The sequence below is a fragment of the Malania oleifera genome, chromosome 13 (genome assembly GCF_029873635.1).
Source record: "Malania oleifera isolate guangnan ecotype guangnan chromosome 13, ASM2987363v1, whole genome shotgun sequence".
In the NCBI taxonomy this organism is placed as follows: Eukaryota; Viridiplantae; Streptophyta; class Magnoliopsida; order Santalales; family Ximeniaceae; genus Malania; species Malania oleifera.
In genome coordinates this window covers 70,868,199-70,940,287 of record NC_080429.1, presented here as the reverse complement: position 1 = coordinate 70,940,287, position 72,089 = coordinate 70,868,199, and the positions used below count along the sequence as shown (strand labels likewise).

Genomic DNA, 72,089 nt, shown 5'->3' with positions numbered 1-72,089 from the left:
CCTTCCGTTATTGCTGTGGTCTTTGGTTCCCATATTAAAGGAAGTCCTCTTAGGATTTTTCTAATCATTTCAAATGTTGTATAATTTTTCCCTAATACATTTAAAAAATTTATTATGTGAGTGAACCTAGTATACATGCTAGTGATAGTTTCTTCCGGATTCATCTTAAAGGCCTCATACTCGCTAGTGAGCATGTTGATTCTACTATCTCTAACATCTATAGCTCCTTCATAGGTTACTTCAAATTTGTCCCAAATTTCTTTGGCTGACTTACATGCCATAACCCTATTAAACTCATTTACGTTTAAGGCACAATATAGTGCATTCATGGCACTGGAGTTAACTTGCATTATTTTATAGTCATTGTCAGTCAAGTCTTTTCCTTCTTTAGGGACTTCTTTACCATCTACAACTTTAATAGGAATGTAGTCACCATGTGTGATAACCTTCCATGCTTTACACTCCATGGTTTGAATATATATCCTCATTCTTTGTTTCCAAAATGTATAATTTAAATCACAAAAGATAGGCGGTCTAGTAGAGGATTGGCCTCCAGCAAAAGGGGATACACCTAGGTGTGCAATTTAGACCTTTATATAGCTTCTAATTAGGATTTTCTATAACTAGGCACTGATACGAATTGAAAGTCAAGGTGTAGTCCCAAGAGGGGGGTGAATTGGGTTTATAAAAATTCTTCTAAGTGTTTTTACAAATTTTCGGCTTTTTGTCTACTTAAGAAAACACACAATTATGTTATGGTTTTAAATACTCAATTAAACCAACCACAATCCCAAACACAAAACTAATCACAAACCAATAATCAAAAATCAATCAATCACAAAATACGTGACCAATTTGAAGAGTTGCTACAATTCCTTATTTCAACGTTTGCTAAAATTTCAGTTTATAGCCTTGTATGAATGACTTTTTAAGCACTTCTTTTAATCAAGATTTCCGCAAGCGGTTAATCAACGTACTCCCTTTAAGGTTTCTGCAAAATATTAACCAATGTACTTTCTTAGATTAAAAGGTCTTATGAATCTCATACAATTTGTATATGCTGAAATTTAAATTGAAAAGAGTAGAGAGTGAGACCGAGATTGTTTACAGGGTTTGGATTATCCCTAGCCTACGTCCTCGCCTTAGGCAAGACTACTTAAGAATTCCACTAATACGCTCCGTTGTGGGTGGAACAAACTGTTTACAACCCTCCTTTAGGATGGAGCCCCCTCTCCAAGCGATACCCCATGCTCGGTTACAACAATCCAATCACCTGAACCGTCAAAGAAGCAAGGAACAAGAAACAATTTCTTTTGTACAAATAATGCTCTCAAATAGAGCTGGTTAGTACAACTGAAAGCACTATATACTTCAATAACAAATATCAAAAGAAATAGAATTGAAGTTCAAGAACTAATTCATCGGAATACTTCTCTAGATGGAAATCAGCAATTCAGATGTTTAGAGCTCAAAGAAGATTGATTAGCACTTCAGAAAAACTCAGCAATTCTTAGTATCAAAAAGTGAGCAAGAGAGCTTTGAGAGAGCAAGAGAGCTTTTAGCTTGAGAGCAAATTTTTCAATGCTTGGTGTGAGTTTAATTAGAGAAAACATGTATTTACAGGCTCAAAAGGTCAATTCGTGTTGCCTAAGTTTACTTGGAGTTTTTCCCAAGTTTTTACAAAATTTGGGGCACAAGAAACTTAAATTTAAATTTTAAAATATTTTAAAAATATAGTCATTAAAAGTTTTCAGGCGCATGAGGTCTCGGGGTCAGTCGCCCGAGGTTACTTAAAATTGTGAAATTTTTAACTAAAAACAGAGTCAGGCGCCTGAGGTGACAAGGGTCAATCGCCTGAGCCTACACTGTCTCTTCAAAAATTCACTAGGAAAATCTTCAGGCACCTGAGCTTATTCTTCAATCACCTGAGGAAAATCTTTGAACTTATTCTTCAGTCACCTGAACAGATAAAAATTCTAATTTTCAGGTTATTTTTCAAAACCACTTAGCCCTCTTGCATTGTCACTTTTAAAATCATTTTCTGGGGCTTTTAAAACAAGGGCTCTAAGTCCATGACAGCCCCTAATGAGCTTCAAACCATTTCCACATGATATTTAGTATGAAGTACTTACATAATTCATCCTAAAGCCTTAAACACTCAAACCTTGAAGTCTTCATATGTTTCTTTGCTTTGAGTCCTCTTGACTTGCGCTTGAGTCAACTTTAGGTTTCCACATGCTTTGATCATTTTGGGTCCATTTGACCTTCCTTTGAACCACTTTTGAAGATGAGCATGGCTTTGTAGTACTTAGTGATCTTGAACTTGCATTTCTTTGATCTTTTGAACTTTGTTAATTAAGCATTCCTAAAACATCATCACTTAACAACAGTATGTTAAATCAACCTTCATTTGTTATCATCAAAACAAGATTCGAAAGCCATGTTAGGCCAACAAATAGCTCTCGAGCTATACTCAACCTAATGAGCATCCCCTACCAAGGAATTCATGACTCATCATTTAGATGTTAATCAGGAAAGCAATACCAAAGTAATTCAGAGAGAGGTTATCTTAACATAGGAATTATCTACCTCTTATCTAAGACTCACTTTGTTGAGATATTTGCTTAACAAAAGCTTCAAGTGCTCAACAAAATGCTTAGGAAAATTCAATATCATATATTCTGCTATGCTTATATAGACATATCCTAGAGCTGCTAACTTGCCACATAAATCAACATCTGTTACTGTTAGAGGAAAATTTGTCCTCTGTTGTGGCGATAATTAATGCCTTTAAGTGCCAAGTGATGAACAAACTAGATCTTATCCTTAACTCACTTGAAACGAGTTAAGTCTCACTTTGAGAATCAAATAAGAAAATTCTAAGGATGAAAAGAAACTTTTTAGATCCTTATACTCATTTGTACCAAACGTTAAATAGATAGGAAATTCATCTTATCAAAATCTTAAAGCAATAATAGGTTCTCTAAATTAAACATTCATGATTGATCAAGAACCTATTTACCCACACTCAACCATGAGCATCAATGTGTTTGTGCAATGCGATTAGTTGTCGAGCATGCACCAACTTATGGTTGATTCAAAAATAAATAAAAAAATTTCTTCTTATACTCTTATTTATTCATTGTTGAAGTATCCCTTGTAAGAGTATCTATTCTGTACTACTGTTGAGAGTTCCACTCATAAGTACTTAATCAATTATTGCTTGATAAATTACAATCATATTATTCTTAATTTTAAATATCATTCATTCTTCATAAAGTATGGAATTAATCATGGAATCTAATCTAGTAAAACTAATGGTTTGGTTCTAAACCAAACCGTCAATGGTTTCAAAGGAAGCCATCAACGGTAATCAACTGAGGCAGGTTGACATTTTGGTTCAGCACATACTCGCCTCACCAACATGTAAACTGGTCTTAAAAATATTTTAGGGCATTTTAATCTAAACAAATAGTTCCTCTCTTTTTGATGATGATCAAAGGAGGAGATTAGGTTAGTGTTGTAGATTGGGTGTTGTAGGTTAGTGTACTATGAAAAAATCTGTGTAGTGTTGTTTAAACGATTATAAATGGAAGTTCATATTTGTTGCTAAATGTATTGAGTGTTACTACTCTAAAGAATATTAAATATAGAGTTAAATGATTTAATTATGCATTATATACATATAGTAAGGGGGAGTAAAATTTTCATATTATTCAACAATATGCATAAATTAAGGGGGAGCTCGTACTACCAAAAAAAAAACTGATTTTTAGTGATGAAAGTATTAGTGACGGTTCCAATTTCGTCACTAAAAGAGACATATTAGTGACGATTTTTAAAAACCGTCACTACGAGTGTAAGTATTAGTGACGGTTTTGACAACCATTACTAATAAGTCACCTTTAGTGACGAAATTGGAACCGTCACTAATTCAATCGTCACTAAAAACCATTTTCCCCGCTCAAACCATCCTAGGAAAATATTGGCGACTTTTCTTATGGTATTAGTGACGATTTCAAGGCGTCACTAAAAGGCCATTATTAGTGATGTTTATCATTTGTCACTAATAGTATCATATTAGTCACAGTTCCCTATGTCATTACTAATAATGCATGTTGACTGAGAAAAAGTCAACAATATTAGTGACGGTTCTTATAAACCGTCACTTTTTGTCTTGTATTAGTAACAGTATATTAAACGATCACTAATAATGTATCTTTTGACTAGAAAAAGTCAAATGTATTAGTGATGGTTTATGCAAACCGTCAGTACTAGTCTATTATTGGAGACGAATTTATTAAACCATAACTAATATAGTTTTTATTTAAAAAATATAAAAAAATATTTAAGTATATTAGTGACGGTTTTAAACCGGCACTAATAGTCTATTATTAGCAATGAATTTATTAAATCGTCCCTAATAGGCTTCCCTATTCTTCCTGACCAATATCAGCAACTGTTCCTATCTGTCTTCTACTACGAAGATAGTCTCCTATTGGCCCATTTGAATTGTAATCATCTTCACGAGCAACCCACCCATTTATAGATATTTGAACCAAACTATTTCTTTCGCGTGCAACCCATCCCTTTTTAGTATTGTGATAATGAACAACTTCAAAAGATCGCTCAAAATCTATGGCATTTAAAAAATTAGTTCATCATTACACAACTTAACCAAAACATCCTTGATTTGCACACAGTCATTTCAAAGGTATCAACTTCAAAATGTTTAATTAAACTAAGAGAATCTTGGAAAAATACTTTGAAACTGACCAAGATGATGAGTCGTACCTCTCAAACTTGAAAGTAGAATGATCTATATTTGGCCAATTTGGAACTGGGATTGTTCTTAACATAGTGGACAAAAAAGATGGAAGAGTTGTCATTTATATAATAGTGAGTATTTATTGAAAAGATTCTCCAAATTTAAACCTTTTGAAGTTCATAAATTTTGATGTGACTGTGTACATGACTAGGGAAGATCGATGTGGGGTGAAGTTCTGCAATGATTGGACTGATTTTTGAAATTCAATAGAGTTTGAGAGATGGGATGCACGATATTAAGAATAGTTGTTGATGTTGTTTGGCCAGTAAGCAACTTGACACCACATGCAAATGAGAATATGGATGAGTTGAAGATTAAATACAACGAGAAGAGGATGTCTTCGATTTAATGGGACCAGAGCCGTTGCACATCATATTATATAGCTTTTCCCCCCAGGGAAGTTCCACTTTCATCATCTGTGAAAGATTTTTCGAACTTCTTTGAGACAGAATTTGTAGTATTATTGTGCAAATTAAGACTTCACAGAAGCATTACTCATTTTTAGCTTCTTGAACAAATCGAGTCCTAAATATCTTTTTCTCACTTTTCCTAATAGAAGAAACCTCTTTCAAATCTGAAGGAAAGATCTATATGTCTGGTCATGGACTAGTATTATTGTTTTTAACATAGTGGACGGAAAATAATGGAAGAGTTGTCATTGGTAGTGAATATTGGTTGAAAAGATTCTCTAAATTTAAACCTTTTTAAGTTCATACCTTTTGGAATGATTCTGTATAGATCAAGGTCGAATTAAGGTGTGGTGAAGGTATGCAATAATTGGACTGATTTTTTAAATATGCAATAGAGCTAGTTTGAGAGATCTTTTTGAAACTATTCATCGCGTACAGTAACAAGGAATGGGATGCATGAAAGAGAAACAACGCGCTTTCTTCAAATGTCTATGCATGGGTGGGTTGCTCGTGGAAATAAGAGGATTACAATTCAAAGTTTGTCCTAGGTTTATGAAACCAAAGCCCTTACACATCATATTATATAGCTTTTCCTCCAAGGTGAAGTTCCACTTTCACCATTTAAGGAAGATTTTTCCAACTTCTTTCAGACAGACTTTGTAGTATATATTGTGCAAAGGTTTCAAGGAAGTATTACTCATTTTTATTTTTAGCTTCTTGAATGAATAAGGTGCTGAAGATCTTTTCTCATTTTTCATAATAGAATCAACCTTTTTCAAATCTAAAGGAAAGATCTATATGTCTGGCCGTGGACTGGGATTATTGTTCTTAACATTGTGGACAGAAAGAAAAAAAAAATTGGGATAGATAGAAACTGTTGTTGATATATATTGTCCAAGAAGAAAGACCGTTAGTAATAGTCTTTATATTAGTGATTGTTTTCATCAACAATCACTAATCATTCAGCTTAGTTAAGCAGCTAATCTATTAATTTTATTAATAAAATTAATGAAATATAAAATAGTGACTAAATGGTTATCAAAACACTCCAAAGTAGCTTTAATTTACATTTAAATTTGTAATTAATTATTAATTTGGTTAACTGAATTAAAATATATATTAACCGAATCGATAACCAATGAAAAAAAATTGGTAAAATCATAATCGATGAATCGAACTAACCCTATTTAATGACCAAACAGAATTGACCGAAATTGGTCACTTAATTTGGTGAATTCGAGTTTCTCATAATTATACATGCACATCCCTAATTGGAACAACATTTTTAATTTTAATTTTAAATGGCATAATATTAGTGACGATTTAGGAGAATTGTCACTAATAACAGACTATGACTGACGGTTTAGGAGAATTGTCACTAATAACAGACTATTAGTGACGGTTTTAAGAGTTTTAGTGACGATTTTAAAACCGTCACTAATAGTCTGATTAAAATTCCCAATTCCCTAAGCTCTCCCTCCATTCTTTCCCTCCCTCTTTCCCTCCCCATTCTTTCCCTCCCTCAGTTGCTCGTCGTTGCTCACCAAACCTCATTTCTGCGGCCGCCGCTCGCCGAATCTCGCCGCCAAAGCTCACTGAAGATCCTCAGCCAGGTACATAAAGTTCTTCCTCTTCTTCTTATTCTTCTGCTTCTTCTCCCTCATCTTTTCCGAGTGTGCATTTGTGTGTGCAGGATGCATGGGTTGGAGTGTGTGTGAGTGTGTGTGTGCATGTGAGTGTGTGTGGGATTTCTTCTTTTGCAAATCTTAGAATCTGTGTGTGCATGTGTGTGTGTGTGGTGTGTGGGTCTAAGTGTGTGTGTGTGTGTTTGTGCGCGCGCGCGCCCGCGTGCGTGTGTGTACAATGCACTAGGATTGTGTATCAATTGCTGCTGCAGATTCAATTGCTGGTTGTGTGTATCAATTTTCTGTGATAGGTTTAATTTAGTTTAATGATTCTGTTCAATGATTTTATAATTTATTTTTGAAAATTGATAATTTAGTTGAGTTAATATTTTATTAATAATCTTTATTAATGCATGAATGAATAATTTTAGTTCATTTAGTGTGTGATTATATTTTGTTGTAATTGAAATTGATAATTTGATTTTCGATTGTATAACACACCACTCTGCTGGTGAAATTGTGTTTGAGAGTATGAATTTGTAGTTTTAGATTGTAATTTGTATAGGTTTTGGATAGAATTCTATTTTGAGTGTGCACTATTTATGAATAATATTAGTGTGTAAGCATATTACACACCGAAACAATATATTAGAAATTGTGTTATATTCTCTGTTGAAGTGTAGTATTGTTGTACATAAGGAGAGTGAAGTTAAGGGATTAGAGTTTGTTGCTTATAATTGTTGTTGAACAGTGGAATCAGTGACTTGATATAATTTTGAGAACTTAGCGAATTGTTGAACCTAGCTTGAAAATTTGTGTGTTCTATGGGGTTTACTATTTTTTTTTTTTTCTCATTTTTTTTTTCTTTTTTGGTTTGCTAACTTTGTGAAATGCATGCTGCGTAGTTGACTAGGATGTTGCTTGCCAGTTAATTGAACAAATTGAGAACTGCATTTCTTGTGTTCATTGAAACTTAGACCCGTTTAAGAATGGTCACTATATATTCATGCCTCATCATACATATGAGACAAATCAATTATTGAAATTCAATTGATTATTAGTCATACTATGTAGACTAATAATCAATTGAACATGTTAATTATTTGTTTCATTTACGATTAGTGATGTTTATATTTCAATTATTCTTGAATTTGTCTAATGTGGATAGTTTAGGAAGTTTTATTTCCATTGTTGTCATCATTCATGCTTTGTTCATTGTCATTTTATATTTCGAGCGCATTGCTACTTGTGTTCTTTGGGTGTATAGTAGGGTGTCGTGACAATTTGTTAATGATGGAAAACTAGCAACATGTTCACTTCCCCCATCTCGTGTACTTGGAAAGTCACGGGGAGATGCTAGCAAAATTTAGTATGACTATGATGAAGGATTTGGGGCGATTGATTGCAATGCAAATGCAACATTTCTGACTGGGATAGGATCCTTACCCTTTAGACGGAAAGTGGTTGATTTTAGGATTCAGGATGCATGTGGCATAAACATTTTGAGAATGTAATCAACATCATTTACTTGAACATGTTATAGGGTAAATAATGAACATGGATAAGAGTTGGATAAAGGCTCGAGGTAGGTTTTTGGACGAATACGTGAAAGGGGTACATGATTTCATAGAGTTCACGCGTCCTCGTGCAGACGGTGCTAGTAGAATAAGGTGTCCTTGCAAGAAATGACAAAACATAACATTTAAACACATTGATGTGGTTCATAAACATTTATTAGATATTGGAATGGAGAAAAGCTACACAACATGTGTGGAGACTTGAAAATTTTCGTTCAATTTCTTTGATACCACTTGCAATAACCTGAATATTTCATATTATAATAATCACTAATACAGACAACGGAAGACCTTAAATGCAAATTACTAGAGTACTAAACTATCCCAAGATAAAAATATCAATCCCATTATCACAATAAAGATTTGAACTCATTTAAAAACATAAATAAAATAATACAATTCTACACACCTTCTATCCCACCCACGCTTCCCTACGCTACTTTGATCACTGTTATACTCTACATAGCATCTGAAAAATATTGGATAATCATGGGATGAGATACCACTCAGTAAGATGGAATAAATTATTATCAGTATGTGACAACATGAGTTTTAGTGTAGTAAAAACACATCCAATAATTAACTTAACTTTAATTGAGAAATCATGTAAAACTGTACTCACGCCTATATATTTAAAAATACTTACTTTCTTCTCAAAACATGCTCTGGCTTAATTTCCTTATATATGTAAATTCACATATATGCATAAAAGATCCTCCCTAAATGGATAATCATTTAACATCATGTAATGATCGAGTTGTGCGGCCCAAAGGCAGGACTTTGACTTGGCTGGCCTACCACCAAGCTAAGTCAAAATTCCTTGTATGCAATACGATTTGCTTACCATAACCTGATCTGGACTCCAAGGGTGGTCCACAACACTTCGCAGGCCAAATCAACTTCCATTACCAACACTCTTTCTTAGCAGTGTGGTTGCACTAACATATCTCTATAGCTACGATACCGAGCTTATCTCTAGTCCATCAGGGTTCTTAAACCATATAATGCAATTTATATAATATTATGTAATAACAATATAATGACTTCCTCATATCCTGCCGACATTATATTGCAATTTACATAATATTATATAATAACAACATAACGACCTCCTCATATCCTACCAACGTTATATTACAATTTTCATGATAAAGACTATAGCATGATCTCATTTTCACAACTCAGTATAAAACTGTCATTTCTCACAATTCCACAGTATTCTCAATATTTCCATTGATCAGTATAAAACCACATTCTCTGTATACAATCATAACTTAGTATAAAATCACAACTTTGTATATATTCATAACTCATTATAAAATTCATACTCAATATAAAATCACATTTATGTATAAAATCACAATTTCACTGTATAATATCAAAAAAGGGATTCCAACCAATTTAATTCTACAATTATAACAAATTATTCTCATGCCACACAATTTAAATGCTAATATTATACTATAATAAACTGCTCAGGAAAAATATATTTTTGTAGGAAACAAAGGTCCGATCATCTTTATAATTTTATTTAACTCACAATACACATTTTTCAAGAAAACGGGAGATGATTACCTTACTCACTTTGGTTTTCCCAAAATACATATATAATAACTAAACAAAATATCGTTTCCATATGCCTGAATAATTCAGAAAACCCGATATAATCAAATTCCCGCAATTTGATTTCATTCCAAAATATTTCCAAAAATCTAATTTAATTAAATCCCTACAATTTAACATAATTCCAAAATATTCCCAATGTTGGAGTGTCAAGCTTGCTTGAAGGAAATACAAGACGTCCATTTATTGAGAGATCCAATGGCTGATGTTATTTCTTTTACTATGAGGGGCAGTGATGTAATTTACATGAAATGAATTGTAAATAGATAAGGAAAACACAACAGGGGGTGGGAGAAATTTTTCACTTACTGTTTTGCAGCTTCAGCAACGCAGGGGGGTCTTCTCCTTTTTTTTTTCCAGCCATGAGTCTTCAGCAGAGGGCTTTCAGCGGTTGCGAGAGAGAGCATCTACAGCGAGTTCCTTCAGCCGCGCGGGAGAGTGAAGTCGCACAAGAGAAGGAGATGGCAGCGGAGGTTCGACATTGGGGGGATCTCCAACCTCTAGCGGAGGTTCGCGCAAGGGTAAGGCAAGGTAAAAACTCAAATTTAGTTTCTTGGGGAGGGTTTCTTTTAGGGAAATTAAGGAGGAATATAGAGAGAAACCTAGGGTTCTTCACAGGTGCGAAGGGGGGATTTCTTGGATTATTCTTGGGCTAATTTCCATAGGAGATCGGTAAGACAAGAAAGGGTAAATCTGTGTGTACTTGTATTTATTTCCACTGATTTAATATAGTTTCTCTAGAGGTGAGTTTCTGCCGTGGATGTAGGCCAATTTTTGGGTCGAACCATGTAAATGTGTTCTTGTGGATTGTGATTGTGGCATGTTTATGTTTTGCTGAATATTATTTAGTGAACACATATTTTTCTTGATCAGGCTTAGCACACACACATGCTTCAAAATAAACATGTTTAAGTTTAGGTGTGATTGTGGTTGATGCTTGGACAAAATCAGATTGTTATTGTGGTTTGTTTGGAATTAATTAAAATCTGAAAATAGAATTAGCAATCAGCTGAATTACACACAACAAGTGGTATTAGAGCCTAGCTATGTGATGGGGACTGCTAGATTTGAAATAGAAAAATTCACCAGAAAAAATGTCTTTGGTTTGTGGAGGATTAAGATGTGTGCCATCTTAGTATAGCAGGGGCTTGAGGAGGCTCTTCTTGGAGAAACGAAGCGAGCCTTCATTTCATAAGAGGGGAAACTAGGTTTACCCTCCGCCGACAAAGTGAAGCCCAAAATCCTCCAAAAGGCACATAGTGTCATTATCTTGTCATTAGGAAACAAAGTGCTTAGGGAAGTTGCCAATGAGGATACAGCAGCTGGAGTTTGGTCAAAACTAGAAAGTTTGTACATGACAAAATCCCTAGCAAATAGACTCCATAAGAAGACTAGACTCAACACCTTTAGAATGATCCCTGGAACATCGATTGATGAACATTTAGACAAATTTAATAAAATTCTTTTAGATCTTGCTAATATTGATATTAGTATAGATGAAGAAGACCAGACAATTCTTTTATTGAGGTCTCTTGACTCTACATATGAAAATATTAAAGAAACTATGATGTATGGGAGAGAGAGGCTGACTTTAGAATATGTGCAAGCCATTTTGCACTCTAGGGAATTGCACACTAAGTTTGAGTCTAAATCAGGGTCAGGAGAAAGGTTAAATGTGAGAGGTAGGTCAGAAAAGAGGAACAAGAAAGGAAAAGACAAGAGGTCTAGATCAAAGTATAAGAGCAAAGCACTAAAGTGTTTTGCATGTCACAAGGAAGGACATTTTAAGAGGGACTGCCCTGAGAGGAAAAATGGTGCAAATGCCACCACCTCTAAATCAAAGGGTAAAGCAGGTGTAGTTTTAGATGGGTATGATAGTGCGGAAGTGTTGACCGTCTCTGATGGATATTTGGGAAAAGAATGGATATTAGATTAAGGATGTTCCTTCCACATGTGTCCATTGAAAAACTAGTTTGAGTCCTTTACATGCTTAGAAGGAGGTCATGTTATCCTAGGAAACAATAAGTCATGTAAAATACAAGGTATTAGGACTGTGAGACTTCTAATGCATGATGGGATGGAAAGAATGCTAAGAGATGTGAGGTACATACCTAAGCTGAAGAATAACTTGATTTCTTTTGGTAGCTTAGATAAGACAGGGCACACGTTTAAGTCTAAAGGAGATAGCCTAAGAGTTTGTAGAGGTTCACTGGTAGTGATGAAAGGGGTGCTAAAGAATGGGTTGTACACCTTAGTAGGAAATACAGTGATTGGTGAGGCTTCACCTATCAATCATAGGGTAAAAAATCAAGTTTCCTTGTGGCATAAGAGGCTAGGACATGTTAGCCAACAGAGCCTAAAGGAGCTGGAGAAACAAGGGCTCCTTGGAGATAGGAAACTTGAGGAATTTTCATTCTGTGAGGAGTGTGTCTTGGGTAAGTTTACTAGGGCTAGTTTTAAGAAGTCCACTTACACCACGAAACTCTTGGGTAAGTTTACTAGGGCTAGTTTTAAGAAGTCCACTTACACCACGAAACAGACTCTTGATTACATACATTCAAACTTGTGGGGGCCTGCTACAGTTAGTTCTCATGGTGGTTTTAGGTATTTTTTGTCAATTATAGATGACTTTTCTATGAAAGTATGGGTTTATATTCTAAAACATAAAAGTGATACTTTTGAAAAGTTTGAAGAATGGAAAACCTTAGTTGAAAATCAAGTTGGCAAAAAAGTTAAAACACTAAGAACAGATAATGGATTAGAATACTTGTCAAATGAATTTTCTGAATTTTGTAAAGCTGAGGGCATAGCTAGACATAGGACTGTTAGGGATACTCCCCAACAGAATGGATTAGCTGAAAGGATTAATATGACTATTTTGGAAAGGGTAAGATGTATGTTAGCCACTTCAGGTCTGCCCAAGACCTTTTGGGCAGAGGCGGTGATCACTTCTGTATACCTTATTAATAGGTGTCCTTCCACAGCTTTAAATTATAAAACCCCTCAAGAAATCTGGTCAGGTAAGCTTGCTGATTATCAGGGTTTAAAAGTTTTTGGGTGCGTAGCCTATTCCCACATTAGAACTAATAAATTAGAGCATAGGGCTATTAAATGCATTTTTTTGGGATACCCAAAGGGGGTTAAAGGCTATAAGCTCTGGGTTATAGAACCTGGAAAACAAAAATGTATTATTATCAGGGATGTAGTTTTTAATGAAACTAAAATAGGGGGAAAACCAGAAAATTCAGATGATAGTATTAGGCACTTTGATACTAGTGACCCGCAACTTGAGGTGGAGCAACCCTCCACTTCTCATAGCCATTTAGAAACAGATGCTACAGATTTTGAGGAGCAAAACTCATAAACGGAAACCTCTGAATTAAGTAAAACTTACCTTCTAGCACGGGATAGGGAGAGGAGGGTCATAAGACCTCCTCAAAGGTATGGGGAAGCTGATATGACAAATTTTGCTCTTTCTGTTACTGAAACAGAAATTGAGGTGGAGCCTAGGACTTTTAGAGAGGCCATGGATAGTAAAGAGGCTGAAAAATGGATTCTTGCAATGTAAGAAGAAATGGAGTCTCTAAACAAGAATGAGACATGGGTGATGGTACCTAGACCGGAAAAACAAAAACTCATAAGATCTAAGTGGATCTTTAAGAGGAAAGAGGGAATCTTTGGAGTTGAACCACCTAGGTATAAAGTTAGGTTAGTGGCTAAGGGATTTACACAAAGGGAAGGGGTAGACTATAATGAAATATTTTCCCCTATTGTGAGGCATAGATCAATTAGAATTCTATTTTCTTTTGTTGTTGTACATGACTTGCATTTGGAACAACTTGATGTTAAAACTGTTTTTTTGCATGGTACTTTAGAAGAAACATTTTATATGCAACCTCCTGAGGGCTTTGATACGGAAATGAATAAAAATCATGTATGTTTATTAAAGAAATCTTTATATGGGTTGAAACAATCACCTAGACAATGGTATAAACGATTTGATTCTTACATGATTCAAAATGATTTCTGTAGAAGCAATTATGATGGTTGTGTTTATTTTAAATCATGTGATAAATGTCATATATATTTGCTATTATATGTTGATGACATGTTGGTTGCTTGTGGAGACATGGATATGTTAAATCAAGTTAAGTGCATGCTTAAATTTGAATTTGAAATGAAAGACTTAGGACCAGTTAAAAGAATACTTAATATGGAAATAACTAGAGAAAGGAATAAAAAGCTTCTCTACTTATCCCAAAAGTCTTATATTTCAAAGGTGTTGAAAAGATTTGGAATGAGTCATGTTAAATCTACTTCTATTCCTGTTGCATAGCATGTTAAATTGTCTAGAATACAGTGTCCTAAAACTGAAAATAAGTCACTATTTATGAATAGAATACCTTATGCTAGTATGGTTGGTAGTATAATGTATGCTATGGTATGTTCTAGACCTGATCTATCTTATGCTGTAAGTCAAGTGAATAGGCTTATGAGCAAACCTGGAAAATCACATTGGCATGTTTTGAAAAAAAAAATTTCAATACTTGTCTGGAACAAAACAGCAAGGATTAATATTTGGTAAAAAGGATATGTATTGTAAATAGGATTAAAAGGATATGTAGATTCTGAATATGCTAGAAATCTAGATACCAAGAAGTCTTTGTCTGGTATGGTCTTTTCTTTTTTAGGTAGTGTTATTAGTTAGAAATCTCACATGCAGTCGGTGGTAGCCTTGTCTACCACAGAGGCTGAATATATTGTCATGACTGAAGCCTTTAAGGAGATTATATGGATAAAAGGACTATGCCTAGAGTTAGGAATGTATAGTGGAACCGTTACAATTTATTGTGACAATCAAAGCACTATTCATTTGGCTAGGAATCATGTTTATCATGATAGGTCCAAACATATAGATGTTAGGCTGCATTTTGTGAGAGATATTATTTCTAGTGTAGAAATAGAAGTAAGAAAAATTCCAACGAAAGATAATCCCTCAGATATGATGACTATAGCACTACCTAAATCCAAGTTTGAACATTGTTCGAACTTGGTTAACCTTGGAAGCTGTTAGTATTTGTTTTGCAGGAACCGCCATAGGAGATGCTAAGAAGGTGCAAGGATCACAAGCTTGCCAAGGTGGAGAATTGTTGGAGTGTCAAGCTTGCTTGAAGGAAATCCAAGCCGTCCATTTATTGAGAGATCCAATGGCTGTTGTTATTTCTTTTACTATAAGGGACAGTGATGTAATTGACATGAAATGAATTGTAAATAGATAAGGAAAACACAGCAGGGGGTGGGAGAAATTTTTCACTTTCTATTTTGTAGCTTCAGCAGCACAGGGGGGTCTTCTCCTTTTTTTGTAGCCACGAGTCTTCAGCAGAGGGCTTTCAGTGGCCGCGAGAGAGAGCATCTACAGTGAGTTCTTTCAGCCGTGCGGGAGAGTGAAGTCGCACGAGAGAAGGAGATGGTAGCGGAGGTTCGACATTGGGGGGATCTCCAACCTCCAGCGGAGGTTCGCGCAAGGGTAAGGCAAGGTAAAAGCTCAGATTTAGTTTCTTGGGGAGGGTTTCTTTTAGGGAAATCAGAGAGGAATATAGGGAGAAACCTAGGGTACTTCGCAAGTGCGAAGGGGGGATTTCTTGGATTATTCTTGTGCTGATTTCCAGAGGAGATTGGTAAGACAAGAAAGGGTAACTCTTTGTGTACTTGTATTTATTTCCACCGATTTAATATAGTGTCTCTGGAGGTGAGTTTCTGCCATGGATGTAGGCCAATTTTTTTTGCCAAACCACGTAAATGTGTTCTTGTGGATTGTGATTGTGGCATGTTTATGTTTTGCTGAATATTATTTAGTGAATATTTTTCTTGATCAGGCTTAGCACACACACACGCGTCAAAATAAACAGGTTTAAGTTTAGGTGTAATTGTGGTTAATGTTTGGACAAAATCATATTGTTATTGTGGTTTGTTTGGAATTAATTAAAATCTGAAAATAGAATTAGCAATCAGCTGAATTACACACAACACCCAAAAATCTGATTTAATCAAATCCCTGCAGTTTAACTTCATTCCAAAATATTTCCAAAAATCTAATTTTAATCAAATCCCTGCAGTTTAATTTAATTCCAAATTATTCCCAATAATATGATATAATCAAATCCCTAAAGTTTAATTTAATTCCAAAATATTCCCAAAAATATAATTTAATCAAATCCCTGTAGTTTAACTTAATTCCAAAATATTCCCAAAAATATGATATAATCAAATCCCTGCAGTTTAATTTAATTCCACAATATTACCAAAAATATGATATAATCAAATCCCGGCAATTTAATTTAACTTAGAACATATTTTAATTAACATAATGTTAATTAAATTCACGTACTTAAATTTAATCAGAAGTATTTTAAAATAAACTGACATAATCTATTCCCCTTACCTTAACCCTGGAGTGGTCCCGACGACGTCCAAACGACGAATCCACTTTGGTTAAAATCTTCAAGAGCGAAACTGGGACCTGAATATGATGTTCGTTTTTCGATTTGGCTTACAGACAGAGAGAAATTGAAGAGAGAGAGAGAGAGAGAGAGAGAGAGAGAGAGAGAGAGAGAGAGAGAGAGAGAGAGAGAGAGAGAGAGAGAGAGAGAGAGAGAGAGAGAGAACTTGATGACAGAGAGGGCGTGAGAAATTGGGGGGTCTCTAGAATCAAATTCCACTTCCTGAATGTTCAGGAAATGGAGACTTCCTTACACATCAATATATATATATATAATATCATTATAATATTATATTATATTATATTATATTATATATTAATATATTGTATTTTTAAATTATTAAATCTTATTAATTAATTAATTAATTTTAATTTCAATTCCTTTTAGGATTACACTTACACACATATTATTTTTGGGGTCGTTATATTCTCCCCTCATAGAAATTTTGCCCTCAAAATTTGCTAAATATAACCCTAAATACAATCCATCGTTAATCTAACAAGTTTTTGAGTTAAACTCGTAAACAACTCTATTAAAAATGGATGACTAACATGAACCGATGGATAGGACATCCTAGTCTAACACCCCTTGCTTCAACACCAACACTCAACAACTTTAATTCTCATTTCCAATTCCCAAAGATCTAACACTGACATAACCTTTCTCTCTCTCAACAAATAATACATTATGGATCCTTCTTTAAAAATGGTACCTACAAAATCTAGTATCCAAATTGCAATACAGTTAGGATCCCTAGTAACCACCCCCTATCATCATCTAACTCTAAAAAAAAAAATTCCTTCTGAATAAAGAGGTATTTAAGGCTTTTATCGTCCAAATATAGTTCAAATTTGTTTCCATATAAGTATGAACGGTACAAGTTTAATGCAAACATAATAACAGTTAATTCCAACTTGTGGGGTCAGATAATTGCACTTGTGAGGCTTTAAGTGTCATGGTCCCTAGGCAAAGACCTTTTCTTTGTCAACTTAATCAGTGGCACGGACATTCTAGAAAAAAAAATTTTCACACAAACCTGCGATAATACCCTACCAAACCTAGGAAGCTATGAATTCAAGCCACATTTTTAGGGGTTCCCCAACTCAATACAACTTTGACCTTAGAAGAATCAATAGATAACCATTCTTTAATTAAGACATGTCCCAAAATTTCACACTAGTGGTCCAGAACTCACATTTCTCGTTTAGCATATAACTGATGCTCTCATAATGTTTGTAAAATTAATCACAAATGTTCTTCCTACTCTTCTTGAGTCTTTGAATATATCAAAAATCATCTATAAAAACTATAATAAATTGATCCAGGTATGATTGAATAACTTGATTCATCATATCCATGAAAATGCAAGGTGCATTGGTAACCCCATATGGTAACACAAGAAACTTATAGTGATAATATTATGTACTAAACTGCGTCTTTGGGATGTTTAATTCCCAAATCTCAATTGGTGATAATTTGATTATAAGTCAATCTATAGAAATTTTGGGTTTTCTCCAATTGATCAAATGGTCCACCAATTATTGGAAGTTGATACCAATTCTTAATGTAACCCGATTCAACTTCCAATAATCAATGCATAGTCTCAAGGACCCATTATGTTTCTTAGCAAATAACACAGGTGCAACTCATGACCTTCATAATAGTTGCTTTATTTTGTAACATTAGATTTAAAGAAAACTTACCAAAACAAAGTTATCTGAAGCCTTCGTTATTTTGCATCACCTCACTAAAGATTTTGGAACTCCTAAGTATGGAAATGTAATTGTAAGAAAAAGAAACTTTCCTACATGTAGTGATACTATATCATTATTCAATAACTTTAATTCTTCATTAGAATCCCTCAGAACTAATGTATGTGGATCTTCATAGACTTATGCTTGGAAGATAAGAAAACTGAATTAAGCAAACCAATTAAACAAAAATATCAATTTCCTAAATAACCTAAAATCTTACTTCCTAAGCAATATTATCCTAAAATTATGAAGATTTGCCCCCAATGAAATCACCATAAATAAATAACCGAATATACAGTTAACATTAGGAAGTTAATAATAATCTCTTGATAACAAACTGCATTATCTTTCCACTATTAGAAAGAATTCAACCTCAAACTTTAAAACGTAAAAGATGAATAACAAAGACCACAACTATTTTTCTTCTTCAACTAACTCAACACGTTGTGGGTTGAACCCCAAATGCAATGGTGCAACAATTTTAGTAGCAACTTCCTCAACCCCCCTTTCTCACTGATTGACCTCTTTTTGAATGAACCCAAAAGGAAGACTTCCCTTCTAACTAACAATGTTTCAGCCTATAGGACAATACTCATTCAAAAGCATCGAAATTTCCACTTTGCCTCCCATTGTTCACTAAATTTAAACAACTGGATAAGACCTCCTTCCAACCTCAAGATGACTATTTGTGAATTGAGACACAACTACACTCATCTTTTACAAACCCAAAGTCGCCTACAACTCTTGCAAGAACCTTTGCTATTCATTTGTGAACTCAACTCTCTAAGCTTACCATTCTAATTTTCTTTTGTCGCCATCCAAGTCTTTATTTCACTAACTTTTTGTAATGAGTACTTTTCTTCAATTTTCAAAAGCAAAAGCAAACATTCCCAAATCCATCTGACCACCAAATGAGGGAATCTAATTCCATTAACTATAAATATGGGTTGTCTACCCCCCCCCCCCCTCCCTCTCCCCCCCAACAATCAAAACACCTCGTCCAAACTTTTTCACTTGCAAATTGAAGGGTTCTCTTCCAATCTGATACTATTTTGTGGAAGTTTCACTTCCATACTATATATGTGCGCTTATTTATTTGAATTCTAATTCCATACATTAAAGAACTTTGATAGTCTCCAACTAAATTTTTCCATAACTCACCAACTTAATATATTGGATTATCTTATTAAACTGTTGCAAGAATCATAACTTCCAAACCTAAGATGACTGGCCCGACTAATCATAGGATGAGTCTTAAGACATCTTATGCATCGCAGTTTCTTTTACATGCTAATATTCCCTTGGGTGTTGCATATATCTTTATGGGCTAGTAATATGATTTCTTATTATAGGATCTTCTCACACTCACCTAAATTAATTATTTCCATATCCTTTTGTGTGTGGCCCTATTTAATTTATTTATCCCATTTTTTTTCTTATTTTCTTTAACCAATTAAAAAGATCCTCACTCTTTGAAATTCTAAATTCATTGGATGCTCAAACAAAAGAATATCTTCTATTCGTTTTGTGCTCGAACAAAATTTTCGTTTACTTTCGTGACATTTTTATGGTAGCCTGGAATTAAATTTGACCCTCTACTCTCCTTAGAAAGTGATCTAAAGACCCATGGCTAACTTATGGAAAGATTGAATATTTTCTTTACGCACAAGAATTACGAGAGAGAATAACATACACCAAAGAACTATAACTTTTTTCATAAAACTTTAGGATAATCAATATCCCCAAGGATTTCACCATTAAAGAACCCCTGGAATTTCTAAGCACCAAAATCCGAGGGTAACCACTAATATTCTTTCAATTGCTCTCAGTTCCACACACACTAATCATAAGGAAACCATAGAGAACTAGGAGTCCAAAAGAAGCACAAAATTCTATTTCAAATATTCTAGTATTGCAAATGGTGGCTCATTCCTTGCAGTGAATATTTACACAAGACAAGGTCATATCGTAGCATTCTAGGAGAAAAACACCAATGGTTTGCCGTGACTTTTTTGGAACTACCAGTTGTTCAAGAAAAATTCATAGAAAACCCTCGATGAATTTATGTTGTCAGCCGCAAGTCAAAACTCCAAAATTCCAATTGCTTGTTGTATTTTACTCTGCTGCGCATCCTATACCCGATCGCTCTTACCACACCTAGCCTACCCATTCCTATCCTCATCCTATTTCATACATATACTCTGGTAATAATCATCCCTAGAGTCTATAGAATTTATATCCTAAACACTGATACCAACTGTGGAGACCCAAAAAATTTTGCTCAATTTCTCTGATACCACTTGCAATAACCTGAATATTTCATATTATAATAATCACTGATATAGACAGCGGAAGACCTTAAATGCAAATTACTAGGGTACTAAACTATCTCAATATAACAATATCAATCCCATTATCACAATAAAGATTTGATCTCATTTAAAAACATAAATAAAATAATACAATTCTACACCCGACCTTCTATCCCACCCACTCTTCACTGTGCTACTCTGATCATTATTATACACCACATGGCATCTGAAAAATATTGGATAATCATGGGGTGAGACACCTCTTAGTAAGATGGAATAGATTATTATCAATATGTGGTAGCACGAGTTTTAGTGTAGTAAAAACACATCCAATAATTAACTTAACTTTAATTGAGAAATCATGTAAAACTGTACTCACACCTATATATTTAAAAATACTTACTTTCTTCACAAAACATGCTCTGGCTTAATAAATTTCCCTGCATACGTAAATTCACATATATGCATAAAAGATCCTCCCTAAATGGATAATTATATAACATCATATAATCACCCCACATGATCAGGTTGTGCGGCCCGAAGGCAGGACTTAGCCTTGGCTAGCCTACCACCAAGTTAAGTCAAAATTCCTTATTTGCAGTATGATTTGCCTATCGTAGCCTGGTCCGGACTCCAGGGGCGATCCACAACACTGCGCATGCCAAATTGACTTCCATTACCAACACTCTTTCTGAGCAGTGTGGTTGCACTGACATATACCAAGCTTATCTCTGGTCCATTAGGGTTCTTAAATCATATAATGCAATTTATATTATATTATATAATAACAACATAACGACCTCCTCATATCCTGCCAACATTAAATTGCAATTTTCATCATAAAAACAGTAGCATGATCTCATTTTCACAACTCGGTCTAAAACCGTCATTTCTCACAATTCCACAATTAGTTTAAAACCACATTCTCTGCATACAATCATAACTCAATATAAAATCACAACTCTGTATATATTCATAACTCATTATAAAATTCATACTCAGTATAAAATCACATTTATGTATAAAATCACAATTTCACTATATAATATCATAAAAGGGATTCCAACCGATTTTATTCTGTAATTACAACAAATTGTTCTCACACTACACAATTTAAATGCTTATACCATAATATAATAAACTGCTCGGGAAAAATATATTTTTGCAGGAAACAAAGGTTTGAACATCTCCATAATTTTATTTAACTGACAATATACATTTTTCAGGAAAACGGGAGATGATTACCCTACTCACTTTGACTTTCCCCAAATACATATATAATAACTAAATAAAACATTGTTTCCATATGCCTGAATAATTCAAAAAACCTGATATAATCAAATTCCCACAGTTTGATTTAATTCTAAAATATTCCCAAAAATCTGATTTAATCAAATCCTTGCAGATTAACTTAATTCCAAAATATTTCCAAAAATCTGATTTAATCAAATTCTTGTAGCTTAACTTAATTCCAAAATATTCCCAAAAATATAATTTAAATCAAATCCTTGCACTTTAATTTAATTCCAAATTATTCTCAATAATCTGATAAAATCAAATCTCTGCTGTTTAATTTAATTCCAAAATATTCCCAAAAATATAATTTAATCAAATCCCTGCAGTTTAACTTAATTCCAAAATATTTCCCAAAAATATGATATAATCAAATCCCTGCAGTTTAATTTAATTCCATAATATTCCCAAAAATATGATATAATCAAATCGTGACAATTTAATTTAACTCTGGCATATTTTAATTAACATAAAGCTAGTTAAATTCACATACTTAAATTTAATCGAAAGTATTTAAAAATAAAATGACATAATCTATTCCCCTTACCTTAGCCCTAGAGTGGTGCCTACGACGTCCAAATGACGAATCCATTCCGATTAAAATGTTCAGAAGCGAAGCTGAGACCCAGATATGGTGTTCGTTTTTTAATTTAGCTTACAGATGGAGAGAAATTGAAGAAAGACAGAACTTGATGAGAGAGAGAGAGAGAGAGAGAGAGAGAGAGAGGGCGTGAGAAATTGGGGGGTCTCTAGAATCAAATTCCACTTCCTGAATGTTCAGGAAGTGGAGACTTCCTTCCATATATATATATAATATTATATTATATATTAATATATTATATTATTAAATAAATAATTCTTATTATTTTTTATATTTTTTATTTTTTTTTATTTTATTTCTTTTTAGGATTACACTGACACATATATTATTTTTGGGGTCATTACAATATGGGTGTTCCACAGTGAAGATTACGTAGTTAAGAGCGATGATGATGAAGATAAAGCTAAGGGGGCAAATATAATAGGTGGTGATACACATTCGGAAGGATTACTCGAAATGTCAGGTGACGTGCAAAGGGGGGTTTCAATGGACAGGGACAATGTCAATGTGTCGCATACGAGTAATGATTCTACTTCAGTAGGTACCATACCTTGCTATCCTAGCACGTTAAATTGACTCGGTAGACTATTTTCTAATCTCGTGAGGGATGCACGGGTGCCCCTATATCCAAACTATATGTAAGGACAATGCATGGATTATCTCAGAGTGCATTCAACATGCATTTAAACCTCATTAGGGCGACACTGCTTGATGGTGAAACACTTCCGAAGTCCTTTTATGAGGCATAGACATACATGTGTGAATTGGGTCTCGGTTACATTCCAATACATACATATAGGTATGATTGTGCATTCTTTTATGGTGAACTTGAAAATTTGAACGAGTGCCCAGAATGTGGTGAACCACGGTATAAAACTAATCAGAAGAAGGGAATAAACATCCCCCAAAAATTTTGGTGATATTGTCCATTATACCATAGCTACAACGATTGTACCTATGTAGAAAGACTGTTGCAAATATAAGATGACATAAAGATAAACGTCTTCAAAAGGAAAACACCCTTACCCATCCAATGGACTTGGAATCTTGGGCCATGTTTGATAAAATGCATCCGTGGTTTGCTAGTGATCCTCATAACATCAGACTTGGCCTTGCTTCAGATGGGTTCAATCCTTTTAGTAGCATAAACCCATATAGCATGTGGCCACTTATAATGATGTCACATAATATGCCACCATGGCAATATGAAAGAACCCTTCATTTATATGTCTTTTCTTATTCTCGGACTGAGGGCACCTGGTAATGATATTGATATTTACTTGCGTCTATTAATTGACGAGTTGAAAGAACTATAGGAAAAATGAGTGAAGACATTTGATGTGGAAATCGGGACAACATTTCAGATGCAAGCTACACTGTTGTAGACAATTAATGATTTCCCCGCTTACAGCAACCTTTTGGGTTGGAGCACAAAATGTTACTTAGCATTCCCAATGCATAATAAGGATGCTGAGCCCTTATCCTTGAAGCATGGTCGCAACTCCTTACTTTGTATTGTATTCACATATGCATATACACACACACACACACACACACACACACACACACACACACACACACACATATATATATATATATGTATGTATGTATACTTAGTTGACATTAACATGTATTATTGTTGCATATAGTAAACATAAACCTGAACTTCTGACCCAAAATGAAAGGAATGTTGATGAAAGACATAAGAAAGAATTTGTCAATTAGTTTGGGAGTCGTGTAAGTAACAAATTTTATATGAGTTTGAAGCAATGTACATTTTCAATATTAACGGTTTACTCTTCTAAACTCCTTTTTATTTAATAGATGAAAGCCATGTATTAAAATAATTTGTCAACAGCAAGTAAATATTTTTACACATTGGCATGTGGCCCCGATCATCGAGTAAACTACTACAGCAGTTGCATTGTCAACAACTTACGATTTCATACGAAGTCCCCCAAACTACATAGAAGAACCTAGAATTGTGGGGTTGTGGTGCTAGGCGTAGAAGGAGATGAGAAAATTGACTACTTCGGTGTCTTGGATGATATTATAGAGCTTCACTATGGAGCCAACAGACTCGTCTACATGTTCTAGTGTACATAGCGGGACATTAGCAATAAAAAGACTGGGATAAACACAGATGTCTACTTTACCAGTGTCAATTTTAGCAAGACATGGTATCAAAATGATCCTTTTATGCTAGCGACGCAAGCAGAACAAGTGTTCTACCTTAAGGACACAAAATTGAAGGTGAATGGCATGTGGCCCAAAACGTTTGTCCCCTAAATTTATATGATATTACAAAAGTTGCAGATACAAAGAAGAGTGTCAGCAAGGATGCTTTCCAAGACGATGAGTCATCTATCAGTGCAGCAACGCAATCTGTTATCAATGTTGTTGAGGAAGGAGCCAATCTTATACCATTGAATAGGGTTAATGCCACGGCAGAACACGTAGGGACTGCTGACATTGGAATTGAACCTTACGTACACATTGACTTCATCGACAATAATGAAACTGATGGGGATGATGAAACTATGGTCAAGTAATGTAGTGAAGAGAAAGACATACTAGAAAGTGAGGATGATATTGATATTAAGGATGTATAGGGGTAGTAAGCATGTTATGTTGTCACCATGTATCTGACATGTGTAAATAAATGAAAATATATTTACTATGCATCCATCTAATATCCAATCTTCTTATATTTACTTGTGTATTATTTTGTAGACATGGCACCAGGAGGTTTTCATCGCCAACTTGACTCCAAGCTCTCCACTACATTGTGCCCCAAGGATGATCCAACGTCCTTGAGACCGGCAAAGGACGTCAGTCCTCATGTGGCTTTGTTTGAGCCCTTAGGACCCCTACCTGAGGATGTTAATCCATCAGCTGGGCATCAGACCCAGGATGAGTTGCCCACCATGATGAGCAGCGTTGGTAAGATTATAAGTATTTGATTTAGAATAATATATTGATGGTCGTACACGTGCATAATAACGATATTGTTCTTAATTAACTCTTTTTGCAACATCGACCTCGAGGACACAGACGATGAGGTCAAGTCATGGTGCAGCAAAGCACACGGACCTCAAAAAACACCTGGAGAGGAATGGGGGGCAGCGGATCCAGATCAAGATTCCACTAGGCTACACGGCCCCGTTGGATGATTGGCGCATGACTTGGACACGGGAGCTTGGCATTTTATGCCGAAAATATGCTCCAATCACCTGCTTTAGCTAGTCAGATGTGATAGAGGCTCAACGTTTGGTTCTCTATGAGCGCATCTTGGTAAGTAACTATAAACCATGTCTTTTACTTTTAATATACTACACAATTAACTGTCTGACATTCTATATGTATTTCATATGCAGGTGAAGTTTGATTTTGATATGGACATTTTCACCGCTGACCATGTAAAAAAGGCGGTGAGCACTCAGCTGTGTGCTCGGCTCAAGAGCCTTCACACTGAAATGTGCAAGCATTTTAGGAAGATGAAAGATCAAGCGGAGGCTCACCCATATGATACGATCTCCCTAGAGGATTGGGAAATGGTGTGTTGCTATTTCCGCGACCTAACCTATCAGGTGATGTGTTTATATTGTTATAACTGCTTTGTTATATTTATGTCGCTAATTAATAAAAAGTCATTACATCTTTTTCGTAGGCTATCTATAAGAAAAATGCTAATAACCGTAGCAAACTAGAGGCGATACATTGTGGTGGGTTGAAGTTGTTCGTTGGTCATCGAAAGGTAATTGCTATATTTATATGTCTGAGCATTACATGACAAGTGTTATTTATGTTTACACCTCCGAATTAATATTAATGATATTTTACATGATAATGTAGTGTGATCCAAAGACTAGCGACTTGGAGTCGATGATAGATCTTTATCAGAGAACACAACAGAGGCCATCGGGAGAGTGGTGCTTGGGTGCGTAGAGCAAACGTGTAAATCAAATATATTATTTAGTTCATTATTTTATTCAAAATGTCAAAGTTGTATTCTTATTTCTTCATTTTCAACATTTTCATGACTGAAAATAGGCAAGGATGGTCAAATTGAGGAATGCACCAGTTCTAGAGGATAGGGGTGAGCAAACGGTCCATTCGGCCAAATTAGGGTAAGTAACTGAATTAACCAAAAAATTTGGTTAAATAGTGCTATTAACCGAACCGACTGAACTGATGGAGGACATCGAACCGAACCCAGCCGAATTACCAATTCGGGTAATTTGGTTAACCGATTTTAATTGATTTTAATCGAAATTAATTAAAATTAATTGCTAAAAACAGAATACAATTATAAATTTTTTAAAACCAAATCCAGCCTAATTAAACACCTTATCTATTAATTTTATTAATAAAAATGATATTTTGCTATTGAACTTTTTTCAATGGGTAGCAAGCAATTTTCTCATCAATGGCTGCCTCTCGACCGGAGGTGTTGGCACATCCTTTTTTAATTGCTCTACACTCAATGTCTGCCCTCGCACAACAAAGGCCAGTAGAGAAAAAGGCTTTGGACCACAAGAAGCATAACCAGTGTTCATAAAATTGTCAAACCTAATGACGAGTATAAGCACAAGTTTAGTTTCTACTAAAGACAAATTAAGCAAGACAATCCCAAAGTTCAATAGAAAAAAAAAAAAAAGGTGGGGTGGAGTGAATTAGGGGTAGTGTTACCCACCTTCAGCTTAATTAAGAAACTCTTAATATTGAAGAAAAAAAATCTATAATGAAACCATCAGAGGCCCACAACTAGCCAGCTAGGTGTCTTATCCCTGCTTAGATAAAATCTAATCAATGTAAAAATAGAACCCTGCTTACATAAAATTGAATCAATGTAAAAATAAAATCATCCGCATACCAAACATGAAATTCGAATCAATCTAATCTTGAAATTCTTCCTAAAACAATCTATAAAATCTTCCTTAAAAAATATAATCAGAGACCAAATATGAAATTTAAAGGTCTGCAGTGTCTACTTGGATTTGAGTTCAAGAGTTCAAAGTCCCTAATATTATATTACAAACCAATGTAAACAGTTTGTGCTGAATAAAAATAAAAAAAAAACATGAAATATAAATTGTTTCTAAAAAATAAAATAAAAACTAGGGTTTCAATGCTTCATACATCAGCTGACAAGTGACAGCTACAATTTCATGGCTTCTTATATTAGAAACTCCCATTTTCATGGCTTCTTGACCCTACGCTTATTTCACCTGCAACAAACCAAAATAATGATAATTGATAGCATGTAATTTATATGACAAAATACTAAAGCATAATCTCAATATGAAACTAACCCTTTGTCTTTCTTTGTTTGGCTTATTCATCAATTGTGGACTCCAATGCAACATTTGACAACTCTAAAAAATTGTATAGAAGCACTTGTAAGTTGTAATAATTAATCATTCAATGAAAAAATGAAAATTTTTGACAATATATAGATATAATATTACCTTGAATATTTAAAAAACAAACAACATAAAAAACTGAGACAAAGAAGTCGAAAGAGGGGATTAGGGAAGGTCATCGAATTGTCGAAGACTCGAAGGTACGTGAGTGCCGAGTGGACTGGCTGAGACGCTGAGTCACTGAGTGAATACTGAAGAGTTGTCACCACGCCCACGCGAGGGAAGAGTCAAGGATGACAAGGAGGGATTCGCGAAACCAAGAGACTGAAGGTCCAAAGGAGAGGGCCGAGAGGCTAGAGCTTGGAGAGCTGAGCTGCCGAAGACTCAAAGAGGGGATTCACCGACTCCAAGAGGTGGTCCGATGGAGAGTTGTGGGCCTGTGGCGCAGATCGGAAGAGTGCAGAAGAACTTCACAGTTCACATAAATGAAACTTTAGCCCTAACTCTAAGCCCCAAATCCCTTTTCTCCATTGAGTCTTCGAAGTGCGAATGAAGTGAACTACTGAGCTGTAAGAGACGAGACCCCTCCGCCCTTTTTCCCCCCAAGGCCCAAGCCCGACTGCCCGACCCGAGCCCTATTCTGGTATTCCCTAACAAATAAAATTTATATTCATAATTTATATTTAAAATATAATTAATTAGTAATTCGGTTAATCAGTTAACCGAGATATTTTTTACCTTTAACCGAACCAAAACCGATTAAGCAAAATTTTGTAGAATTCCAACCAAAACCGACTGAACCAGGTTTTTTACCCAAACTGAACCGGCCAATTTCGGCCAATTAGTTCTGTTTATTCGGTTTTTCTTGAATTATGCTCACCCCTACTAGAGGGGAGTCAGCCAATTTTGGACGACGACATCTACAGGAATGTGCTTGAGGAACATACGGGGGGCTGGTTAAATGGTCTTGGCAGTGGATACATAGCACCAACATTGTCATCTTCTTCAACCGTAGCGTCTCATGCTAAGCTTGACCAAGTGCGTGGGGAAGCCAAATCTCAAAGGGAGGAGATGGTTCTCCGGATGCAGACCATGGAAATGGAGAACCAGCAGCTTAAAAAATAGGTATCCACCTGGCAAGCAAAGATGTGTGACGTTGTAGCAGAGATGGAAGACATTAAGAACTAGAAAGCACATATGGAACAAATGATGCACCAATCCCGTCCAGATGATGCGGGTGGCTCCTCCTCTCATTAAAAGGTATACTCAGTATGCGGTAGGAAAATTTGTGTGGGGAGTTTTGAAATTAGGTTGTTCTAAATTACACAATATAATTATGCAATTATATTTTCATATTTTATTATACGTATTGTGTATACAATGAATTAATATATCCAATTTATGTAGGAATTCACATAACAAAATTTTTATTGTTAGAATAGAAACAAACTTAGTAAACTTAGTTCATTTTAAGCACTCAAGTGTCCAAATCGATCATACGAGGTCCAAACCGAGCGTGATCAGTCCCATAATGTTCGTGACATTGACCTAGACATGCCGAATGATACGGTGCCCAAAATCTCCATGCCAATTGAAAATTATATGCTTGGAGATGAACTTAGTACACTTACTTAGTTGAATTTAACCACCCAAGTGTCCAATTCAGGCATACAAGGTCCAAACTGAGTTCAGTCAGTCTCGACACATCCGTCACATCAAACTAGACGTGTCGGATCTGACGGTGCAAAAAAAATCCTCCCCGAGAGCTTTTTCCCCACTTAGAAGCAAATTTAAAATACATGCAAACTTAGTAAACTTAGTTCATTTTAAGAACTCAGGTGTCCAAGTCGAGCATGCGAGGTCCAAATCAAGTTTGGTCAATCTCAATGCATCCATCACATCAAACTAGACGTGTTAGAACTAGCGGTGCCCGAAAACTCTATGCCAATTGAAAATTATACACTTAGATGAGAACTTAGTGCACTTAGTTGAATTTAACTACCCAAGTGTTCAATTTGGGCATACGAGGTCCAAACTGAGTTCGGTTAGTCCCAAAATTTCCTTCACATCGAACTGGATGTGCCGAATCTGATGGTCCCCAAAAACTCCTCCCCGAGAGCTTTTTTCCCACTTAGAAGTAAAGTTAAAATAGAAATAAACTTAGTTCATTTTAAGCACTCTGTTGACCTTATAAGTCATGCTCAGTTTTGATAATGACAAATACCTATTGTACTTGATGCATGCTTGAGGATATGTGCAGGTATACTATTGGCAGGAAAAAATGATGGCACAAGGAGTAAAAGTTGAAGGCACCTGAAGATCCTATTTATGTTGTACTTAAATTCTTTATCCATTATGGGTTTGTAATAGTAAATAGGGTCTAGATTGTAATAATCATATGCATCACCTACATGGTAAGAAGGATAAGCTCAAGACCGTAGTTAGAACTTAGGGAATACCCTTCAGTCGACTGACACTGGATTTTTTCGATGTCCTAAAGAAGGCCTAGAATGACCCTAGGACACTTATACATATATATATATATATATATATATATATATATATATATATATATATATATGGTCATTTGAATAGGGTGATTGCACAAATTGAAAAGAATCGAAATGTATGAAAATTATATGTTCGGTCAACCGTACTCCCAAGTAAAAAATCCTCCCGATCGACCAAACCCGGACCGAGTCAACAGATTGACCACAGCCCAGTCGACTGAACTCCCTAGGAGTCAACATAATTGACCTTCTGGTCGACCGTGCCAAAATTGCATGCCAACTACCTAGTCGACCAAGTTCCCACGTGTGAAACTCAACGATCTGGTCAACCAAACTTGTTAGTTCATTTAATTCACAGTCGACCGAACCACGCTAAAATGGAAAATCGCCCTGGAACCTACATGTCCGATCGATGGAACTTGTAGTTCAAATTGTTCTCGGTCGACCGAACTTAGCACAACTTGGTCAACCAAACCTCCTTCGGTCGACCAGTGCTCTCGGGTTTCCCCAAATATTTTACCGTGGTTAATATTTTTTAATGGGGTTTATTTAATTAAATTGTATTAAAATTTTCCTAATAATTCCATATGTGTCCTGAAAGGTTATATTTTTTGGGATGTCTATATATACCCCTTCATTTGGAATGATTAGCAACAAGATTAGCAAACTTGATTAGTAAATTTTCTCTCAATTCCAAAATTTCTATTACTCGATTCTAAGCTCCCTACACTCATACTTACCTTGCCATATTGCCAAAAATTCATATGTCAGTTTGAATTGAGTGTTATTGTTCTATAAGGGTTGCCCTCTCAAGTTTATGCTTGATTGAAATTTATTTTGTTTGAGAGTAAGACCTCAAGTGTTCTTAGGGGACTTTGTTAATAAGTCTTTCCTAAGAATATTTCACTTGAGCTTCTGAGGATTGCATTATCATTGCAATATCTTAAGAAGTTCGTATTTGATTTTGATTGCTATATACTTTCAAATCATTTTCAAATATCTAGTGTGTTTCACTTTGAGAAATCTTTGGAGAGATATTTGTTTATGTGTTAAAGATCTTTGTTGCAATATTCCTTGAGTAATATTATTTGTCAAACACAAAGATCAAATCCTTTTTGCAATCTATACATCTCTTGAGCTTTATACGTTAAGAGAAATCATCTGTTGAGATATCTGAAGTGTGACTAATATCTTTGTTTAAGCATTGTGATTGAATATATTGTGTGATACAAATATCATACCACTTACACTCTCTCGTACTGGTTGCAATATTTGCACAAATCTTTGAGAGTAGACACTAAGGCTACACTGAGCTTATCATATCTTATCAATTGGTATTATATGTGATTGATCATATTGGTACATATTAGCTTAGTGTCAGAAGCATTTCATTGTACACAAAAATATTATTTCAAATATGTTGTATTCCAGGCACGGGCCTTAAAAGGGAGACTAGCCCTGGTAAATAGTCCCGGACTAGCTTAGACCCAGTTAGGAAAGCTAGGTGTGCCATCCTGGTAAGGCGTGTTGGTTGAAGTCAGCCCCTTGAATTGTCTTGGTTGTAATCGATGCCACTCCACCCGTTAAGTGAGCCTTTAGTGGAATCCTCGGGCTTGCGAGCTAGAGGCGGGGACGTAGGCACACTTGGCCGAACCCCAATAACATATCTTGTGTGCACTATTTATCTTTCTGCAATTTACATTTTTGCACATGTATGTTATAGTTGGTGAATGTTGCGCATGATTTTAATTTCTGCATGTTATATTTATCTGCACATTTGGAACTGTATAGACAGACCTTAGATTGCGAATATATTTCCATTAGATTAGCTAAACCTAAGAATAAATTTTAAAATTCCAATTCACCCCCCCCCCCCTCTTGAGAATGCACCAAAGCTAACACACTCAGGTGTCCAAATAGGGCATACGAGGTCCAAACCGAGCATGATCAGTCCCAACACATCCGTGACATTGACCTGGACATGCTAGATATGACGGTACCCAAAAAATCCATGCCAATTGAAAATTATACTCTTAGAGGTGAACTTAGTACACTTACTTAGTTGAATTTAACCACCCAAGTGTTCAATTTGGGCATACGAGGTCCAAACTGAGTTCGGTCAATCTCGACACGTCTGTGACAATGACCTAAATGTGCCAGATCTGACGGTGTCAAAAAACCCCTTGTCAATTGAAAATTATACGCTTAGAGGTGAACTTAGCACACTTAGTTAAATTTAACCACCAAAGTGTCCAATTCAAGCATATGAGGTCCAAATTGAGTTTGGTCAGCCCCGACACATCCGTTATATTGAACTGGATTTGCTGAATCTGATGATCCCTAAAAAATTCTCCCCGAGAACTTTGTCCCTACTTAGAAGTAAAGTTAAAATAGAAACAAACTTAGTAAACTTATTTCATTTTAAGCACTCAAGTGTCCAAATCGGGCATATGAGGTCCAAATAGAGCGTGGTCAGTCCCGACATGTTCGTGACATTGACTTGGATGTGCTGAATCTGAAGGTGCCAAAAAACTCCATGCCAATTCAAAATTATACGCTTAGAGGCGAACTTTGTACACCTAGTTAAATTTAAACACCCAAGTGTCCAATTTGGGCATACGATGTCCAAACTAAGTTTGATCAATCCCGACACATTCGTGACATTGACCCAAACGTGTCGGATCTGACGTTGCCAAAAAACTCCATGCCAATTGAAAATTATACGCATAGAGGAGAACTTAGTACACTTAGTTAAATTTGACCACCCAAGTGTCCAATTCAGGCAGAGGAGGTCCAAATTGAGTTCCGTCAGTCCCAACACGTCCATTACATCGAACTGTGTTGACTATATGAGTCCAATCTGATTTTTGATAATGACAAATCACTTGATATTTGATCTGTGCATTGATTTTGTGAACAGGACTTACACTGAGCATGCATGGAAAGATAACTGGTCATAGACTCCATAAAGTAAAGCTTATACATATTAGAAAGTACCATGGAACTCAAAGAGTATGAGAATCAAGATACAAGCGGCAAAGTTCAAGAATATCTTGGGAATGGGTATTTAGAACTCATGTACCTACATTTTCGTATGATTTATCTTGAGGCTCAATACAACTTAGAATGACTTTAGGATTCATGCATTTCATGTACATCATTAGAGTACTTACATGGGCTTAGAAATGTGTTTAAAATCATGGAAAACTTGTTTTATAAAACACCCAAGCAAAGAATCAAAGTAGAATTTTAAATTAGAAATGAATATGTGTGAAAAAAGGGACTTCGGTAGCCTGAAGTTAACCTCAGGCGCTTGAAGAATTTCTTCGGTAGCCTGAAGATTAAGTTCAGTAGCCTGAAGAATTAAACGGGAAAGACAAAACCTGACAGAGGTACCTCAGTCGCCTGACCTTGGAGCCTCAGGCGCCTGAAGTTGACACTTCAGGAGCTTGAAGACGAGTTCGGTTGCCTAAACTCGCGGGAAAGACTAAAAATCAGTTCTTTATTAAAAAGACACGCGAGGTATCTTATTGATCCAACGGCTGAGATCAATCCTAAGGGTAATATACTATATATTATGAATATCTAAACCCTAGAAGAAGAGAGTTAGACACACAAGAAAGAGAAGAACACACCCTGTTGCAAGATTGTTGATTATCTACTCTTAGTGCTATTCATTTGCCTATACATCAATCTCACATCTTCAAGCTTGGGCAAATCAATTCAGATTTCCAAAGGGAACTTGTTTACTCTACTGTACTTCAATCTAGTATTGAGGTTTGATCTTTCAAGTTATTAGTCTTGTGATTTTTACATCTCATCTCATCTCATCGTTCGTTCTTGACTAGTATTGAAAAGTATTGATCTTGAGTGTGCCTTTCTTACAAAAATTAATTTTCTAAGAGATCATTACTTGAGAAAGTTTATCTAACTTGGTAGATTAAATTTTGATTCAAGAGCATATAAATATACATATATTTTCTCAAAGAGCTTCTTATTGAAAAATTTAGTTTTGATTAAAAGGGTGATCTTGAAAGTACCTTTATATATACAAAGCTATTGTAAACAAGATCATTATTTGTTTTATGGTGTGTGACTGATTGAAAGGTTTGATTCAAGTGTGTGGTTTCTAAAAGGATCTATTTTAGATACATTAGAACTTGATTTAATATCCTTGATACTTATAACTATAATTTTAATTGAGGGATATTTTTTTTCTACAAATTAATATACTCAGTTTTGTGGTTGAGTACTTGAAATAAAACTTTGTGATTTTGATTGAGTGTATATTCAAGACAAAGTTTTTGCTGACTAGTTCACTTCAATTATATAAGTGTGCATCTTTGCAAAGTGAACCAAGAACCCTAGTTTATTCCAAAACGTTTTGAATTTATCTTTACTTGAAAGGTTTGGTTAAAAAGGGATTTGTGTGTTGAGGCATCTCATACATAAAACGATTTTATCATTTTCATTTATTCACGGGCTTCAAGTTATATCATATGTCAATGTTTTAGGAATTTGAATTGTACTCACCAGCTTTTGTTAGAAGCATTGTTTTTGAGTGTATTTTCCAGATTCTATTGTATACACGGTTCGGTGTGTGAACTGGTGTGAGAGGAGAGAGCTGTATCTCTTGTAAGCAGCGGAGTAGGAGGAAGTTGTGCCTCTTATAAGCAGTGGATTGTAAGGGAAGCTTCGTCCCACTTTAAGGAGCAGGGTTAGTGAATCCTTGAGTGGTTGCTCAAGGCGAGGACGTAGGCCAAGTAGGCTGAACCTCGTAAAACTGTTTTTGCCTTCTCTCTTCCCTTCACTATTTATTTTCAGCAGTGCATTTGATTTCCTGCTTGCTTGTGTGTGTTGAATAACTTTATACGCACTTAATTGAATAAAAAGGAATTCATTGATAAAATAATTTTAATTAAGACATAAGTTCTATCATTGATTAGTTAACCTTAGAAATAGGGATTGATTGGTAAATAGGTTTCAAAGAATTTTTTAAAATACCTAATTCACCTCTCCTCTTGGGATTACACCTTAATCAACAAACTGGATGAACCAGATCTGGTGATCCCCAAAAACTCCTTTCCGAGAGCTTTTTCCTCACTTAGAAGCAAAGTGAAAATAGAAACAAATTATGTAAAGTTAGTTCATTTTAAGCACTCAGGTGTCCAAATCGAGCATACGAGGTCCAAACCGAGCATGGTTAGTCCCGACACGTCCATGATATTGACCTGGACGTGTCAGATCTAACAGTACACAAAAAATTCGTGCTAATTAAAAATTATATGCTTAGAGGCAAACTTAGTACACTTAATTGAATTTAACCACTCAAGTGTCCAATTTGGACATACGAGGTCCAAACAAAGTTCGGTCAGTCCCAACATGACAGTCACATTGAACTGGATGTATCGGATCTTACGGTGCACAAAAACTCCTCCCCGAGAGTTTTTTCCCCACTTAGAAGCAAAGTTAAAATTAAAACAAACTTAGTAAACTTAGTCCATTTTAAGCACCCAGGTATCCAAATCAGGCATACGAGATACAAATCAAGTGTGGTTAGTCTTGACATGTCCATGAGATTGACCTGGACGTGTCAGGTCTGGCGGTGCCCAAAAACTCGATGTCAATTGAAAATTATACTCTTAGAGGCGAACTTAGTACACTTAGTTGAATTTAACCACCCAAGTGTCCAATTCAAGTATACGACGTCCAAACTGAGTTCAGTCAGTCCTGACATGTCTATCACATCAAACTAGACGTTTGGAATCTTATGGTGCACAAAAACTCCTCCCCGAGAGCATTTTACCCACTTAGAAGTAAAGTTAGAATACATACAAACTTGGTAAACTTAGTTCATTTTAAGCACTCAGGTGTCCAAGTTGGGCATACGGCGTTCAAATTGAGTTCAATCAGTCTTGACACAAATGTCACATCAAAGTGGACATGCCGGAACTAACGGTATCAAAAAATTCCTTGCCAATTGAAAATTATACGTTTAGAGGTGAACTTAGTATACTTAGTTGAATTTAATCACCCAAGTGTCCAATTTGGGCATACAAGGTCCAAACTGAGTTCGGTCAGTCCCGAAATGTCCATCATATTGAACTGGACATGCTGGATTTGACGGTGCACAAAAACTTCTCCCCGAGAGCTATTTTCCCACTTAGAAGCAAAGTTAGAATACATGCAAACTTAGTAAACTTAGTTCATTTTAAGCACTCAGGTGTCTAAGTCAGGCATACGAGGTCCAAACTGAGTTCAGTCAATCCCGACACATCCGTCACATTGAACTGGACGTGTCGAAACTGATGGTGCCTAAAAATTCCATGTCAATTGAAAATTATATACTTAGAGGCAAACTTAGTAAACTTAGTTGAATTTAACCACCCAAGTGTCTTCAAGCATACATGGTCCAAACTGAGTTCGGTCAGTCCCGACACATCCATCACATTGAACTGGACGTGCCAAATCTGACGGTACCCAAAAAATCCTCCCTGAGAGCTTTTTTTACACTAAGAAGTAAAGTTAGAATACAAACAAACTAATTAGTAAACTTAGCTTACAATTCTTTCATATGATATCCGAACCGAATGGGGTGACTTTCAACTAATCAAATTTAGTTATTTACAACTGTATCATTTTTTTTACACTATGTCCAAATTTCCGATCATTTTGCTATCAAATCATATTTTATTCTAGTATATACATATATACTATAACATTGTATACTAATTTATTATATAATTATTATATTGTAGGGTTTGTGGCTGTCACACTACTACGACGATGACAGGCACTACAGTTAGGTCGAATGTGCGCAGCTTTAATTTTGTCTTTTCCTGTATTCTTTGTTATCTAAATAGAACTATTTTTTATTTTTTAATTTCAATTTGTATTTGTATATATGTATTTGAAATTTGAATAATTTTTATTTGAATTTTAAATAATTTATGAACGTTTTAGTAATTCTGGTTTAATTTTATGTACGACATAATGTAATTACAGGTTTTTATAGGAATTTTCAAAAAAAAATATTTATTTCAAAGTATTAGTGACGGTTTGCAAAACCGTTACTAATAGTAGCAGGATAAACTTTTAGTGACGATTTATAAACCGACACTAAAATTCTAAACCTGTCACTATACAATCAACATTTTCTGGGTTCAAATTCATCACTAAAGGCACAATATTAGTAACAGTTTTATAACCATTACTAGTATTATATTATTAGTGACGGTTTATTTACCGTCACTAATAGTTTCATATTAGTGACAATTATTAAAACCATCACTAATACTTCGGCTTTAGTAACGAATTTAAGTAGAAAATATGTATGATTTATAGTGATGGTCTTACGATAATAGTCGTCACTAATACTCCACTATTAGTGACGGTTTGAATAGTTCATCACTAATAATTATTAGTAGCCGCAGATATGGTGACAAAGGTATAACCATCATTAATACTGATCGAACTGTGACTAATACTATTAGTAACGATTTTTTGATTATTAGTGACGGTTTTAAATCATCACTAATAACCTTATTTCTTATAGTGTTGTAAATTATATCCAATAAGAACACCAATGGTTTGTCATTACAAAAAAGGAGGAGATTGTTAGTCTTGGTGGCTACATGATCCTTATTGTCATATTTTGATGATAACAACCCATTATTAGTTCTAAGTAAACTAATCTTTGCATATCAAGTTATGACAGATACAAACTCAAGTGCAAAGATCAACTCAACTCTTAATAGGTTAGACATCATCAAAAAGGGGGAGATTGTTAGCCTTAGTGGATACATAATCGTATTTAATGTATTTTGATAATATTAACCTATTTGTAGTTCCAAGTGTAACCTATCTTTGCAGATCAAGTTAAGTATAGGTACAAGTGACAAATAGATAAAGGTACTAGATCAAAGGCAAATATCGGATTGAATAGACATTCGAGTAGGAAAGATCAATGTGGACACTCACTAGGAAGAACTCAAGCACATCCAACAAAGTCATAGTGTTGTAATAGGGAGTGTTTGAGGTAGGAACTATTGTAACTCTTGCAGTTTTGTTTCACGCATGATTATTGAGTAAGAGTTGAGCAAATTGCATGTGCATACTAGTTCCTAAGAGTACATAGGATATCATCAAGTCATAAGTTTAGTACTTATCAGTTTTCAAAGTCAAAATATGAGTTTTATAAAAATATCCTTTACTCAAATGTATTTTATATGAGAAAATTTTTAAATCATGTTAGTGTTATAATCTTTTAAAGACTTGGTCCTGGTTGGGTTTAAAACCTCATTTATGCACCACTCAAATTTCTCTCTCAAATTTCTTGAGCACCCTTCAGTATATAGAGCATAACTTTTGCTAGAAGATTCCAAAAAAAGGTGATTTTGGTATCTATAGAAAGCTAAGAAAACATCCCAAAACTTTCATGTTGAAGACTTTCACAGATGAGAAGGTTTCAATAATGAAAAAATAGGGCCAAACAGTCAATGGTTTGGGGTAAACAATCAACGATTTGCGTTGGGATTCCAGCCATAATGACTATAAATGACTAGTTTTCAAAGAAAATGTTGGCCTAACAAGGTTTACAATTCTTATTTTGATGATAACAAATCAAGATAAAATTGATATGGTTTCAAGTTGAACTATTGTAGGAAGCAGATAATAGAAAGCTCAAGTGTTTCAAAGTTAAAACTCAATGATAAAAGCTCAAGATGGGCATATTCTATAAAAGCTTGAAGAATGAAAAAGTATTGAAAGCTCAAAGAATGCTTAATGATCAAGGAAAGAACTCAAAGCAAGGACTGTCATGAAGACTTAAGAAGCTCAAGGGTTTAGAGTCTTAAGAAAGTCTTTATGTAAGTACTTCATGTAAAGCTCAATATAAATTGAATTGAAGCTCATTAAGAACAAGAAACTAAGAAACAAATTTTTGAAGACCTTAAAATATGTTTTCCAAAATTAAAATAATAAAGGTGTCAAATGAAAAGAAGTTTTCAAAGTTAAAATTTAGTTTTCTAGAAGTCAAGTGACTGCCCAACTCAAGAAGGTGACTGCTCATTTTAGAATTTAAAATATGGCAGACAGTAGGGTCCCAGGCGACTGCCAGGAACCTACCAGGTGATTGGGTGGTTAAGCCAGGCACCTCCCTGTGCTTTGGCAGGTGACTGCCTACCTTCTGAGTTTCAAGTTTGAACTATGGCAAGCGACTGCCAAATCATGGCAGGTGACTGCCACTTGAACAAAATGTTTAAAACTCCAACAGAAAATTTATTAAATTTGGTTTCTTGGGCACTAATCTTGTTGAAAACTTGGTACATACTCCAAGAAAACTTGGGGGACAAGGTATTAACTTTTAAACATATATAAATAGCCCTTAAAAAAAGATTTTTAAATACCAAGAAAATTTCTCAGCAATCAAGAATTCTCAAAGTGCTTTAAATCTCTCTTGTTCACATCTTACTTTCACTACTGAGTTGCTATTGATTCTAACTCTCAATTTTTGTCTTCAAAGTCTGAATCTTTTAATCCAAGGAAGATAAATTTGGTGATTTAATTCAATCGAGCTTCAATCTTTTTATATTGAATTACATTGAAGTATATTGTGCTGATTATTGTACTAACCGGCTCTATTTGAGAGTGTCTCTTGTACACAAATTCTTTCCTACTTCTTTGTTGTTTCTAGATGATTCAGGATTGTTGGATCATTGTAACCAAGCGAAGGGACATCGTTTGGAGAGGTTTCTCTTCCTGAAAAAGAGGATTTTGTAAAAGTTTTGCTCTACCTAGAAAGGAGCGTTCATGGTGGAATCCTTTGGTAGTAGTTGCCAAAGGCGATGACGTAGGCTGAGGATAAGTTGAACCTCATAAAATCTTGGTTTCTTCTCTCTACCCTACACTTTTATTTCCTGCACTATATATTGTGAATGAAAATTGCTTATTGCAAGGCTTAAGTAAGAATTAAGAGAAGACTCTTAACTCTAGAAAGTACGTGTTAATTAACCTTTTGCAGAAACCTACAAGAGAGTACATTGATTAATTTGCGGAAATCTTGGTTAAGTGAATACATTACAAACAATCAAAACAGGGCTTGCACATACTTATAGGGTTGTTACCAAAAGCATCAAGAGTTTGATCGATTGATTTTAATTTTGCTAATTGATTGGATTGTCTATCTTTCAAGTACTTTGTTGAGTGTTTGAGTTGTGATTGTTATTTCGTTAACTTAGTTAAGTTTGTTGTTGTAATTAAAATACAAAAAGTTTTAAAAAGGACATAAATTTTTAATTAACCCAATTCACCCCCCCCCCTCTTGGGAACGCTATTCTATTTTCAATTGGTATCAGAGCCAAATTATAACACATCTTAAAAAGTAGTTAAATAAAGATCTTAAATGGATCATATAGGAGTAGTTCCCTTCGGAGATCACCAATCCTCAACCTGACCACCAATCTTCTATGGACATAACTATACCTTTTGGGAAAAAAAAATAAAAAAAAAAAAACATGTGCAAATCTACCTACAAACTATGGATTGGAAAGTTTGGGAGGTTGTCACAGATGGTGATCTAATTCCTCTCAAAACAGTAGATGGAAAACATATCCCGAAGGAGAAAAAGGACATATGTGATATAGATTAAAAAATTCTACAAATAAACTCAAGTGCTATCAATACTTTGTATTGTGTTTTAGATGCTAATGAATTCGATAGAGTCATGGCCTGCAAAACAGTCAAAGAGGTATGGGATAAGTTAGAAGTAACCTATGAAGGAACGGTCAACGTTAAAGATAATAGAATTGATATGCTAACCAGCGAATACGAGGCCTTCAAAATGAATCCCGATGAATCCTTACCTGATATGTTTACTAAGTTCACACATATAATAAACTCCCTCAATGCTTTAGGAAAAATTCATTCAACATATGAGATGATCTGTAAAATACTTAGAGGGCTACCACCCATTTGGGAACCTAAAGCTACAGCCATTACGGAAGGAAGAAACCTTAAAAACACTTCCCTAGATGAACTTATAAGATCTCTTCTAACTTATGAGATGGCCATAAATGAATGAAATATTAACAAGAATAAAAAATCAATAGCCCTCAGGGTAGCCAAAGAAAACTCAAGTGAAGAAGAGGAAGAGACAAGTGACTTAGATGAAGAAGAACTAGCATTTATTACTAAAAAGTTTGGAAAATTTTTTAAGAAAAACAAAATATTTGCTAGAAAGTTCAAAGGATCAAAATCTAAAAAAGGAGAAGGTAGTAAAAAGGAAAACAAGAAAGAACCACCTACTTGTTACAATTGTAAAAAGGTAGGTCACATTAAACTCGATTGTCCACAACTCAAAAAGGATGCCAAAAGAAGAAAAAGAAGGTAATGAAAGCTACTTAGGATGACACTAGCTCAAGTAAATCGGAAAGCGAAGCAAGTGATCAAGAAATGACCAACATATGCTTCATGGCACATGATGATGAGGTCTATTCCTACTACTCGTCAAATGAGTCTAGTGATAGTTCTTGTGATGATTCTAGTGATAGCATGCCATCATACAAAGAAATGCAAACTAAACTCTTTGCCTTACATAAAAGATTTATAAGAGTCACAAAAAGGAACATTGCTCTAAAAGAACAAAATGAAGCTTTCAAAAATCAACTTGACAAATTAAAATCAGTTGAAATAGAAAAAATTTCACACATTGATGAACTAATGAAGAAAATAAATGACTTATCTCAAGAAATAGTCAAAATACAAACAAATGAACAAAGTAAGATAGATTTAGAAATCAAGGATCTTAGAGACAAAATAGAAGATAAAGAGAAAATCATAGAACTTTGAAAAATTGCTTGGTAAACAAAAGATGACGCTAGATAAGGAAGGAATTGAATATAATGGACTCAAAAACAAAAAGAAAAGGGTCTTTATATGGGATATTTTGTCAAAGAATCAAAATACTATGCAAGCACTTCCTCAAACAATATCTATCGACACACTACATGTTTCCTATGTAAGAACAAGGGACACATTAAATTTGATTGTCCATTTAAAAGAAAAGGTGCAAGAGTAAAGAAAGTATGGAAAATCAAAGAAAATAAAGATGAGTCAAAAAGTTCTAAAAAGGTATGGATTCTTAAGAATAACACATTGAATCCTTCTTGTAGGTTTGCCTTAGGACAACCACAACAAAGGACAAATGGTACTTGGACAACAGGTGTTCTAGGCACATGACCGGAGATAGGTCCAAATTCACCTCACTCACGCTAAAAGATGGAGGATACGTCACTTTTGGAGACAATGCTAAGGGCAAAATAATTGGAATTGGTAAGATGAACCCTTCCTTTCCATTGATAATGTATATATTGGTAGAAGGATTAAAACATAATCTCTTAAGCATAAGCTAGCTAAGTGACATAAGATTTGATGTAACCTTCAAACAAGATAAGTGTGTCGTTGAGAATAGAGTAAAACACAATGTTTTCTTCACTACTCAAAGAATTGACAATGTATATTGCATAAACTTTGAAAAGCTAAAATCTCAAATAATTACATGCTTAATATCCATGAACGAGGCTAGTTGGTTATGGCATAGAAGATTAGGCCATGTCAGTATGGACTTATTGTCAAGGTTAGCCAAAAAGAACTTAGTTAAAGGACTTCCTAATACAAGGTTTGTTAAAGATAAAATATGCGATGCTTGTCAATTAGGAAAACAAACTAAGTATAGCTTTAAGAAAAAGAAACATATATCCACTAACAGGCCCTTAGAACTTATTCACCTAGATTTGTTTGGACCAACTAGAACACAAAGTCTAGGAGGAAAGCAATATGCTTTCATCATCGTTGATGACTATTCTAGGTTTACATGGGTGCTCTTATTAACCTCAAAGGATGAAGCATGAAAATTTTAATAGATTTATGCAAAAGACTTTGAAATGAAAAAGGATATAGCATTATAAACATTAGAAGTGACCAAGGAAAAGAATTCAAAAATAGAGATGTAGAAAATTTCTGCAATAAGAATGGAATAAGTCACAATTTTTCAACTCCAAGAACTCCACAACAAAATAGAGTTGTTGAAAGAAAGAATAGGACACTACTAGAAATGGCTAGGACCATATTGAATGAAAATAACTTACCTAAATACTTTTGGATTGAAGCAATTAACACTGCATGTTATGTAAAAAATAGAGTATCTATAAGATCAAGTTTAAATAAAAATCCATATGAATTATGGAAAGAAAGGAGACCCAATATAGCTTACTTTCATGTATTTGGATGTAAGTGCTATGTGCTTAATGACAAAGACAACTTAGGAAAATTTGATGCAAAGTCGGATGAGGGTATCTTCCTAGGTTATGTAGCAAACAGAAAAGCTTATAGAATCTACAACAAAAGAACACTCATTATTATTGAATCAATCTATGTAAAATTTGATGAAGCTAATCCTTACACCAAAACAAATCAAACTGAAGAGAATGATGACACCTTACATAAACTAGAAAATTTAGACATTGAAGAAGTAAAAGAAGATAAACAAGAAATCATTGAAGAAACTACAAATGATACTCCTACAGAAAATTCTGAATTACTAAAGGAATGGAAATACATAAGAAACCATCCTAAAGAACAAATAATAGGAGAACCATCCAAAGGAGTAACTACAAGATCATCATTGAAAAATCTATGCAATCACTATGCATTTCTATTATAAGAGGAACCCAAAAATTTGGAAGAAACTTAAATGATGATTCATGGATTATGGCTATGCAAGAAGAGCTCAGTCAAATTGAAAGAAGTCAAGTATGGCAATTAGTGCCCAAACCTAAATATCATTCAATCATAGGAACTAAATGGGTCTTTAGAAACAAGAAAGATGAAAATGGGATTGTTGTTTGAAACAAAGTTAGGTTAGTAGCTCAAGGATATAATCAAGAAGAAGGTATTGATTATGATGAAACCTTTGCCCCTATAGTTAGAATGGAAGCAACTAGAATGCTTCTAGCCTATGCAGCCTATAAGGAATTTAAGTTATATCAAATGGATGTAAAAAGTGTTTTCTTAAATAGGTATATAAATGAAGAAGTTTATGTAAAACAACCACCAAGTTTTGAAGATACAAAACATCCCAATCATGTATTAAGATTAACCAAATCCTTGTATGGTTTAAAACAAGCTCCTAGAGCTTGGTATGAAAGACTAAACAAATTTCTACTTAATAATGATTTTTCAAGAGGAAAAGTTGACTGCACCTTATTTATAAAGAATAAAAACAAACACTTGCTAATAGTACAAATATATATGGATGACATCATTTTTGGAGCTACAAATGAAGAATTATGTAAAAAATTTGCAAATTGCATGCAAAAAGAGTTTGAAATGAGTATGATGGGAGAGTTGAATTATTTCCTTGGGTTACAAATCAAACAAGCCAAGAGTAGAACTGTTATAAATCAAACAAAATACATTAAAGATATGTTGAAAAAGTTTGACATGGAAGGAAATAAACCCATAGGAACTCCTATGAGCACCTCAACAAGCCTTGATAAAGATGAAAAGGGAAAACCTGTAGATACGAAATATTATCGAGGCATGATAGGAAGCTTGTTATATTTAATGACAAGTAGACCGTACATTATGTTTAGCTTATGTATGAGTGCTCAATTTCATTCTACTCCCAGAGAATCTCATCAAATCGCTGTAAAAAGAATACTAAGATACTTGATAGGAACTATAGACCTTGGATTATGGTATCCTAAGGACACTAATTTTGAAATAATTAGCTATTCCAATGCGGACTATGCAGGGTGTAAAATCGATAGACAAAATACAAGTGGAAGTTGCCACTTCCTAGGACGGTCATTAGTATCTTGGTTTTCAAAGAAACAAAACTCCATGGCTTTTTCAACTGTTGAGGCTGAATATGTAGCAACAGAGAGTTGTTGTGCTCAAACACTATATATGAAACAACAATTGAAAGATTTCAAACCTGAATATCAAACAATCCCAATTAAGTCCGACAACACAAGTGCTATAAATATTTCAAAAAATCTAGTATCTCACTCAAGAACAAAACATATTCACATTCGACATCACTTCTTGAGATATCATATACAAAAGGAGGAAATAAATTTAGAATTCGTTAATAAAAATGATCAATTAGCAAATATATTCACAAAATCACTCTCTTAGGATCGATTTATATTTATTAGACGAGAATTAGGACTGATGCATGTTTGAGAAGTTGTTTAAAGAATATTTCAAAAATCATGCTTGGCAGGCGACTGCCACTTGAGTGTCAGACAACTGTCATACTACTGACTTGGTGACAATTGGGTTGCCAGGCGCCTACCTCCAACGTGGAAGGCGACTGCCTCGCGAAAGGTAGGGTTTTAAAACCCTAATTTCCTTTATTTTAACCTCCATCAGGCACCTTCCATTCTTCATTTCACACCCGAAAGCCTCATCCCTATCCTTATACAACCCTATTACTCCTCAAAATTCTTCTAAAATTAGAACACCACATCAAAATCCTACATTGTTATCATTCAAAATCTAGGGTTTCTTGGTTTCCATCTCTAAACAATCATGCCAGGAACAAAGAAGGTTGCAAACAAGGGTTCTTCCTCCTCCTCACGTATCAACAACGATCGAGTCGAGAAATGGCTAACTACCCCTCAACCCAAAACTCTTTATGTAAATCAAATTGCTTCATCAGAACCAATACTTGGTAAAGTTATTGATGTCTCCTTTTTCAATTTTGACTTTCCTGAAATTTTAAAGCTTTTCAAATATATTAGATGGGAAAGGTTTATCTCATATCAGGCCAAAGGGCATTATTCAAATTTGGTGAGGATTTTCTATGCAAACATGGAGAAACAAGATGATGGGATAAAAACTGACCTTTTAGGGCAAAGTATACATATCACTCCATTATATTTAGGAAAAATCCTTCGTGTCAAACCTAAAGATTTTGAAGTTCAATCTGCAGACAAACAATGGATTATGGCACAAGGTTTTACCCCAGAGGAATTTTTACCACTTGTGATGACCGATGAACCTACCTATTTTGGTAATCCACCTATTTATAAACAGCTGAACCTTCAAGCCATAATTTTGCATAAACTCATTACCTACAATATCCTGCCTCGCACCAATTCACATGATCATGTCTCCTTTCTCGATTGTTTAGTCTAGTGGTGCATTTTTAAAGGTAAAAAAATGGATCTCCCTAGTCTTATTATCAGATGGATAAATATGAAGGTGTTGAAGCTCCTCACATTATTCTTCCATATGCTAGACTATTGAATACGGTGTTTGCTCATCATAACATCATCGCACTATCTTTCAACTTCATTCAAAGAACCCATTATGACATATTTACTGACACAAATCTTAAGCAAATGGGTTATAAGAAAACCACTTAATGCTGGTTTCACAAAGGTTGTCGACATCTCACATCAAAGCCTCCTTAGCCTTCTGTGCCAGCTACTTTAGTTCAACTAGACACAGATACTCCTTCTTGGTTTCTGCCATTTTACAATCACTATCTAAACTTCAGTGAAAGGATGCAATCTGGCATTGGTTTACTTCAAGAAAAGGTTTCCACTATAGAATCTCACTGCTCCTCCCTTGCTTAGCGTGTAGACAAAATTGAGAAGCATTTGGCCTGCTCTTCTAGTGACACTAAATCTGATGAACATTCTGAAGATCGTGAAGGCGATGGATCTGCATCCAAAGATGATTTGGAATAGAGTGATTGATCCTAGTTGTGTTTTTCTATTTTGTCTTATGTATTGTATTGCGTACTTGATGTTTTTATGTATATCACCACCCATCATTTTTGCTTGTCTACTCTAGATGGCTTTAGTATTTTGTAAAACTTAAATATTGCTTATGGTTGTTAAAGCTCCTTGCCTTTTTGATTGATGTCCAAAGGGGGAGAGTATTTGAGAGAGCAAAAGAGGATTTTGAATATGTTCTTTTTCATATGTTTTATCTTATAAACTTGTTTAACAACTTTATGCTTGAGAATTTTATCTTACATTCATGCTTATTGAAAGGGGGAGCTATGTTTATTGTAAAGGGGAGTACTTTATGGAAGTATTCTCTCATTTTGCCCTAAATTTATCATCATCAAAAAAGGGGAGATTGTTGGCCTAACAATGCTTACAATTCTTATTTTGATGATAACAAATCAAGATAAAATTGATATGGTTTCAAGTTGAACTATTGCAGGAAGCAAATAATAGAAAGCTCAAGTGTTTCAAAGCTAAACTCAATAATAAAAGCTCAAGATGGGCATATTCTATTAGAGCTTGAAGAATGAAAGATTATTGAAAGCTCAAAGAATGCTTAATGATCAAGGAAAGAACTCAAAGCAAGGACTGTCATGAAGACTTAAGAAGCTCAAGGGTTTAGAGTCTTAAGAAAGTCTTTATGTAAGTACTTCATGTAAAGCTCAATATAAATTGAATTGAAGCTCATTAAGAACAAGAAACTAAGAAACCAATTTTCGAAGACCTTAAAATATGTTTTCCTAAATTAAAATAATAAAGGTCTCAAATGAGAAGAAGTTTTCAAAGTTAAATTTTAGTTTTCTAAAAGTCAGGTGACTGCCCAACTCAAGAAGGTGATTGCTCATTTTAGAATTTAAAATATGGCAGACAGTAGGGTCCCAGGCGACTGCCAAGAACCTGCCCGGTGACTGGTTGGTCAAGCCAAGCACCTCCCTGTGCTTTGGCAAGCGACTGCCTACCTTCTAAGTTTTAGGTTTGAACTATGGCAAGCGACTGCCAAATCGTGGCAGGCAACTGCCACTCGAACAGAATGTTTAAAACTCCAACAGAAAATTTTTTAAATTTGATTTCTTGGGCACTACTCTTATTGAAAACTTGGTACATACTCCAAGAAAACTTGAGGGACGAGGTATTAACTTTTAAACATCTAAATAGCCCCTAAAACAAGATTTTTAAATACCAAGAAAATTTCTTAGCAATCAAAAATTCTCAAAGTGCTCTAAATCTCTCTTGTTCACATCTTGCTTTCACTACTGAGTTGCTGTTGATTCTAACTCCGAATTTGTGTTTTCAAAGTCTGAATCTTTCAATCCAAGGAAGATAAATTCAATGATTTAATTCAATCGAACTTCAATCTCTTTATATTGAATTACATTATATTGTGTTGATTATTGTACTAACCTACTCTTTTTGAGAGTGTCTCTTGTACACAAATTCTTTCCTACTTCTTTGTTGTTTCTAGACGATTCAGGGTTGTTGGATCATTGTAACCAAATGAGGGGATATTGTTTGGAGAGGTTTCTCTTCCTGAAAATGAGGATTTTGTAAAAGGGTTGCTCCACTTGGAAAAGAGCGTTCATAGTGGAATCCTTTGGTAGTATTTGCCAAAGGCGAGGACGTATGTTAGGGATAAGCCGAACCTCGTAAAATTTTGGTGTCTTCTCTCTACCCTACACTTTTATTTTCTACACTATATATATATTGTGAATGAAAATTGCTTATTGCAAGGCTTAAGTAAGAATTCAGAGAAGACTTTTAACTTTAGAAAGTACGTTTAATTAATCTTTTTCGGAAACCTACAAGGGTGTACGTTGATTAATTTGCAGAAATCTTGGTTAAGTGAGTGCTTTACAAACAATCAAAATAGAGCTTGCTCATACTTACAAGGCTGTTACCAAAAGCATCAAGAGTTTGATCGATTGATTTCAATTTTGTTGATTGATTGGATTGTTTATCTTTCAAGTACCTTGTTGAGTGTTTGGGTTGTGATTTTTATTTGGTTAACTTAATTAAGTTAGCTGTTGTAATTAAAATACAAAAAGTTTTAAAAAGGACATAAATTTTTAATTAACCCAATTCACCCCCCCCCCCCTCTTGGGAACGCTATTCTATTTTCAGTAAACAACTAATATATTAGCCCAAAGGCCATAAAACGACTAGTAACCCAATTTACCTATAAATACAAGTCCAAATGCTTGTTTAAACATTGATTTTGTAGTTCATATATTATTCACAAGCGCATCATATTTTAGTTCATCATTTTTGTGTTCAAAATCTCTCTTGCTCATTAATCTTATTATGAATCATTACTTGGAGAGATTTGTGTGAGGTTTTGATTGTATCAATTATCAGCTTATTCAAAGAGCATTTTTTCATCATATTGTTGTATTGAGGTTCATGGTGAACCTAGTTCAAAGCTAAGATGGTGAACCAAAGTGAGAGGGTTCTTGGTGAACCAAATTGCAAGGGTTCTAGGTGAACCTTTCTAGAACGCTCTGTGTGAGCATAAAGGGATTTGTTCCCGTGTGTAAAAGCTTCTCTGCCGGTGAAGAAGTTTGTTTAGTGGATTGTGGAAACCTTGGGTGTGACTCAAGGTGTCAACGTAGGTAAGAGACCGAACCACGTTAAACATCGGTGTTAAGCTTTTCCTCCCTTCTCTTTAATTTATTATATCTTGTGCAGGATTTACTTGTATTTATTGTGATATAATCATTTGCATCTTGTCAAGATTTATATTTTGTAGAGAAAAGCAAAATTACGTAAAAGAGTCTATTCACCCCTCCCCCCCTCTAGACTCGAATCTAGGGCCAACAGAGTCCATGGGTGGTCTTGATACACTTGAGTGAATACCAACTTGACCAAAAAGTTTAAGCCTTTTGGGTTTTGGGCATAACCATGTATATACGTACCCATCATCCACTCAAATTTTTTAAAGTGGGACAAACTCGCTAGTGGAATTCTTAACAAAGAAAGCTATTGTTAAAAAAAAAAAAGGAGAAAAGAAAGACAAGCTATTTAAAATGAAGCAAGGTCTAAGAACATGGAAATGGATCAAAAGACTAGTTGTATATAACTACTTAAATAGAAGTAGAAGTAGCATGGTAGAAGAAGAAGATCATAGACAAAGTAACAGCCAATTAGTAGAGAGGTTATATAAAGTGAAGTGAAGTCTAAAAACATGAGAATGGATCAAAATACATAAAGTCATACGTTTAGAAGTAGTCATAGATTAAATTAGTAGATTCTTTTTGAGAAAAGAATTTGAGTGCGTTCTTTTGTGGCTTGATTTCACCATTTTTGTATAAGCAAATGTTTCCTTTATTTGTTTTTTATAATAAAGTGTTATTCCATTTACTCTTCTCTTCATTCAAGCATTGATAGGCAATCTATAAAATCGGTTCGTATAACACATATAAATGAATCCAATGCTTTTATTCAAAACTAAAAACCACAAATTGTCATCTTGCATGGTTTGTGCTCAACTAGCCACAAACCACAAGGCAAAAAACTAAATAACATATTGGAGGAAAACTCCAATAGTTGATATACATGGTATGGAAGAAAGAATCAGGAGTATACAAATAAAAAACTTATCAAAAATGAAGAAAGCTTGAAATTTGGTTCCAGCCCATGATCCAGGGCCTCTTGTCAGCTGGAAGAACAAAATTGAGTCCAAACATTTCCTTTGACATGTTGCTTCTTTCACAAAAACCTACGAGCTTTGCAACTATCTTAGCACTCTCATCGACATGCTTGGCATCATGGGGATCCGTCCAAAGCTTGTTTACAAAATGCATCCTCCTCTGCTTGCCATCAAGTGGGACTTCCCATTTCCAGTACAATGCATCTCTCTCCTCCGCAGTTAAACGTGTGGTTAACCTCTTTGCAAGGAACTCCCTTTCACGTTTTAGTGCTCTAATACTGCAAGTAAGAACAAGACTAATTCAGCTACCTTGGAAACCAAAAGAAATGAACGAAGCTTGTTTCACTAGGTAGATTGAAGTGTGTGTGTGTGTGTTAGAGAGAGAGAGAGAGAGAGAGTAGAACCTTGAAGACGGAGAGATTGTGGGTTCATCCCCTGAGTGAGCTGGACTTGCATTCTCAAGTTCTGCAAAGTGCTTTTGCAACCAAGTCAAGCACCTGAGCTCCACCTCCATGTATATTTCATCAGCCGCATCTCCCTTAAATAATAGATAGAACTGTGCCCTATGAATTATGGAGACATGGCAGATATGCCACAGCTCAATAATTTGCTGTCTTTGCTCTTTAAAAGTTACATGCCATGGAACTTGGGGTTCCTGCGGCTCAGATGCATTTTCATCACTTTCCAAATTGTGTCCAGCTGCTTCATTTGCTTCGAGCTCAAGGACCTATTATATTATATAGAGCAGAACAAATGCAATTATGAAATAAATTTTGAAGTGCATTGAAAAATATTGAAGGACTCCCTGAGATGGAGAGGAAAGGCCCCTCTGTATGCAAATTAAACAATTTTTCCAAGATATACGAACAAACAGAGAATATATCAATATGCAGAAAGTTCAATTCGGTACTGTACCTGGCAAACAAGCAGCTGCTTTTGGTATTGTAGCTTAGCAACGCGTTCTTTCAACTCTGTTACATATGCTCTTATGTTTCTTACATTCTCTTCAGCAGCATTCTGAAACATTTTCTGCATTTTACGCATGTTAACGGAACTTGAACGTTGAAAGCATGGAGTGCCTTCTTTTGATGATACATCTGTACCTTCATCAGTTTTTGTTGGAGTCCCCTTCTCAGACTGAAGAGGAGTCTCACTTGACAATATGTTATCATACTCTGGAGCTCTATTTTCAACCTCGGAATCTAGTACTTCAGGAGTAGATGACAAAGGTGACCAGGGAGAGGATCTTATAGAATTTTGCTGGTTGGTGTTGTTACTCGAAGCTAATGGAATTAACTTCTTCTTTAATTGATTTGTGACTTTCAGAACCATGTCGCTGTTAGACTGTTGGCTTGGAAGAGACATCACCAATTTGTCTATAGACTTCTGAACATTTTCAAGCTGCTCCTCAAGGTCTGCAATGGTGCTTCCCTGTGAATGAAGTCTTGTTATTTCATCCTTTAGGTTTGCACTGACACTCTTGTTTGGTGCAATCACATTTCCAGCTTGAACCTCTTTTGGTACTGATTTGATGGCCCGCATTTCCTTTATTTCTGCTTGCAGCTTAGCAATAGTCTCAGCTGCATCTTGGTTGCCTAATCTATGACAAGCCACCTCCTTCTGTAGTACTTCCAAAGCTCTATTTGCTTCTTCTCCCAGCTGCTCTTGGAGGTGTTCAAGTTTGCGGATTTCATGCATAAGAGTGAAAGGAGCAGTGGAAGATTGCCTCAGCGTCTGTCTTCCCACTGTAGTTCTTGTTGTACCACCTAGGCTTTGCTCCTTACAGTTTGGCGGTAATGCTCCAGAAAAGGATAGACACTTGACCACTGGACTAGGTGACACAGATGGGTTCAAATCCTGAAATATATGTACCAAATACAGATTAAAATAATAAGTATAATCAAATCATGTGTCTTTGTGTGTGAATGCTTGGGAGAGAGAGAGAGAGAGAGACCTGCTGTTCCTCCTGCATTTTTCTACGCAACTCATGTACTTGTGATTGTGCAAGATCTCTTTGGCGCTTCAGTTCTTCAATTTCCATTTCCATCTGGACATAATAAAAATGTTTTGATGTAGAGTTTCTGTATTAAGTCATTTGCCTTCTTAGAAAATTGAGAATCAAGTGATGCTGCTTACCTGCTGAATTTTTAGATCTTTTTCGTTTGATGGATCTGGAGTACGCAGCTCTGCTGCCAGCCTGGCTACTTCTTTCTGCAAATGTTTTACTAGTTGCTTGTCTGAAACAACCTGATTTTTTCCATTAACAAAAGTAGCTTAAATATGTGAGTTATTAAAAGTTGTTGAAAATGCTTACAGGTGAAAAAAAGAGAATAATTACCATGTTTACTTGAGCATTGTTTGTCACTTCTTTTGCTCGAGTAGCAAAAGAGAGTGTGTTCCGAGATTGCTCAACATGACTCAGTGCTGGACTCAAAGTACATATGATGGCGGTACGAGCATTTCCACCAAGTGAATGCTGCAATATGCGGGTGAGCTTCGAGTCTCTGTAGGGAATGTGGCCACTTCTTTTCCCAACACTGCAAGCAGAAAAATATCACAAACTAACAAAAAAATCCAATCAATCAATAATTAGAAACTTCAGTTACCCTGCACAATGGGTACCTCAAAAGAGAAAACATATACATGATCTATATTGAAATTTAGCCCTAGTTTGTTAAATTACTCCCTTATATTTTCCAAAATCTATAAAACATTATTAGGAAATCAGTCAAGAACTGCCACAACCATGATAAGCAGGAGGAACTGAAGCCAGTTTTGCAATACAATGAGATGAGCAGGAAAAAATAAATAAATAAATCCAACCCAGCATTGTATCAACTACAGTGACAAAAAGATGTTAGGTTTACAATAAGGATGTTGGCTTGTGCTATTGGAACACAAAATACAGATTTACAATTAGATTAGCATCATCAGGTAGTTCAATTGGACAACTTATAAGATTTTCTTTGGTGCATCTAGACCTAAGAACATATGGAAGTCCCTTGTCAGATATTCCAATTTTTCCAGTTAGTTCATATGTTCCATTTCCTTTGCAGCACATGGAAAATGGAGATGGAAGTGGCTCATTAAATATTAAATAAATCTGGAAGTATTTAGAGTAGGGAGGATATACGCCTTTGGTTTGTCTATACTATCTCAAGATTAAAAAATACATTCGAATTTGACCTGAGCTTTCTGATTACAGTGGTGAGAGTCATCAAGCTCAGGTTGATGTGGCAGCCTTCCCTGAGCCTAGCACCATCAGCATGTGTCTGTGAGGCTCTTTCACTTCCAGCTAGATCTACAAAGTTCTGCAGAATATTGATAACTTCTAGTGAAAAAACTGGTCCATTTTTGCATTTTTCAATGAGGAAATAGAGTTTTGTTTTCTTTTTGCTAGTTACTTACCAAGCTTGCAACATAAGACCTAACACAATCTGAATTTTCACGGAGAGAGCTTTGAATTGTCTGCATAATCAGCCAAAATTATTTATCAGGTGTTGGTTAAAAAAAAGGTAATTTCATCTACAAGTATCAAGAGAACTAGAGACTGACAAGCCTTATTATCTGGTGCGACCGTGAGCTAGTATCATTTAGTGCAGTCTCGCCCACTTGCCGTTGTGCTACAAAGACAACAACTTATGAAGGTAAGATACAATGCTAATAAAGAATTTCAAAAGAAAGATTATCAAAAGCAATGCTGGCTTACCCTCGCAAATGCTGATCAACTGTCTTAAATGTTGATCATCATTTGCTGTTTCCTCTACCAACTTCTCAACCACGGTTCCTTTCTGCAAGCAGATAATCATGAGAAGGCCATGAAGAAAAGTATGAATCAAAGGTAAAAACAAAAGGCAATAGAATTTTAAAAAGAAATAATAATTACAAATATGAACACACCATACCTCTGGATCATCTAATAGCTTAAGGTTACGTCCAGATTCTGAATTCAACAAATCCCTGACATTTTCATTGTATATTTCAAGTCCAGAAATCCTTATTGTGAAATCTCTTTCAGGGGTCTGTGATAATGCCCAAGGGAGATAAAATTAGTCAAAAGCCGAAGTCCTTAAAACACAAAAATAATGAGAAACAGAGACAAAAGCCCTTCCAAAAAGAGTCAAATAGTAGGTGTCGCTAAAAGAACAAGTCAAGAGCCAACAACTTTAATTATAAGCTTCTCACATGACAACTACGCTATAGTAGATCCAGATAAAGCTTACATTCATTATATGCTTATAGATATCATTAACAGCTTTCTCCGTAATTCCTCTCATTGTGTAGGTTTTCCCACTGCTAGTTTGTCCATATGCAAATATGGTCGCTGCCAAATAAGAGTTAGATTCAGTTTTTAACATGGACATTTAGTTAAGAGCATTCTGATTATGCAATATTCAACTGATCATATAATATAAGAATATCGCTACCGTTTATGCCCATCAAGGCTGACAAAGCAACATTCTTGACTCCTTCCTCGTATACATTCTCAGTTAAAGAAACAGGACCAAACACCCTATCTGGCAAAAGAAAAAAACCACACACGCACACACACAAATCTCTTAAATCTTTAAAAATTTAAATAAAAGATAACAAAAAAACTATGATGTTATTGAAATAGTTTCTTTGTTATTTATATACCAAATGTAAACGAGGCCGGTTGAAATGACCGTTCTTGAAGAGGTGGTTTGAACACAATGGTGTGATCATCAATGCATTCCCATGCTACTTGGTCTCGAGCAGACTGCTCCCTCTTGTTCAAAGGCCTTAATCGTACTGTTACGACAATCTTCTCTTCCCTAACTTTGGGCCCTCCTGGGGTGGAAACTGGTGTCTTCTCTGACTTTGATGCAGGTGTACTGGGAGTTTGAACTGTCATATTTATACTTTGTTGTTCTCCTTAATGGTTGAACTTGAAGGAGACCAATTTTTGGTCTGACCCTCTCCTCTCTGAGGAGAGAGGCTAAAAATGACTGTTACAGATATTTATCTGTGTCAAGAAAACCAATTAATTCAACCAAACACAGATCCGTATATATCATAATAATTGAATGGATACGTCATTGACATAAAAAATTCAAAATTTTCTCAAAAGGATGTACGCACATTGATTCTCTCACCAGATATTATATACATTTGAACATAAAGAAAATCACAGGTATCTAACCAAAATCACATTAGCTCTAGAACAATTTTCACGAATTTCAAAAAGCTGTTGTATAATAATTTGAATACATGATACTGACCTAATCGTTGCCAAACCAAGAAGCCAATCTAAACATATAATAAAGAAATAAACGAATAATAGGCTGAAGCAAAATGGTTTTTATCAAAATATGAGAGAAAATATTTTCTCTAAATAAAATTTCATTATTTTTTCAGAATCTGCTCACGAAAAGCATAAAAAAATATATAAATATACGCCATAGATTTTCTCACGTTTACCAGGCTATTCAGATTCAGCTGTAGACTTGTCAACAGCTCATTTAGGAGTCTTAGGCTGTATTTGTTGCTGAAAATTGGAGTTCGATTGTACTAAGTTTGGGAGTAGAACAAATTTTTAAGTGTGGAATTATAAACCAACGAAAATGTGGACTTTCCATTTCTGAAGTGTTGATCTCGCGCGGCCAAATACTACCTATTTTCAGTTTTCCTTTCTATCTAATTGTATGTTTGCCTGCCGAGAAACCAGATTGTAGAAGATCAAAAGTGTGTGTGTGTGTGTGTGTGTGTGTGTGTGTGAGAGAGAGAGAGAGAGAGAGAGAGAGAGAGAGAGAGAGAGAGGTGTCTAGTTTCTCCTTGAAATGATTTTATTCTTGAACATTTGTCGGTACAAGCAGAAAAATACTAAAAATGCGTTAAATCGTTGCTAAAATGAACTGTTCGCTTCCAGTATTTCACATTGTGTTTCTGAAATGCAAAATTTTCCTCAGTTTTGCCCTCATCTTTCAGAACCAAGCAGATATCTCTAAAAAAAATTCATAAAATTCCAGAACAGCACACATGAAAACGTACCGCAAGAGGTTCGAATCGATTGATTCTGCTGAGTTCTCAACACTAGATCGAAGCTTAGGAAGTAGAAATTAGGGTTTCTGAACCAACAGAGAGAGGGGAGCGTCGCGGAGGTTCGATGATAGGGTTTTCAAGTGTTCTTCTTTTCTGGAGTTTTGTGGGTCTGACCTATCGATTTGAATTCGACTCACCAACGGCTAGTTTTGCTTATCCTATTTTTTAAAACCAATATCGCCGATATATCGCCAACGTTTACCACACGATTCATCATTTTCTCCCCGAGTAATTAATTCTCCCGACAAAAGACAAAAAGGGGAAAGCAAATATGTAAAATGCAAATGCGGATCCCCTGGGGCGTGCGCATTTTATTGCAATGATACCCCCCAAATTCTACATAATTGCACTCTAGTAGCACCTTTTTATGAAAAATTGTCCTGAAGCCCCCAGACTTATTACTTCTTTACATTATTAAGACTACCATCTTTAACCTATTATTTTATTTTCTGTCACCACTAATTGACTCAAAAATTGTCCTCCTGAGATTTATTGTTTCATTATATTAAGATTAGTTTATTTAACCTATTATTAGTATCAAATACCACTGATTAAGCGATTGTAATACTATATTTCTTTAAGCATGTACTATGTTTCTCAATTAAAAAATGAAGTGACAAGGAAGGAAGACTTCATCATTCTTTTTCACCCGATACTCGGCCAAAGTTTACCTGTATATTTAAGATTTTTTTTTAATATTTATTGCTTTTATCTGTGTACACAATTAATTCCTCTCCCACATAAAATAAAAAATTCATAAACAAAAACTATAATATTTTGGTAGTTGTATTTTATTTTATTTTATTGTCATTAGAGCAATCTTCAATGGCTAGAAAATTGGTCTGTATTCAACTAACACGAATCTTAATGAATCCCCAAAAATATCATGAAACTCATCTCATTATCAAAAAGACAACATTATTTATAATTCTTGTCTAATTATAATGCTTCATGTTGGCCTCACAAGGTTTAACATCCTATTTTGATGCTAACAAATAAGTGGAATTTAACATATTTGATGAGTGATGATATTTCAAATCTTGCATATGTGAAAGCAAAGTCAAGTACTCATAAGGATTAAATTGAAGCTTAAATTTTAAAGGAACATGATCATATGAAGCTTAAAGAATACTTAAAGGAATGGATGATATATTAAAGTTTGACGACTATGAAAGGATAAACTTGATATGAAAGCTTGAAAAAATGATAGACTCAAAGCATGAACATGCATGAAGACTTCAAGAGATGAAATATTTAAAATCTTAAGGAAATTTCATGTAAGTACTCCAAGTAAATTCAATATGGATGCATGAAACTCTTAGGCTTAATTACTTGGACCTAAACACTTTTTAACATACTTAGAAAATATTTTTATAAGGTCAGAAGTTGTTTCAAAAAGGTTAAAAATGTTTTTGGAATGAAAAGCATTTAAGTGGGATTTTTTCAAATTCTGTTAATTTTTCTATATCCGTATTGATGAGCATTTTTTTCAATCAAAACCTCATTATTTTAAAAAGTATTCAACATGAAAGTTGTAAGATTTTCTCTAAGCTTTCTTTTGACACCAATTTGAAGCTTATAGAGAAAGTTATGACCAAAATACTAAAGTGGAGTCAAAGCTGTCAGCAACATAGTGAATTTATCTGGTCAGTTGGCTGACCAAAATAAACTGTATTCAATCAACCGACTAACTAGTTAACAGAACTGAAATTTGGGGGACAGAAAGCACCCAGTCGCCTGTTCAATCGGCTAAACCTGCATAAACACCCTCTCAACCGCCTGGTCAGCCAACTGACCCTATGGAAATTTAAAATTTGGCCTCCAACAGGAAAATTCTAAAAATTAGTTTTTTAAATCTAAATGTTATGAAAACTTGGGGGATAATCCAAGTCACTTGAGGATCAAGTAACATACTTTTTAAAGTCTATAAATAAGCCTCAAAGATCATTGAAATAAAGAACCAAGAACCAAGAATCAAAATCAGCCATCAAACTTTCTCAAGTGCTCTCTTCATTGAAAGGCTTTCTTGCTCATACCTTGTGCACAAATTTAACTGAGATTTCGCTGATCTTCTTCCACCGGAATTGTGCTACAAATTCTAAATCTTTCAATCATTAAAAAAATTAATAGGTGATATACTTCCTTGAACTTCAAGTTAAAATTTCATATTGTTATTTACTTTGAAGTATACTAGTTTGTAAATTATACTAATCAACTCTTTGGGGAGCAAGCTCTTTGTACACATTTATTTGATTTTTATCTTGTAGATTGACAAATCCAAGGATTGTTTGGATCGTTGGCTAAGCAAGTCGATATACTTAGAGAGGCGGGCTCTAGCCTATTTGAAGGAGTGACCAAGTGAAGGGATATCGCTTCGAGAAGGCGGGCTCTAGCCTTAACAAAGGAGTGTATAAAGGTTTGTTCCACCCGTTAACGAAACAGGTTTAGTGAATCCTTTGGTGGTTTGGCCAAGGGCGAGGACGTAGGTTGTGTTAAAGCCGAACCTCGTAAAATCTTGTGTTCCTCTCTTTTTTCCTTACTCTTTATTTTTACTACATATACAATTGCGTATATGTTTTAAATATCTAAATCATACAAACTACGTAATTTGGAAGTTGAATAAACTTAAAGTATAATTTTGATTTAGGTTGCGGAAACCGAAAGAGAGTACGTTGGTTAAATCATATTTTACAAAAATCATTCGGTAGTACGTTACTTGGTTAACATCCCAAAGATAAAATTGACTAAGAGATTATTTGAATTCTGAATTTTTGAAAGAGTGTTGGATTTTATATTACACATCATATCAAAAAAGCAAATTCATTCATACAGGACTTGATTCAAATTTACATATCCAGGGCTGACAACAAAAGCTATATTGTGATTGAATGATTTAAAGTTTGATATTGAGTGGATTGTGTTTATATTCCAAAGAGTGTTGAATCTTCCATCAATTTAATAGTGTTGTAGTTATCTTAATCTTGACTTGGTTGTTTTGCTTTCCAATTGTGTTTGATTGGTTTGGATAGTGTAGTTGAAGATTGGATGTTTAATTAGTTGTGTTGTTGATTGTATAAAAGAAACCAAGTTATTGTGTGTTTAAAAAATTAAACAAACAAGTCAAAGAATTGGTTAAACAATAAAAGAAGTTAAGTATTTTTAAAATGAATTAAAAGAAAGTTTTTAAAATCTCAATTCACCCCCCCTCTTTGGAAGTTATCCTAATTTCACTTCAAAATTTGAACATTTGAGAGCTCGTTCACTTGCTAAAACTAATTATTTTTTCTTTTAAAGAACTATAAATTTTTGGATTATTTTTTAGTTTTTCCAATATTTGTAATAAAAAGGTATAAAATAGAGTTTGTTCAATTGTGCAAAATAGTTTTTTGATTTTTTATTACAAAAAAGGCAAATTTTTTTTTTTCAAAATTATGGCAGTATTTGGTTTCATTGATTTTCGGGCTTGGATTCAAAATTTAAGATCCAAATTCCATCTTGCATGCATACAATAATAAAAGAATATTTTTAATTTTTCTATATAAAATTAAAAAATTAGAATAGGATGGTATTTTTATAATTATATAAAAAAGGAAATAAAAAATGAAACTATTTTCATAAAAAAATTGTAATAAAGTATTTTTAATTGCTGTTTCATTTATTTTATATAAATATTATAAAATTCAAAAAAATAATTAACATTTTTTGTATTTTTAAAATATTAAAATATAAAATAAAAATAGAAATAGAAAATAGGCTTGAAGTTTGCCTAATTAAGATCGTAGCGGTTGCGGCAGGCACGTAGCTGGCATCTTTTATTTTCCTGAGTGCAAATTGTTTAATTTAAAAAAATTAAATGTTATCTCTAATTTCTACTCTATAGTTTATGCCTAATTTTCTATATACATTTTTTTAAAATTTTATTAAAGATTAAAATTTCAATTTTTATAACATTGGTATAAAATAAATGAACAGTAAAAAAAAATTTACACTACTTGTTTGTAAAAATTGTTTCACTTTTTTTTTATTAATATTTCAAATAATTTCAAAGCGCCACATTATTTTCTAGTCTTTATATGTATAAGCAAAACAAAGGCCTTGCGTGGCCTCGACAGAGTCAACCCTAATCTCTGAAAATTTTGAACTAAAAATTAAATAAAATTAAAAGAATAATCAAGAGTTTTAAGATAATTAAATTAATAAATAATAAATAATATACTTATTATATAATATTCTGCACAATTCAAAATAAGCAATTTTTTTTTTTAAAATGAACCGTTATTGACACTCCACATTAACAATCTTACCCTTGATTTTTCAAGTGAAAAAAAAAAAAAAAAGGGGGCAAAACTACTGTAAAATGCATGTGTGTGTTTGTGTGTGCTTGCATACACCTCAAATTTAATTTTTTGTAATTTTGAATTAAGAATTAGGGTAAAATAGACTAACTTCCCTTAAGATTTGATAAAAAGACGATGATTTCCTCTAAAATTCCAAAAAATTGCAAAAACCTCCCCTAAATCTTCAAAAATCTTAGAAACCTTCTTTGAGATTTGTCAAAAAGGTACAAACATTTCCTTATATTTGGAAAAAAGACAAGATTTTTTGGGGAAGATCTATGCATTTTTGGCAAATTTCATCGAAGGTGTCTCAAAAGAGGTCTACGACATTTTTGAAATCTTAGGGGAGGTGAGTGTTTTTTACTCTAATAATTAAAATAAAATTAGAAGAACTAATTAAACCTCTTTTTAATGTATTTATTATAATACTTTACACAATTGAAAACATGTATTTATTGCCATTATTTTTCATCTTTATAAGGGCCCATATAATTTAAAATATTTATTAAATTCTTTTCAAAAGGAAAAACTATTGACTCTCCCCATTGACAATCATACTCTTGATTTTTCTCATAAAATGACGAATTTATCATCTCAATTTATGTTTTAAATTATATATTTTGTAATAATATGCATATATATATATTGATTAATAAATCAAATAAAAAATAGTATAATAAATTATAAATATTTACAATTTAATTTTTTATGCTTTAAATTATATATTTATAACAATATCTAAGTTATTTAATAAATTGAATAGTTCTAAACCGTGTGCATCGCACGGGTCTCAATCTACTAGTTTTTAAAATTTGTGTAAAAAAGTTAGAAAATATCTTTTTTTATTTTTTATTTTTTTTACATTAACAACTTCCTATCTTACTCAGGGGAACATGAAATTTGTATCTTGAACTTTGATTTGTGTGCATTGTATTTCTTTCAAATCCACACACCAAATCGAAGTCCCGAAAAATTCATTACTTCAAAATACTATTTTATATAATTTTAAATATTTTAAAAGGAGTTATTTTTTAATTATTTTTAAAATCGATAAGTAAAAATAAAAAATAATTTTGAAGAAGAAGAAGTAAGCAAACTCTTTGTTTTTTATATTTTTAATATAAACATTTAAAAATGAGCTTAAATTTTTTTTATAATTTTTCAAATTTTACATATATATATATATATATTCAATTAAACTGCCCGTATCTTGGGTGAATGACGATCAACGAAACAGCGAGATTTGGGAGCATATATATTATATACTCATGTAATTTCACTACTTGGTCCAGTAAGATTGGCTTAAGAAAGTGATGCAGCGTTGGATACGTGATCTTTTTCTCAATTATGCTTATGTCATGCAAATTTACTACATATTCATTCATAAATTGAACACCAAACAATGCATGAGTTGAGTGATCTACCTTGTACTACTCATAACTATGAGACCGGCAAGCCAAAGTGTAAGGCATGCAAATGAGTCGAACTCTAATGTGTTCATGCTTGGCTCGATAGACCAAAAACTTAACTTGCGCTTAGCTTGAATTGAAATGAGCTCAAAAATTTGGACTCGAGTTTCACTCCAAAATAAAGTTACAAGCTCAGGCTAGTGCTCGAATCATTTCACCTTAGTTCAAGCCCAAATTTTTAACATTTAAATAAAAAGTACACTTCAAGAGCATGCCCAAACTACTTGAGTGGATGAGGCCCAAGCTTGTTGCTCGTATTCATGTACTAACACTAGAGAAAGTGGCATTTTGGAAGAGGGATCAGCTCTCAATTTTGTAAGGTTATTGATGTGGGACACCTAGAATTTCTTTCATCTCCTCTAACAACGACTGACCTTGGCCTTCTGAAGTCCAACTCCTTTAGCAAATAGTGAACTACTCCTAAAAGATTAAAGACAAAATCCTGGTAATCCTAAAGTGACAAAAATTAAAATTTCAATTAAGGTCTTTATTATGAAATTTATAATTCCACATATATCTCAAAAGTCAAAATTGAATCCATACCCCCTCCTTATCTCCGCCCAATGTCCATACAAATACCAATTGTTTAGCTTCCACCTCCCCTTTACTGCATCTCGACTATTCAACTTTCCCCTCCCTTGTTTCTATTCCATTTACTTATAAATAAGAATCTTTGCAAGTATGACAACCCACCTTGATTATAACATACAATTGTGGAAATTGAACTACTAACAACTATTTTTTTCTTCTTCTCTAATTAAGATCGATACTCTTTGTGTCACATACCTATAAATTATCATCTTCAAATTATCATTATGTATACTCAGCTTGAGCAACCTGCCCATGTTCATCATTTTTTGTATCCAAAAGAGATCAACTAATTGTAAATAGTTAAGGTTAAGACCTTTGTTCTACATAATCATTAGCAAATTCATTTGAATTCTAAGAATTCTAATATATATATATATATTAATGATTTTACTTAATTTTGGTTTTTACAACACTTCAAAAAATTAGTAATAAACTTTTAAAATGACTTGAATTCTAAAAATGATAAAAATCAAAATTTCAATTGTAGTGTTCATTACGTATTTATGAATTTTTTTATTCCACATATATCCCAAAAGCCAAAAATGAATCTCCGCCCCTCCCAATCTCTATCCAATGTCCATACAAATTCTGACTATATATTTAGCTTCCCCCTCCCCTTTGTTACATTTTAACTCTTCAACTTCCCTTATCTCTCTTGTATTCTATTTACCTATGAAGGAGTCCTTATAAATGTGACAATGCACCTTGATTCTCACATTCAGTTGTGGAAGTTGAACTATTGACAGCCATTTTTTGTCTTCTTCCTTGACTCTGGTTGACCTCTTTGTGTCTCAAACCTATAAATTGACATCTTGAAACTAACATTATGCATACTCAACTTGAGTTACCTGTCTGTGTTCATCATTTTGTATCTCCAAAAGAGATTATCCAACAACAAAGAGTTGAGGTAAAAATCTTGTTGCATTTGTGTGGCTCTTATACTTAGTGGGGCTCATAAACAAAGAAGAAAAACATATGTGTTGAAGTATTGGGCTATGCAGCAGTGACTGGTCGACCATTGGGTCTCACTGGTCAACTAAGAGATACCGAAAGCAAAGAAAAATCTCAAAAAAAAAAAAGACTGGTTGACCAGTGGACCTCTATGGTCGATCAGTGGACCCTTCTGGTCGACTAATGGATTCGGGGCTGCGAGGAAGAATTCAAATTTTGAATTTGAGTGTTAGGGTGGTTGGGTATTTGGAGGAAAACCTATGAGGGGGTTGTTATATGTGTTCTTCTGGGCATATTTTGAGATATCAAGAGATCATTATGAAGTGCACTGTGTACTTACTAATTTTTTAGTGAAATTCTTGTGACGATTGCTTTTGTGGATATAGGCTTTACTGAACCACATAAATACTCGTGTTGATTCTTGTTATTTCTTATTTTTCTGGTTGTGTTTCATTTATTTGTTGTGTTTTACATATTCCACTGTGCATCCTATATCCGATAATCACAACAAATTGGTATCACAGCGATTGTTGTTATGGTGTCGGGATCATTTTCTGCAAGATTTGACATTGTCAAATTCGATGGAACCAAAAATTTCGGTTTATGGCAGAGGAAAGTTAAGGATATACTTGTGCAACAAGGAATGACTAAGGCTATACTTGGCGTTCAACCAAATGGAATGGATGAGGTGATTTGGGGAGAATTAAAAGAAAAGGTCACTTCTACAATACGCTTGTGTTTGGCCGACAAAGGGCTCTATCGTGTGATGGAAGAGGATTCTCTAGTAGCTATATGGCGAAAGTTAGAAATTCGGTACATGTCCAAATCACTCAATAATAAAATTTTTCTTAAGCAGCATCTTTATTGACTTAAGATGGTTGAAGGTTCAAACTTAAATCAACATATCAATGCCTTTAATCAAATTATAAGTGATTTGATGTGGGTTGATGTTAAGTTTGATGAAGATGATAAGGCTTTGATGTTACTAAACTCCTTGCCATCGACTCATACCTATGAAAATCTAGTTACCACTTTTACATGGGGGAAAGAGACTCTTGATTTAGAAGAGGTGACAAGTGCCTTACTAAATTTTCGTCATAGGCTGAAAATATGTGATGAAGGAGAAGGACTTGTGGTGAAAGGTAACAATGAGCGTGGCAAAGGAAATTTTAGAAGTGGGTCAAGTCAGAATTCTTGTGATCAATCCAAGAAGAAAAAGGATATTCAGTGTTATAAATGCGGTAAAAAAGGGCATGTTAAATCAAAGTGTCTGGATTGGAAGAAAGAAAATGCTAAAAAGCATGAGGGTATTTAAAAATCTGCAAATGTGGTTCAAGAAGGAGATTTAGTTTGCAGTGATGGTGATGTTTTTTCGGTTTCGTTGGGGTCGGATAACCTTACGGACTCATGGATACTTGACTCAGCATGTTCTTACCATATGACCCCAAATAAGGAGTGGTTCAGTACCTACAGGTTAGTGAATTCAGGTTCAATTCTTATGGGTAATGATGTTTCTTGTAAAATCATTGGCATAGGAACTGCTAAGATAAAAATGTTTTATGGTGCTGTAAGAACCTTGAGCAATGTAAGACATATACCGAAGTTAAGGAAGAGTTTGATCTCACTTGGCACCTTGGATTGTAATGGTTTCAATTACAAGTCCGAAGGTGGGATTATGAAAGTTTGGAAAGGTAATATGATGATGATGGAAGGGCAAAAGCTAGATGGGAATATCTATACATTGTAGGGAACTAACGTTGTAGGTGGAGTTGCCGCTGTAGATGCTAAATTTCATGAAACTGTTTTGTGGCATATGTGTCTTGGGCATATGGGGGTACATGGTATGAAGGAACTACACAAGAGGAAACTCTTAAAAGGTATGAAATCATGTCAACTGAACTTTTGCAAAACTTGTGTTCTTGGAAAACAAAACAGGGCAAAATTCAAGTCAGTTGTTCATAAGACGAAAGATATTCTTGATTATATGCATTTCGATGTTTGGGGCCCGGTTAGAGTAGCATAAAGGGGTAGACATGTGTATTATGTGAGTTTTATTGATGATTACTCATAGAAAGTCTGGGTATACTTCATGAGGCACAAGCCTGATACATTTGCCAGGTTCAAGTTGTGGAATGCAGAAGTGGAAAACCAGATGGGGAGAAGAATCAAATGTCTAAGGTTGGACAATAGGACCGAGTACGTTGATTCTCAGTTTATGGAGTTTTATAAGCAACAAGGCATTAAGAGACACTTTACCATTCGTCGAAAACCTCAACAAAATCGTGTTGCTAAAAGGATAAATCAAACTCTAGCTAAAAGAGCTCGTTGTCTCAAGCTTAATGCAAGGCTACCGAAGAACTTCTAAGCCGAGGCAGTTAGTATGACTTGTTTTTTGGTAAACCGATCACCAAGAGCATTACTAGAGGGTAAAGTAGCAAAAGAGGTATGGATAAGAAATGCAGTAGACTACTCCGAATTAAAAGTATTCGGGTGTCCAACCTATGTTCACGTGTTTAGTGAGGAGAGGTCTAAGATTGACCAAAAATCTTGTCGTTGCATCTTTTTAGGATATCAAAAGGGTGTGAAAGGGTACAAGCTATGGGATCTAGTGGCAAACAAGGTGGTGATTAGTAGGGACAGAGTCTTTGATGAGAAGGCTATGGTGAAGCGTACTTAAGATTTTGATGAACAGAAATAGGAGTCAGAGAGTTGGGGCAAAGATAAACATGTTGTGTAGGTGGAGTTGGAAGCTCAAGGTAATGACAATGATCATGGTCCTATGGTTGCAAGGAGCTCTAGCTCAGGAAACCAGCAAGTTGACAATCTTCTTATACGGGGATCCGAATGTACTATAAGACCACCACCAAGGTATGGGTTTGAAGAGTTAGTGTCTTATGTTTTTCCTACCAGTTGCAAAAATCCAACTACATTTCAAAAGGCAGTGCACGACCAGGAGAAAGGTAGGTGGATGGGTGCAATGATTGAGGAGATGAAATCACTACACAAAAATTAAACGTAGGATTTGGTGGAGCTTCCAGATGGGAAGAAACCGATAGGCTATAAATGGGTATACAGGAAGAATGAAGCAATTTTAGAAAAGGAAGGAGAAAAATTCAAAGCAAGGTCAGTGGCAAAAGGGTACTCACAGAAGAAAGGAATAGACTATGATGAGATCTTTCCACCTCTGGTCCGACATACTTCTATTAGGATTGTGTTGGGGTTGGTAGCTCATTATAATATTCATTTGGAACAAATGGATGTGAAGACGACGTTTCTTCATGGTGACTTGGGGGAACAAATTTATATGGGGCAGCCGGAGGGATTCAGTGAACTAGGGAAAGAAAACTTAGTTTGTAAATTGAAGAAATCTCTTTACGGGTTGAAACAGTTTCCAAGGCAATGGTATAAAAGATTTGATTCCTACATGATCAAGATTAGCTACAAAAGGTGTGAATATGACTGCTGCGTATATGTGAATAAGCTTGATAATGGTTCTCTTATTTTCTTGTTATTGTATGTCGATGACATGTTGATAGCTGCAAAAGATTTAACAGAATTGAATCAATTAAAGCAATTTTTGCATAAAGAGTTTGACATGAAGGATCTTGGTTCAGCTAAGAAAATACTTGGGATGGAGATTCACCAGGACATAACTACAAGGAGGTTATGGTTATCTCAGGGCAGTTATGTGGAGAAGGTGTTGGAGAGGTTGAGCATGGCTGATACAAAATCAGTATGTACACCTCTAGCGAGTAATTTTAAGTTGTCTACTACAGCTTAACCAAGTACGGATGAGGATATTCGGGACATGTCAAAGGTTACCTACGCTAGTGCTGTGGGGAGTTTAATGTATGTCATGGTGTGTATGAGGTCAGACTTGGCACATGCTATGAGTGTGGTTAGTAAGTTTCTTTCTAATCCAGGTAGACAACATTGGGAAGTCGTCAAGTGGATCTTCAGATACTCATGGGGTACATCGGGGTATGGCATTGTGTTCGGCAAGCAACAGGGTAGTCCTTCAGTTATAGGGTTCGTTGATGCTGATTATATAGGAGATATGGACGATAGAAGGTCTACAACAGGACCCTTGTAGGAGGACCTATATATTGGAGATCCATGGTTCAATCTCTGGTGGCATTTTCCATGACTGAAGCTGAGTATATGACAGTTGGCAAAGTTGCAAAGGAAACTTTATGGCTTACCGGTTTGGTCAAAGAGCTAGGATTACAGTAAGATGGGGTTGTGCTGCGTTGTGATAGTCAGAGTGTTATTTACTTAGCGAAGAATCAAGTGTACCATGCTAGAACCAAGCATATTGATGTGAGGTTCCACAGGATTCGAGAGTTGATTACTTCGGGTGACCTTGTATTGTAGAAGGTTCATACGTCTCAAAATGCAGCGGATACTTTGACAAAACCGATTTTTAGTGAAAAGTTCAAGCATTGCTTGAACTTACTCCATGTCTCCAAGTAATAGAAGGGAGACAAACCCAACTGAGCGTTCCAATAGCAATACGTGAGCAACACGAGAGAGAAGGGATAAGAGAAGCTTAACGCAACGATGTTAACGTGGTTCGGCACCGAGCCTACGTCCACTTCTTGAGACCAACTCAAGGATTCCCCAAATCCATTATGTAACCCTCCTCCCCAGTGAAGAAGCCTTTACAAATCAGCTGCTCACGAAGAGCTTTAACAATGGTGCTCACCTAGAGTCACCTTATAATGGCGCACAAAGAGCGTTCCAATACAATGAATTTGAAAGCAAGTAGATACAATGTAGAATGTTCCTATTTGAGTTGAATACCTCAATACAAGCCTCACACTATTTCCCCTTTGCAAATGGTGTGTAAACAAGAGTAAAGAGCAAGAGGGCAAGAGAACATGAAGTGAAACCCTAGTACGAATGCACACTTATTGTTCTCAACAACCAAATTGCTTAACTAGTTTAACACAAATGCATAAGACCCATTTTAAAGGCCAAAGGGACGAGTTGTGCGCTAAAGAGCCGTTGGGCATTAATTGACATAAGACAAATTGAAAACTAGCCATTTAAGCACATTTAATGCAGTCTGTAGCCCGACATTCGTCGACGAGGTCACAACTTCGTCAACGAGTCCCATTTGTACCTTCGTCGACGATGCCCTGTGTTCGACGATGAACCATCGGTTCTAAATTTAAATGGGTCTCAATTTCTTTTCGTCGACGAGTACCCTGTGTATTTCAATGAACCATTACATTGTCTTTGTCACCGAATCCCTTGTATTCGTTGATGAACATGCTCTGAGCTTTTGGGTGGTCTCGGTATTTTTTCGCCGACGAGTACCCTGTGCACATCGACGAGCCACATATTGTATTCGTCGCTGAATCTCCAGTATTCATAGACGAACCTGCTCTGAACTTTTTAGGTGGTCTCGGTATATTTTCGTCGAAGAGAACCCTGTGTACATCGACAAGGTGACTGGTTGCGTTCATCGACGAATCCCTTGTTTTCATCGACGAACCCTTTACTTATCATTTTAAAAACTATTCAAACTTTGCTAAAGGTTTCATCTTGTTTAGAAATAATGTTTAATCTATTTTAAGATGTCTTGGGTTTAATAAAATATGTTTGAAAGTTATTTAGACATCTTATGCAGTTTACTTGACTTGATATGCATGTGTGAGCCTAGTGTCTATGTTCTAGCCTATCATGAACTAAATGCATATGCAATTTGCCCATTTTTTCTAGTTACTTTTGAACAACACCATACACAAGGAATTACAATATCAACCTTCCTTACCCACACACACACAACCCAAAGTTTGTGCTTGTAATGTAAGATCCATAAATGCTTTGGTTGAGTGGTTAAGTTTCGGATATGTCATATGTTGAACTTTGTTGATGGTCATTTGCTTTTTATCGATTTGATATATGTTTAACCTTTGTGCTTGCTTTGGAACTATCCTGTGTATCTGAACTGGACTGGAGGAAAAGTGTTAGTGACCTTAAAGAACTACTAATGGGTTGTTGTCATCAAAACAAAGTTAGAATGAAAGTCCTTAGCCATTAGGATTGACATTCTCCCCTTTTTTGATGATGGCAAGCCATTAGTGTTCTTTTGAAAGATTAAATAAAATGCTCCCCCTCAAAGTATGCATATATGTTAAAACTTTAAAATTCCTCCCCCTTAATGTATGCACTATGTGATAATCATATTTAGTTTTGGAAAAAAATGACTCAAATGAATTTTCAGTAGCATGCCGTCTAAAAATTAAGCATTTTTCGTATTTTTAATCCTACATTAATTTAATATCCTACACCAGTAGTTCAGTATTACCATTCAACACAAGCATCTCGGTTTTTTTCATTCAACACATGTAACGTCCCTCAATTTCTAAACATAAAATGTCACATAATAGGTAAAATGGTCAGCCCGAACCCATGGGTAGCGGGGACACCTGTCAAACACAGTGGAAAACCTAGTAGCAGTAAACATAAAATCTCAACATCCAAACATAAAACATAATACCAGAGTTTACTACATCATCAATATACTGTTTATATGTACAATCTCCAAAAATCAAAAACAACACTAGGACCATACAACAAAAATCTCCTAATCCTAGTTCAACGCTTACCCTTCTAGTAGGGAAGCTCCACCCACTAAACGGCGGCCTTGACCAGCCGGTCTCTCAGGGGCTCCTGAAAATTAATTAATGTTGGGGGTGATACACTTTTCAGTAAGGGAAAATAAACTAAATACAGCTGTGTGGCAACATGAACATTTAAAATGCTTATATATATACAGTACATTTCATAACCCTAGAAATACTCATAATATCATACTGGATAATCATGTACTTTCATATTTGCTAATAAATCATAACATACATAAGCATCTGTTATAACTGTAATACTGAAAATCTACCCAGAATGAATAGCTAGCTAATGTAATGTATTACCCCCCATAACGGGTTGTGCAGCCTGAAAGCGGGACCCGACAATGGCTGGCCAACCACTGCCGAATCAAATATGTTTGTAAGTACGATGGGCCCGCCACACCCTGGTCCGGACTGCCAGGTGGACGTCCACACTCTACTGAAGCCACATCAACTATCCATCTCTTATCCCCTCGTGGGATGGTTAGCACTAATCTGACGTAGATATCTGATCTACACATATAGCTACGGTACCGAGCCCTGAACTGAACTAAACTAACATCCTGGTTGTAATAATATATACTACATGAACATACATAACATCATCACGGCCTCGTGTCGAAAACATAGATACGACCTTGTGCCGAAATCATAAATACATGGCCTAGCGCCAAAATCGTAAATACGGCCTCATGCCGATAATATAAATACATGACCTCGCGCCAATAACATAAATACGTTTCAGATATTAACATTCTGAAAATAACTCATTTTTCATATATTCGTCAAACTCAGTATAACATAACTCGTTTTTTAAAACACCTGGAAATATGTTTGCTCGTAAAATCAATCATATCTTTGATTCACTTCACATAAAAATAATGTTCATGCCACACATATGCCGTTTAAAGTCATGCTTCATATTCTAAAAATCATCATTTCTAACATCTCATACATACATATACATTTCTATCATAATAGCAGTATTTTCCAAACATACATTTCATATGTAATATACAAAGATAGCATAGGCTTTTATGAAAATAAATGTGCTCATAATTAATAATAACATGCATGGAAAATAACTGTTTTAGTTTATTCCCTTACCTGGTTATTGAGAAAGCCCCCAAAATATCCTAGGCCAACCCCCGTATGACTTTCTGATCAACACCCTGAAACTCAAAACTTCCAGT

The 72,089-nt window shown here is 34.9% G+C and overlaps 1 protein-coding gene across 1 annotated transcript; it reads right to left on the bottom strand.

Annotated features, from left to right (window-relative positions):
- Positions 1-50,617: 50,617 nt before the first annotated feature.
- On the bottom strand, positions 50,618-57,004 carry LOC131146300 (kinesin-like protein NACK1). Its single transcript, XM_058095815.1, has 15 exons — positions 56,860-57,004; positions 55,486-55,834; positions 55,275-55,364; positions 55,071-55,171; positions 54,753-54,869; positions 54,557-54,638; positions 54,403-54,470; positions 54,256-54,315; positions 54,034-54,158; positions 53,186-53,384; positions 52,984-53,094; positions 52,802-52,894; positions 51,763-52,704; positions 51,252-51,574; positions 50,618-51,125 (listed from the first exon to the last, which is right to left on the bottom strand). The coding sequence occupies exons 2-15, from the start codon at positions 55,721-55,723 to the stop codon at positions 50,798-50,800; spliced, it is 2,877 nt and encodes a 958-aa protein (XP_057951798.1). The 5' UTR covers positions 55,724-55,834; positions 56,860-57,004; the 3' UTR covers positions 50,618-50,797.
- Positions 57,005-72,089: the final 15,085 nt, after the last annotated feature.

Excerpts from the sequence above, each read along its gene's own strand:
- LOC131146300 (XM_058095815.1), bottom strand. The coding sequence starts at position 55,723 with ATGACAGTTCAAACTCCCAGTACACCTGCATCAAAGTCAGAGAAGACA. Across the intron at positions 54,471-54,556 it reads GTTGATCAGCATTTGCGAGG|CACAACGGCAAGTGGGCGAG; the intron begins GTAAGCCAGCAT and ends TTGTCTTTGTAG. Across the intron at positions 54,316-54,402 it reads CGCACCAGATAATAAGGCTT|ACAATTCAAAGCTCTCTCCG; the intron begins GTCAGTCTCTAG and ends CTGATTATGCAG.